Source organism: Silurus aristotelis, assembly GCF_946808225.1.
Source record: "Silurus aristotelis genome assembly, chromosome: 9".
NCBI lineage: Eukaryota > Metazoa > Chordata > Actinopteri > Siluriformes > Siluridae > Silurus > Silurus aristotelis.
In genome coordinates this window covers 28,893,987-28,959,663 of record NC_139582.1, presented here as the reverse complement: position 1 = coordinate 28,959,663, position 65,677 = coordinate 28,893,987, and the positions used below count along the sequence as shown (strand labels likewise).

Below are 65,677 nucleotides of genomic sequence, written 5' to 3'. Positions count from 1 at the left end.
CCGATGTGCCTTTCAGAGCACACACATGATCAGGAGTGTAAGTCACACGCCAACGCGCCTTACTCATTACACCTGAAACATATAGAGAGGTAATAACTGTGGGAGGATCTTCTTTTGAAGCCTGGCATCCCATAATTATCATCTAGTTCTGGTCATAAATGTAGTTAAAACAGAAGATATTGAGTTTAATTTCGAAAATAAGGTGTTTTGTCAATTTTATTGTAAACTTGAGGGGGAGGAATCTGGACAGATTTACTCTGACACTTACACACTGGAGGAGAGCGACGTTCACTCTCATACGCCCTACAGGAGTAGCTGCCTTCATCATGTAGTCTAGTCGAGTCGAGGACAATGAAGTTATCATATGTAGTTTTTAACTTTTGGCCATTCCTGTACCAGTTGAAATTGTATGGACTGAGACTGCAGGTGAAACTACAGGTCAGTTTTACTTCTTTCTGTCCTTCAGGTTTAGGCTCCACCTTCACCTGCAAATCTACACACAATAATGTACAAAAACTCTGTAAATACTACAGACCTGTTATATATCATATTATACTGCAAAGTCTACGTGTGCATTATTACCTGTAACAGTTAGATGAACTCCAGATGGCGCTGATATCCAGTCACTGCTCTGTGTTTTAAATCTAAAGTTATAAACTCCAGAGTCACTCACACTCACATTTGTCACTGTCAGCGCACAGTCAGATGTCCAGATTATAACTCGTCCTGAATATTGTGGATCTTTACTCAGGTCTTGTGGTTCTCCTTCAGAGCTCTGGACTCGATACCACTCTTTCTGTGTGACACTGGAGTGATCAGGATTTGTAAATGTACAGCGGATTTTTACTGAAGATTCAGCAAGAGCACAGAGACTCTGAGTGGGGAAAGTTACACTGGGCTGAGCCTGAACTCCTGGAACACACACACACACACACACACACACACACACACACACACACACACACACACACACACATATGAAAATTAAAACGATGACACATAAACTGATCAGGAAGGGTGTTACTTTAGACTTCACCACTGATGCTGCTGTTTTTAGTCACACAGAGCGATTGTTCCAAAATCATGTGAAAATGACATGTAAAAATAGATCTCAGTTTGAAACAGTTTACAAACTTCCTCTTGGTTTGAAGAATATAAACAGTACAAATAAACTCACACAGATGAAGAACGGTGGAGGATACTAATATATTGTTGTGTAAAATACATGCCTAATATACATCATGAGTTTTTTGTACATTCGCATGTTTTCAGTAAAAGTTGCAATAATTCGTTTAGTTTCTTGCTCTGTAACTCCTGATGTTTACTCTACAGCACCATACAAAGGATCAATCTTGCACACAGACTGAAAGGATACAGCAACGACATAATCGCACAGAAAAACAGTCAAAAGAGCTGAAATATATGAGAAGTTTACCAGTCAGTAACACGAGGATTGCAGCTGCTGCTTTAATGTTTCTCGCCATTCTGCCTTCAGACAGACGTCACTTAAAGATCCACCAGGTGTTGAATTTAATGCAAAGATTTCCTTGGAAATGCTTTCAAGAAATGCTTTCAAGAAATCTTACACTTTTAATAAACAATAACTTTCTCACTTAGTTTGTTCCTCCTTCACCCGTACTGTATTTGTGAGCATCAGCAGTAAAGATTGTGATTATCAGTCTGTTTCAGCTCAGTCTCTTCCCCTTTTGATGCATTAAAACAGAAATACATACGGTTAACACCCCTTTATTACTCTGTCTTTCTTTCTGTTGTGCTATGAAATGGCGTCTCTATAACTGATTTGATTTTCAGAATTAAGGTTGGAATATTTCAAATATCATGAGAACGATTTAGTGATACATTAGCAACCATGTATCTAATAACATCATAACAACCACCAATAATATTATGGCATTATATATATGGCACTTGCACAGTTTTAAACACAGTAATTAACTGAATCAGAAACAGATGTCTAGGGGGCTTAAAACTGGGTAAGGAACAGCCGAACTCTGCTACAAAGGTGAGGTTGTGGAAGACAGTCTCATGTTGCACGTCATACACCTTTGCAAGGTTACGTATGTCTGAGATCAAATCAATTTCTCTTCCTCCATAGGCGTAAAAAAGTCTAACTCAGATGTATTTATGTGTGCAGAGCTCTACAAGTGTTTTGCCAGTCGAACTCGTCTGTAACAGTTTCTCTCTGACCAACCAATCAGAGGACGGAAAAATGCTGACGCTATTCTGGGCCAGCGAGCTGCCCTGTGAGGCAAATATGAACTCTGATTGGTTAAAGAAACAGACCAATTTCTAATATTCTCTAAGGTAAAGAGGCCCGTAGTACTGATTCTGAAGGCTCTGGGCAGATTAGATTGACATGGCAGCACATAGAGGCTGAAATCTGATTGGACAAAAAGTCTAACATCCACATACACGTACTGAAGCAGTGCAGCCGAGAGAAACGCTACGAAATGAAGAGAATAAACTGTTGGGAATAAATTATAACAATTTCATGGAACAAATATTAGAATTTAGGTGGTAAATGTAGGTCAGTGCTTCTGATCGTGTTTAGGCCAGAAGAGAAGGCTTTGATGGCCGTGATGGCCCACCACTGGTAAAACCTCTGCAAAGAACTCTGTGTGTGTGTGTGTGTGTGTGTGTGTGTGTGTACAGTACAGTATATACACTCTACCAGTCAAAAGTTTGGACACACCTTTTTATTCAAAGGTTTTTCTTTATTTGTAATGTTTTCCACTTTGTGTATTAATATTGAGGACATTGAAGTTATGCCAAATGTGGAATTATCTGGTCAATATAAATGTGTTAATTAACCCAGACTATGCTTTCTATTTATTCAAAATAAATACAAACTCTGAAGAAAAAACACAATCAATAACAAAGAAACAACAAGCAAAATGAAACATGGATCAAGGGTACAAAACCATGGAGAAGAGAAAAAAGTTGCAACATACGCTGAGTCTAAATACAAGTCTTAATTATCCACAACAGGATTCAGGTGCACAAAGAGACATGTGACAGGGCCCCTTAATGTGCAGTGGCTGATAGGAAATGTAGTTTGTAACAAAAGAAATAATTAAAAAAAAATTTACAATTATAAAAATTATAATGGAACTAAAACATAAATGTAAAATAAATATATATTATGAATCTAAATTCCCTTAAAAAATTTTTTTACCTGAAAATAGATTTCTTAAGGTAAAGGTATACTTTTAAAGCACTACAACACACTACTGAAGCATAAATACTGCTGTTCTGATGAAATGCCAAAGACGTTCTTCTTCTCCTGTTCAGTTTAAATACAGAAAAAAGCATTCACATCTGTCTCAGCTCTTGCTTTTTCTGGGGACGTGCTGGATTTTGCTGTAGATCAGAGATGAATCATCTGTCATAAGCCTATGGAACAAAAAGAGGTGACTTAAAGACACGAATAATGCACATCTAATCAGTCAGTTAATGAAGTTCACCCTCGGCAGTGCTGCTGTGTTTATTAGCTGAGCTCGACTTCCGCTTCCTGAGGAACGCCAAGCACATGTTCATGCTAATTATAAATCGTTTTTTTCAACATAATTAGTATGTTTGCATTTTACATACCACATCCACAGAGCTCCTAAAAGGAGTGTTACTGCCAGGAAGACAACCAGACCCACCACGCTGAACTTTAACACTGTGTTCTCTGAACCTTCAGAAATAAATCATAAAAAAGATGATACACCATTTCATTGATATTTTTTCATCTGCTTCATAAAGCTATGTGACAGTGTTACAATGCACTTACCTAACACATTCAGGTGTACGGGTGTAGAGTTTTGCCGTCCCAGCTGGTTGTGAGCAGGGCAGTAGTAGAGTCCATTGTGACTGGTGTTGATGTCGCTGATGCTGTAATTCTGGCTTGTTGTCAGCGGTGTGTCTGTAGATTCTATCTGCTTAAACCAGGAGTAGGTGTGAACAGGAGGTTCTGCATCACTGCTACAGCTCAGAGTCACTGAATCCCCCTCCACTATGGTTCCAGAGGAATTTTTTATTTATTTATTTTTTTTTTTTTACCTTTATTTTTTACAGGCAAGTCATTAAGAACAGGTTCTTATTTACAATGGCGGCCTGACAAGTGGAAAAACCACTTAGGGAAAGGGAAATAGGGCTAAAATAAGTACAAAACATTAAAAATACATACATGTAAACAATTACATAAATACATTTTAAAACAAAATTATGACAAGAAGCAACTGCATATATCCGTGAACAAATACGATATACTATTTTTAAAGGTTGAAATTGGAATGAATTTATCCAGTTTGAGAGTATTTTGCAAAGCATTCCAGTCGCGAGCGGCAGCAGATTGAAAAGATGCGAGACCAAACGCAGAGTTGGTTTTAGGAATGCTTAATTGAAAAATGAAGTGAGGACCGGGTGTTATATGTGACAGGCTTTAGCTGCAGCAAGTGACCTAAGTAAGGAGGTGAGTGGCCGAGAAGGGTCTTATAAATGAAGGTGAACCAGTGAATTTTACGGCGATTGTGAAGGGAGGGCCAGTTAACAGATGAATATAAAGCACAATGGTGTGTATTGAAAGGAGCATTTGTGGCAAACCTGATAGCAGAATGGTCAAGAGCATCAAGTTTTGATAGGGTGGACTTGCAAGCAAACCTATATATAGTGTCTCCATAATCTAACATGGGTAGAATGGTCATTTGAATAAGAATAAGTTTGGCAGAAGTGGTGAAGGAAGAGCGGTTTCTGTAAAAGAAACCAAGCTTGGCTTGGACCTTAGATTGCAGCTTTGATATGTGGATAGAGAAAGAGAGTGAAGTTTCCAACCAGATGCCTAAGTAGTTATAAGCAGTGACTTGTTCTAAAATAGCTCCCTTGCAGGTGGTGATGTTAAGGGCAGGAGGAGGCGTAGTACCCGTACGGCCAAACCACATGCTTTTTGTTTTGGAGGTATTGAGAGTGAGTTTGAGTTGTGTAAAAGACTGCTGTAGTTGGTAAAAGCCATGTTGCAGGGTAGCTTGAACAGCATCAGGGGAGGGACCTATGGCATAAAGGATTGTATCATCAGCATATAAGTGAATGAGTGAATTACCAACTGCCTGGGAAATGTTATTAATATAAATTGAGAAAAGTGTGGGACCAAGGATGGAGCCTTGGGGGACACCCCTGGTGACCAGAAGAGAATGGGAGAAAAGGTTTTAAAATCTTACACGTTGAACCCGTTGAGAAAGATAATTTGAGAACCAATCCAGTGAGTGATCAGTGACACCAATGCTGCGGAGTCTGTGGATAAGTGTGTTGTGGTCCACCGAGTCAAAAGCTTTTGCAAGATCAATGAATATAGCAGCACAGTTTTGTTTGTTATCTAATGCAGATGTAATGTCATTGAGCACTTTAGTGGTAGCTGTAACACAACCATACCCTGATCGAAAGCCAGACTGTGCCCCGGTGGTGATACCGTTAACATTTAGATAATTGATTAGTTGTTTATTGACAAGGTTTTCCAGAATTTTAGACACACATGGCAAGATGGAAATCGGCCTGTAATTATTAAGGTCAGCCTGATCACCGCCCTTATACAGAGGAAGCACAACTGCTTCTTTCCAAGCAGGTGGAATCTCAGCTGTATAGAGGGAGAGGTTAATGACTGCTGTTAGTGGAGCCGCAATGACAGGGGCAGCAATTTTAGTAAAAAAGGCAGCAAGATCATCTGACCCAGCTGCTTTATTGGGGTCCAGAGCAGTCAGTTCGTTCAAGACTTCCCCCTCTAAAACAGGCTGGATGGAAAAACTGTGAGGAGGTGCTAAAAGGTTGCAAGTATTAGAGGTTGCAGGGGCTGTAGAAATAGGGTTTAATGTCTTTGAAACAAAGCCAGCATTTATGAAGTGGTGATTGAATGCTTCAGCCATGGAGTTTTTATTAGTGACATCCAATTTTAGGGACAATGGTATGGTCCGGGGTTTGTTTTCAAGTTTTTTTACCGTATTCCAAAAAGCTTTTGGGTTCGCGCCACAAAGTGTGAGCTGTTTTTTAAAAAAGCCAGCTTTAACCTCCCTCACCGCTTGTGTGGCCTTGTTCCTGATTTGACAAAATAAAATGTTGTCGTTAACAGAATGTGTCTTGCGTGCTCTGCGCCAGGCTGTATTTTTTTGCTGAAGCAGAACCACTAGATCACGCTTAATCCACGGGCTGTTGCGGTTTTTTATACGCATCTTTTTGTTTGGGGCATGTTTGTTGATCACAGCAGTTAAAAGATCTTTAAACAACAACCATGCATCATTCACTGTAGGAATCAGACTGACTCTATACCTACTTAAATGATTCAAATCATGTAAGAAGGCTTGAGCATCAAAATTTTTCAGAATACGTTTAGTGGTGATTACGACTGGCTGTTTGACAGAAAGTTGTTTTCTAACACAGGCAATAAAACAGTGGTCGCTGAGATCATTGCAAAAAACACCCGATAGGTACATGTGAGGGGCATTTGTGAACACAACATCTATCAATGTGGCGTTGTCACAACCTTTTGGGTTATATCTAGTAGGTAGGTTTATGATTTGATGAAGGTTTAAGAAATCAAATTGTTGTACAACTTTCTCAGGGGGCTTAAGCATGTCCCATTTAAGATCACCAAGTATGATCAACTCGGACCTAGTGAAAGGCGCAAGAGCATTGCTCAAGGCCTCTAGGGTACATGCTGGTGCAGATGGAGGGCGATAGCAGCCAGCCACAGATAAAGAAAAACTGTTAGATAATTTCATGTTAAGAACAAGAAGATCATACTGTTTGGGTATAGACTTTGCCAGGGCTATACTACATTCAAGATATTCTTTAGTGAAAATTGCTACTCCCCCACCCTTAGATGACCTATCCTGCCGAAACAGGTTGTAACCAGATAAATACAGGTCAGGATAGAGAATAGAGTTACGCAACCATGTCTCAGTAATTACTAAAACATCAGGGTTAGAACTCTCAACCCATACTTTAAGCTGGTCCTGTTTAGATAATATGCTTCTTGCGTTTAAATGCAAAAACCCAAGGTTATGGCGATTACAAAAATCATCAAAGCATATATTATTTGAGGCCACATGATCCGTAGGGAAAACAACACCAGAAAGAACATCAGAAGAAGGGCCAGGGTTGACATGAACATTACCAGAGATCATAAGCAGTAATATAATCAAGGCCCGACAGAGCACAGCTGAGGTACTACAGTAATGCTGATTTGACAATACAGTTGCATGCAGTTTGTTAGGTAACGGAATAATATTAATGAGCTTTTTCATAATAAAACATGACAGCAGAGCCGGAGTAATGGAAAATCTGTCAGGCATTAACCCAAAAGTCCGTAATATCATTAAAGAGGCAGAGTCTCTATCATTTGAATAGACTTTGTCTGTTTTACTGCCTAAATAAGCAAGGCCATTTTGTTTGATTGCACATGAAGTAACGCAAGGAACTGAGAGACATGAAAAAATAGTTTGAGTATTGTTAGTGTTAAAACTGTTTTCACACTATCTCACACACATTCCTTTGTCCGTTCAGTGTCTATAGGATGTTAGTCGGTAAGGTAAACAGAGAGTCTTATCTGGGCTGGTATATCCTCTTGTCCAAACAGGAAACACTTTAGATCAGCTTTCTCCCCAATATGTGTGTGCGTGTTCGTGTGTGTGTGCGTGGACTGTATCATCCTGTGTATAAATACGTGTCTGCCACCTGCAATAAACTGAAGAGAGGAAACATTGCTACATTCTGTGTGCTGTGTATTTCTTCTTCCCTGATATCAGAAAGGCACTACAGAGCATCACAGGTCGTATGGAAAATCTCTCCATGAATTAAGTTTCGTTTTTGGGCATGATAAAAATCTAACAGTTTTGGTGTCAGAAGCGAGATACTTTCCGACAATATCCAGAGGGAGATCACGCATCAAGGTAGAATTTAATGTATTCCCTTGTTTGCGGTGATTGTCCCGTTTGCCAGCTATTAAGGCTGCATGTGTGTTCGTGTCTTGGTTATGCATTAATTTTTTAATTAGTGATAATTTCCTTTGGTGGGATGATTTCGTCGCGACATTGGTTTCCTCACCTTAGATGTAAGATGCAAGATTAGAAGACGTTTTTTACGGTCTGTCTAATATAGGCGATATTGGCTGAAGTATCCAAAAGAATCCACGATCATTTTAATATGCCTGAAAAAAAAATATAATAAAAAATTATAAATGAAAAATTAATTGTTTTAAGAAAAAAAACAAAAAAGTGAGAAAAGAGAAAAGGAACTAAAGAGAAACGGACATTTTGAAAAGACTTTAAAATTTTTCAAAAGACTTCAATCTTGTTTTGGCTTTAAAGTCTATTTTTTTCTCCTAATTTACAAAATTTGTGATCCAATTGGAGAGACTGGATTACCTTTTTGTTTGAAGACTGTGATCTCCCTGGTGCCTGCGCAGCTGTATTGTCTGAGTGTTATGTGTTTTGTGTATTGTCCGTGTATTAAGTGTTGTGTGTCTGTTCTTTGTTCTGTGTAAAGAAGATGGGTCATAACATTTCTCGCTTACTGCCGGAAGAATATACCACAGATTTTGTGTATAGGAATAGTGCTGGTTTTTGGACTAATCCTTATTTAGATCATTTGGCATTATGGAGTGAAATTGTGTCACATCTAGATACTTTTCCATAGAGATTTACATGCTGCTTGAGGTTTCTGCTATGCTTCAGGTTAAGTTAACCCTTTATGCTCTGCACTGCAACAGGAAGTGGTGCATTCCAGCCTCAGCACTAAACTCAAGGAGGAGGTCCTAGGAAAAAGGGAAAGTTCATCTATTAGGGAATAGATAGAGTTCCAATTTCATGTCCTGTAACTCACCTTTTGCCTGTGATGACACCGACTGGTACAAATTTATATCATAGCTTTACAATAATTCCAAACTCGCCTTTAAGGAAGAGATATGATGCACAAAATGGGAATGGAAATTCTGTTTTTTTAAACCAATGTCTCACTGTTTTTCCTTCTGTCCTCATGCTCTCAACCAAGCCACAGAGGTCCTGCCTGATGAAGCAAATTTAGGTGAAGTTAACCCTAAATTATGGGCCTCTCACAAAGATGAGGCAGGTTTCATCCAGGTAAAACCGTATCATCCACTCATGAAAACACACCATCCGATTTTTGTTAAACAATATCCATTGTCAATAGAGAAGAATGTTGGCATTGCTCCTGTTATTGACAATTTATTGTCACAAGGTGTTTTGATCGAGACACATTCACCGTGTAACACACCGATTAATCCCGTCTTAAAGGAAGATAAAAAATGCTGGAGGCTAACACAAGATTTACGTGAGATTAATAAATGAGTTATCCTGTTAGCTCCTTTGGTGCCCGAAGTAGCTACCATTGTTGACTCTATACCAGCAACTCACGGATTTTTTTCTGTGATTGATCTTTGTTCTGCTTTTTTCAGTGTCCCTTTGGCCTCGGAGACGCAGCCGCTTTTCGCTTTTACCTATAGGAGACGTCAATTCACCTGGACACGTCTTCCTCAAGGCTTTGTTGACTCGCCAGCCGTATTCTCCGCTGTAGAGCACTGAACTTTGGCTGATATCCACCTGCCGGAAACAACCTGCATTCATCAATACGCAGATGACATCCTTGTCACAGGACCGAGTACAGCTTGTGACTAGGTTTTCAAGACCTCTGACTGTGAAACAGATGCAGAGCTTCTTGGGACTGATGAACTACTGCCGAGCATGGATCCCTGACTGCACACAGCATGATAAAGTTTGCGTAGTGCTATTGATCACAAAGCTCCTCCATCACATCTCATTCTGTGGTCTCATGAAATGACTGACAGTTTTGCTGCCCTCAAGAAGGCTGTACAGTCTGCTCCAGCTCTGGGTCTTCCGAATTATGCTGAGCCTTTTCACCTTTATGTGCACGAACGTGGTGGTACGGCTGCGGGGATCCTAGCCCAGGAACACGGTGACAGATATCGCCCTGTTGCGTATCTTTCCAAATTTTTAGACAACATAGCACAAGGGTTGCCTTCGTGCTTGCGTGCAGTGGCTGCTGCGGCTCTGATGGTCCGGGATGCTGAGAAAATGGTGCTGTCACATCCTTTAATACTGTACACCTCAAATCAGGTAACAGCTAATTTATACGACCTCAACAAACAACATATGACAGCACAACGTAGATCTGGTTATGAAACTACACTATTGGTAACGGAAAACTTAACTATTAAGCCTTCTTCTCAGCCGCATTCAGCTGTAGAAGCTCTGCGTGATCTGCTAGACGATATTGATTTAGATGGTTTTGATGATGCGCATGATTGCCTTAGACAAATTGAACGTGAGACCTCTTGTAGGCCCGATCTTCAGATACGGCCCTGGAAGAGGGGGATTGCTTATATGTAGATGTTCATGTTTAGAACCTTCTAGTGTGTATTTATGTGGATATGGGGTTGTAAGATTACCTGATGTAATAGTTGAAGCTAAATCATTAACATACACATCGGCACAAGCCGCCGAATAGGTCACACTTAGTGATCATATACACTGATTCTAAGGATGCTTATGGTGTTGTGCATGATTTTGCTGAAACATGGAAGCAAAGAGACTTTAAAACAGCTGATGGAAAGCCCATAGCACATTTTAATCTCATAGGCGACTTATTAAAAGCTGTTCAACTCCCTGCCAAAGTGGCCATAGATTTTATACATATGCCACCTGTAGGAAATTTGAGGTACCTGTTGGTTATAGTTGACAGATTCACTAAGTGGCCAGAAGCATTTGCATGTGCGACAGAGAATGCTAAAACTGTTATTAAAATATTAACAAAAGAGATCATCTCTAGGTTTGGTATTCCTAGTGTGATTGAAATTGATAACGGCACACCTTTTGCTTCGAAGGTAAGACAACTTTTGACTAAAAGTTTAGCAATTGATTGTGATTTTAATATTCCCTATCACCCACAGTCAGCTGGAGTGGTAGAGAGAACAAACAGAACCATTAGACATATTACTGAAGCCTGCATTGAAACAGGCCAAAATTGGACTGTTGTTCTCTCGGTAATACTCACAGAAATGAAAATAACCCTATCTTTAACAAAACTAACCCTGTCTCTAACAAAACTAATCCTTTGAAAGTTTTATGTTCTAACCTTATATGACCCCATGGGTCAGGAGACGCACTGGCATTTCTTTCTTAGGTAACCTGGAAGTGATGGTGGACGACTACGTTTCTGCCCTGGTTGAGAAATTTAATTCTATCAGTGCTGATGTTTCACTAACTCTTCCTCTGCCCACAGATAAGCCCACACACCCTTTTGTGCCTAATCAGCAGGTCCTGATAAGAAGTCTGACGCCCATCAAGGTCGGTGAACCGAAGTATCTGGGTCCAGCGACTGTCCTAGCTGTAACCAGAACTGGAGTTCTGACTGATTATCAGCCACAGTGGATACACGCAAGCAGGATCAAGACAGCACCCACTTAATCTATGCATTAATTGGTCTGTTGGCCTAAGAAGCCAGCCTAAGTGAGTGTTCAGGGCTGAAACAGTTGAGAGCCCACGGAAAGATCTTTTCTTTTTAGTAGAAGGGGGGCCACCTCCGGGGTGAAGATCAAACTCACTTGACTGTTTAGTTTAGCGTACCCTGATACCCGCTCTAGGTCTAAATTCTATAACTATATGTGCATAGATGTAACTAGACTCCGAATTTTTTTATTCTCTTTGAATACATTATTCAGAGAAGAAACTGTTATCTATACCTTATATCACTGTTAATAGACATACTGAACAAACAATGAGAAACAATGGTCTCATGATGTCTTGGAGAACGTGAAACAACTGCTGAACAAAGTTTTTGGAAAAGATTAAGAATTTGTTTACGAGTGTTGAACACTATTTTGTTTTAGGAATGATTCTTGTATGTTGTTGGAATTGTACTATGTATGTTGATGACGATGGTAAGACAGGCCATAAAGGCCTTGATTTGAGTGGTGATGATGAAGGATTATTTGCATATAGGAAAAGAATGAAATGGAATATCTTTCAATTGGCAGTTTATGTCACAGGTTCTGTTCCCAGGATGAACATCCTATGTTTTGGTGTGTGATGCTAAATCATAAATGATTTAAAGTGGCCATTGTTAGTGTTAAAACTGTTTTCACACTATCTCACACACATTCCTTTGTCCGTTCAGTGTCTATAGGATTTTTACCATGTTAGTCGGTAAGGTAAACAGAGAGTCTTATCTGGGCTGGTATATCCTCTTGTCCAAACAGGAAAACACTTTAGGTCAGCCTTTTGTGTGTGCGTGTTCGTGTGTGTGTGCGTGGACTGTATCATCCTGTGTATAAATACGTGTCTGCCACCTGCAATAAACTGAAGAGAGGAAACATTGCTACATTCTGTGTGCTGTGTATTTCTTCTTCCCTGAATTCAGAAAGGCACTACGGAGCATCACAGGTCGTATGGAAAATCTCTCCATGAATTAAGTTTCGTTTGGGCATGATAAAAATATAACAGTGTGTGTGTGTGTGTGTGTGTGTGTGTGTGTGTGTGTCTATACAGTACAGTATATACACTCTACCAGTCAAAAGTTTGTACACACCTTTTTATTCAAAGGTTTTTCTTTATTTGTAATGTTTTCCACTTTGTTTATTAATATTAAGGACATTGAGGGGTTTTGCTGCCACACTTCACTGTTCTTGTGCTCTTGTGCTCTCCACAACAACGAGGATGCTGAAGTGACACTATTATTTTACAACTCGGATGGGAGTTGTGCCACGAGTGTGCACAGTCTAGAAGTATTGAAAAACATGTTTGTAACCCATTTGAATAACGAGCAGCCAACAGATTTAGCATAGCAACCACATAGCAACAACCTATGAGCCTCAAGCACACAATGATATCATTTCAGTCACAAATGCTAACATGTTTATGCTACTAACATGCAGAGGAAATTGTCATTTCTTAACATGATTTGTGACATTGATTTTGAGAAATATAAAAAGTTTATATTACATATTATTCTCTGAACAGCATTTAACTATTCCTGCACCTGAATAAAATAATTTCTGAACAATGTGTTTTTGCATCTACTGACAATTTATATACTTAAAATTCATGCTTGTATTACAATTAAAATAAGGAACATATACTCTTTTGTTTGATTTAATTTCCTTTATGAGACGGTTAGGACTTGAACCAGGGACAATGGCTTCATAGTCAAACCATCTATAAGATGTGGCTCAGAGGGGCATATGAACCTAATCAGAGATAGACTCAATGAAAAGGTGGAAGGTTTCATAATGTATTTATTATAAAGTAAAAAACAAGAATAAACAAAAAAGACAAGAAATAAAATATTAAACTGAAAATCTTCTTAAAGAACTCAAGAAGAGTTGTCCCAATGCCTTTTTCTAGAAAAAAGCAGAGAAAAGCAAAATATATTAAAAACTTTTAAAGAGGCAACTTGAAACAATGCTGGGGACACGGGAAACAAAACACTATCAGTAGACCATACAACATTAAGAAGCAAGTGAAAAACTACCACAAAGAAGGACCTTAAATAGACTGTGGGAGATTGGGAACAGGTGGAGACAATTGAGCATTTGGAAAGGGCAAAGGCGACATCTGGTGGTAAAAGTAAATAACTACAAATACAAAACCCCCTGAATCCTGACACTTGATATATAAACTCATACTCAGTCTGGTGAAGCAGGTACACTTACCGTCAGGGTGTCTTAATTAAGGACGTGGCTGCAGGGTTCGGTGTTGGCTCTTGACAGAGCTCTTAATATTCTAAATGGAAAAGATAAGAGAATGAAGAATGTAGTATGTGTGTTGCTAACACACACACACACACACACACACACACACACACACAAACAAAGACTGTGTACATACTTGCAGAGTATCATAATCTGGAGACATCGTCGTGAGCTGCAGTGTTGTGTACGTGTCGCCTTCAGGTGCCGGAGCCCTCTGAGAAAAAGAAACAATTTTCCAATCTTATTTTATTTACTTTATAGGATCTAGAGTTTGATGAAGATAAAGACATAAATTACAACGGTCTCTCAGTACCTGAAAGTCAGTGTCTCTGTTTGCTATTCTCTTCCTCCTATTCACACAAATAACATAAAACACGGCTCTTCAATCTGTTCTTGTTTCATTCAGATATTTATATAATAAAATAGTTCAGTTACTCACATAATGACCAGAACAGCAATAAGAAGAAGGAGAAGCAGAGTAGGAACGAGTGCAGCAGCTCCCCATGCAGCATGGAGCTTCCACACCTCATCACCTGAGGGAAAGAAAAGCTTTTATTACAGGTACAGAGACAAATATATTTTACTGCAGCAATGAAATCATCAAATCTTAATAACTACATTGCACCCAGTATATGGACTTTTCACTCAGTAAACACAACTAGTAAAACTTTACACATGACACTTATGTAACACATGCAGGTGTATGGGTGTAGAGTTTTGACGTCCCAGCTGGTTGTGAGCAGTGCAGTAGTAGAGTCCACTGTGTAGGGAGCTAATTTTACTGATGCTGTAATTCTGGTTTGTTGTCAACAGGTTGTTTGTAGCTACTCTTTGCTTAAACCAGGAGTAGGTGAGAACATGAGGGTTTGCATCACTGCTACAGCTTAAAGTCACTGAATCAACCTTCACTAGACTTTCAGAGGAGTGAACCACTGCTATGATGTTTTTAGGGGAATCTGATCAGAAATACAACAACTAAATCAGCTGGTGTTGGTTCAGGATCAGCATTTGTTTTATAAAAATAGATGTACTGTGTTTGAGAAAAGTTAAATCCACACTCACACACTGGAAAAGATCGGAGACTCTCGTGGCCTTCAACAGCACAGCTGTAACTGACCTCACCACTGACTGCAGCTACAAAGCAGGAGGCAGATTTACACTCATTCACCTGCTGTCCGTTCTTGTACCAGATGTAAGTGGGATTGTTAGACAGAGTGCAGGTGGTGTTACAGCTCAGCTCCATGTCCTGATCAGTCCAGTCTGATACTGTAACCTTCAGATCTGCAAATTATAGAAAGTATGTGAGTAATTACTTTGCTTTCTATTCACTTTATTTAGTAAATATATACTTGTATAACTGTACATCACCTGTAACAGACAGAGCGACTCCAGGTTCTCCAGTGTAATCACCTCCATCAGTGTAGAATCTGAATCTGTATGTTTGAGCATCTGTCTCTCTCAGGTTAGTGATTCTCAGACTACAGTTATTCTGAGAGTTCTGTGTGTACTGCACTCGGCCCTGATGCTCCTCACCCTTTCTCACATCTACAGGATCATCATCAGCCTTCTGTTTAATGAACCACACTGATGTTCTCACTGTGTGTTCTGCAGGGTGCGTATAAGAGCAGGAGAGATCAACCGATGTGCCTTTCAGAGCACACACATGATCAGGAGTGTAAGTCACACCCCAACACGCCTTACTCATTACACCTGAAACATATAGAGAGGTAATAACTGTGGGAGGATCTTCTTTTGAAGCCTGCCTTCCACAATGATCATCCTGTCCTGTTTATAAATGTCGTAAAAAGTGTTAATATTGAGTTTGGATTACAAAATTAATTGTCTCCTAAATTTTCTTGGAAACATGCTTAATTGTTTTTGTCTTCCTGACTTGTGCCTGTAGTTAGTTAACTCGACTATAACTAGTGTTGTTTATATTTATTTTCTCTCACTCACATCTCTGTATAATAAATCTGTTCGTGACGATAAGCACTATGCCGGTTGTTTGTCTGCATTCGAGCACAGGTGAGGACTCGTTCGAGTTGCAAACGGTGGCGTTTGAGATGGAGGCATTGGAGAAACAGATTCGCGAGCTGCATGTAAAGCATGACCGGCTGCGAGAGCGGAAAGCGGCGCTGGAAACATCCCGGGCGGACGCGCACTCATCCCAGGTAAACTCCCGGGTTGAACCTAACGCTCCCAGCACATCAACTCCGCGTGCTTCTATGCCCAGGCCCAGCGCACCTACAACTCCGGCACCGGTGCAACATGGACCCTGGATGCGACCGCGGCGGAAGAGACAAGCCAAGCCCCGATCGAGGACGTCTCCACCTCCACCACCGGCCTTCGAGATCTCGACCGAGAACCGCTTCGTCCCCCTCCGCGAGACGGAACGCGACACTGTTATTCTCGGAGATTCCATCGTCCGGCATGTCCGCGCTACCCGAGCTAAAGGTAAGGTGCACACTCGCTGTTTTCCTGGTGCTCGTGTTCTGGATGTCGCTGCGCAGGTACCCGCGATCCTGAACGAGAACTTCGGAGCGGTTGTTCTCCATGCCGGATCAAACGACACCAGGCTGCGGCAAACGGAGATCTTAAAGAGGGACTTCAGGATCCTGGTGGAGACGGTACGCAGCACATCACCCACAACGAGGATCATTGTGTCAGGACCTCTTCCCACTTACCAGCGAGGGGCTGAGAAGTTTAGTAGACTTTTAGCTCTAAATGAATGGTTACAGTCATGGTGTCGAGAACATAAACTTCTCTTTGTTAATAACTGGAACTGTTTCTGGGAGCGTCCTAGGTTCTTCCGCCCTGATGGCCTGCACCCCAGCAGAGTTGGAGCAGCAGTGCTATCAGATAACATCTCTAGGATACTTCACACCATCTGACTGGTAAGACATCAAGAAATCTTCAACTATAAGAACACGCATACTACAGACCAAATAGTTACAAGTTCACACACAGCCCAGTTTATAGAAACCGTATCTATTCCTCGTGTAGTAAAACCAAGAATTACATACACAAGATCCAGAAATAATCTTATTGCAGTTAAAACTGAAAAATGCCAGATAAACAAACACAACAAAGTTCTAAAGTTCGGTCTTTTAAACATTAGATCACTTGCACCCAAAGCACTGATTGTAAATGAGATGATCACAGAGAATAATCTCGATGCACTCTGTCTCACTGAGACCTGGATTAAACCAGGTGATTATATGGGTCTAAACGAGTCGACACCGTCAGGATATGTTTATAAGCATGAGCCCCGTCAGACTGGTCGTGGGGGGGGGTGTAGGAACCATTTATAGTGCTTCTCTTAATGTTAGTCAGAGATTAGGATTCAGCTTTAAATCATTTGAAGTGCTCGTTCTTAAAATTGCACTTTCAGAGATGCATAGAAAACTCGCTCTGGTCACCGTGTACAGACCCCCAGGACCCTACGCTGATTTTCTTCATGAGTTTGCTTGTTTTCTCTCAGACCTCCTGATCAGCTTTGATAAAGTGCTGCTTGTAGGAGATTTTAATATTCATGTAGATGATGAAAACGATGCCCTAGGATTATCATTTGTCGATTTACTAAACTCTTTTGGAGTTAAACAAAACGTCACCAGACCAACCCACCGTTTTAACCACACACTAGACTTAATAATATCCCACGGAGCAGACGTCACTGATATAGATATTTTACCCCAGAGTGATGACATCACAGACCATTATCTCCTACTGTACACACTACCGGTAGAGCAGATTAACCGTGTTTCACCACGTTATCGACCTGGTAGGACTATTATTCCAACCACTAAGGACAGATTCATAAATAACCTGCCTGATTTATCTCAGTTTCACATTAAACCCATAAATGCTGATCATCTTGATGAGATGGCGAACAACATAGACCTTATCCTCACTAGCACTTTAGACACTGTTGCCCCCATCCGGTTAAAAAAGGTTCGAGAACAAGCACCTGCACCTTGGTATAATAGTCATACGCATGCCCTAAAGAGAACAGCACGTAATCTGGAGAGAAAATGGAGGAAAACTAAATTGGAGGTATTTAGAATTGCGTATAAAGACAGTATGCTTAGCTACAGACAGGCGCTAAAAGCTGCTAGAGCTAAACACCTGAGCAAACTCATAGAAAACAACAAAAACAACCCCAGGTTCCTTTTCAGTACAGTCGCTAAATTAACAACAAATCAGGGATCTGAAAAATGTGTTCCATCACAGTTTAGTAGTGAAGACTTTATGAATTTCTTCACTGAAAAAATAGATAACATTCGAAAAACAATTGTGGCAGTTCAACCTCTGACAGCATCTCCCGACACAATCGTACTTACAACCCCACAACTACACTGTTTTACATGTATAGGACAGGAAGAGCTGTATGATGCTATTATGAAAGCTAAATCAACAACATGTCAGTTAGATCCAATTCCCACTAAACTACTGAAGGAAGTGTTATATACAGCTGGTGAGCCTCTTTTAAATATTATTAACTCCTCACTATCGTTAGGTCATGTCCCTAAATCCCTCAAGTTAGCAGTTATTAAGCCCCTCATTAAAAAACCTAATCTGGATCCAAACACGCTATCGAATTACAGACCAATTTCAAATCTCCCATTTATGTCTAAGATTTTAGAAAAGATTGTCGCTGCCCAGCTATGTAACCACTTGCAGGAGAACAATATCTTTGAAGAGTTTCAGTCAGGTTTTAGGCCCCATCATAGCACAGAAACTGCTCTAGTTAAAATCACTAACGACCTGTTTTTAGCTTCAGACCAAGGCTACATCTCCCTATTAGTTTTACTAGATCTTAGTGCTGCGTTCGACACCATAGATCATGATCTTCTCCTCGATCGCTTACAGAATTACATCGGTATTCAGGGACAGGCATTAAGCTGGTTTAAATCCTACCTGTCCAATCGTTACCATTTCGTAGATTTAAATGGAGAGCTATCCAGGATAATGCTAGTAAATTATGGCGTGCCACAAGGGTCAGTTCTGGGACCCCTGCTTTTTACAATATACATGCTTCCATTAGGAAATATTATTAGAAGGCATGGAATTAGCTTCCATTGTTATGCTGATGATACCCAGCTATATATTTCATCCAAACCAGGCGATACAGCTCAATTAGCTCGCATAACTGAGTGTGTTGAAGAAATAAGAGATTGGATGACCCATAACTTTCTGCTATTAAATTCTGATAAAACGGAGATTTTGCTCATCGGCCCAAAAAATAGTACACAGAAGCTCCAGCATCTCAGCCTGCATTTAGACGGTTGTTCTGTAACTACTAGTTCAACGGTAAAAGACCTGGGAGTTATTTTAGACAGCAACTTATCTTTTAAAAATCACATCAATCAAGTTACAAAAACAGCCTTCTTTCACCTTAGAAATATTTCTAAGCTAAGAAATATGTTATCTATATCTGATGCAGAGAAGCTCGTCCATGCGTTTATGACCTCTAAAATAGACTACTGTAATGCATTACTAGGTGGATGTCCTGCATCATTAATAAACAAGCTTCAGTTAGTTCAGAATGCCGCAGCAAGAGTTCTTACTAGGTCAAGAAAATACGATCATATAACCCCAATCTTATCGTCCCTACATTGGCTTCCTATTAAGTTTCGAATAGACTACAAACTACTGCTACTCACTTATAAAGCACTAAATGGTTTGGCTCCCATGTATCTATCCAGTCTTTTAACACGCTACAATCCGTCACGCTCCCTGAGATCTCAAAACTCTGGGCTTCTAGTAGTTCCTAGAATAGCAAAGTCCACTAAAGGCGGTAGAGCATTTTCACATTTAGCTCCTAAACTCTGGAATAGTCTTCCTGACAGTGTTCGGGGTTCAGATACACTCTCCCAGTTTAAGTGCAGATTAAAAACATATCTTTTTAGCAAAGCCTACACATAACACACATCACACACATCACATCACAACCTTGTGCTCCAGAACATCTGATCACATGCACATTATCAACTTGTGCTGTTAATATCATGAACAGCAGCTACGCTAATTCCTCTCCACTGCTTCTCTTTCTCTCCCCATCCCGAGGCTTCCTGAGGTTTGGCCAGCTCCAGTCACGTCCCACCTCGTGAAGATTGTGGACCTATGGATGATCATGGAGAAGTAGATGCCGAGTGTTTAAAGGCCCTGGCATGGAGAAGCTGATGCTGGATCTATGATGATCACAAATTGTTCTGTATTGTTGAAAGATTTATGACCAAACTTTTGATGTCACCCATATGAGGATGGGTTCCCCTTTGAGTCTGGTTCCTCTCAAGGTTTCTTCCTCATATCATCTAAGGGAGTTTTTCCTTGCCACTGTCGCCACGGCTGCTCATCAGGGACAAACGCACACCATTCACCTTCACTGTTGTTTTCTGTAAAGCTGCTTTGAGACAATGTCTGTTGTGAAAAGCGCTATACAAATAAACTTGACTTGACTTGACTTGACATGATACTGAGTTTTATTTCTAAAATTAAATGTCTTGTACATTTTACTGGAAACTTGAGAGGGAGGAATCTGGACAGATTTACTCTGACACTTACACACTGGAGGAGAGCGACGTTCACTCTCATACGCCCTACAGGAGTAGCTGCCTTCATCATGTAGACTAGTCGAGTCGAGGACAATGAAGTTGTTATTTGTAGTTTTTAACTTTTGGCCATTCCTGTACCAGTGGAAATTGTATGTACTGAGACTGCAGGTGAAACTACAGGTCAGTTTTACTTCTCTCTGTCCTTCAGGTTTAGGCTCCACCTTCACCTGCAAATCTACACACAATAATGTACAAAAACTCTGTAAATACTACAGACTTGTTATATATCATATTATACTGCAAAGTCTACATGTGCATTATTACCTGTAACAGTCAGATGAACTCCAGATGGCGCTGATATCCAGTCACTGCTCTGTGTTTTAAATTTAATGTTATAAACACCAGAGTCACTCAGTCTCACATTTTGCACTGACAGCGTACATTCAGATGTCCAGATTATAACTCGTCCTGAATATTGTGGATCTTTACTCAGGTCTTGTGGTTCTCCTTCAGAGCTCTGGACTCGATACCACTCGCTCTGTGTGACACTGGAGTGATCAGGATTTGTAAATGTACAGGGGATTTTTACTGTAGATTCAGCAAGAGCACAGAAACTCTGAGTGGGGAAAGTTACACTGGGCTGAGCCTGAACTCCTGGAACACACACACACACACACACACACACACACACACACACACACACACGCCTTAAAAGCAGAAATTAAAGTGATACTCGTACACTGACCAGGAAGGGGGTTACATCAGATTTCACCACTGATGCTGATGTTTTTAGTCACACAGAGCGACTGAACCAAGATCGTGTGAAAATGACATGTTAAAATAGATCTCAGTTTGAAACAGTTCACAAACTTTCTCTGGGTTTGTAGAATATTAACAGTACAAATAATAATACATGCCTAATATACATCATCTTATTTTATTTACTTTATAGGATCTAGAGTTTGATGAAGATAAAGACATAAATTACAACGGTCTCTCAGTACCTGAAAGTCAGTGTCTCTGTTTGCTATTCTCTTCCTCCTATTCACACAAATAACATAAAACACGGCCCTTCAATCTGTTCTTGTTTCATTCAGATATTTATATAATAAAATAGTTCAGTTACTCACATAATGACCAGAACAGCAATAAGAATAAGGAGAAGCAGAGTAGGAACGAGTGCAGCAGCTCCCCATGCAGCATGGAGCTTCCACACCTCCTGTATCACATGAGGGAAAGAAAAGCTTTTATATGAAAGTAATCTTTCAGCTTCAGGGTGAAGCTACAGTACACATGACACTTACCTAACACATTCAGGTGTACGGGTGTAGAGTTTTGACGTCCCAGCTGGTTGTAAGCAGTGCAGTAGTAGAGTCCACTGTGCAGGGAACTGATGTTGCTGATGCTGTAATTCTGGTTTGCTGTCAGCAGTGTGTCTGCAGCTGCTCTCTGCTTAAACCAGGAGTGGGTGTGAACAGGAGGGTCTGCATCACTGCTACAGCTCAGAGTCAATGAATCCCCCTCCATTAGGTCTCCAGTTGGAAGAACCTCTGCTTTTGTGTTTTTAGGGGAATCTGATGGGAAATAAAACACCTGATCACATAAGATCACATATGTTGTGATCTGTTGCTACCTTCATAAAAGATCATGAGAAAAAAAACGTTACTGTACGTTGTAAATTGGTCTACATTGTCTGTATTTAAAATTTCCATTCGTCATGGTATTTATTGGTAAAAATTGGGCAGATTTGTTTTGGTTGATGGTTTAAAACAAAGAAATGTACCACTCAATAAGCAGAAGCTGACAGTGGGATTATGAGAAACTGAGTGAAGGAGAAAAGTTCTTACAGACTGCAGGAGAGTGAAGATTCTCATGTCCTGTTACAGCACAGGAGTAGCTGCCATCACTGCTCACATCCAGATCCAGTTCATTTCTGTTCTGGTCAGGAACACGCTGTCCGTTCTTGTACCAGATGTAAGTGGGATTGTTAGACAGAGTGCAGGTGGTGATGCAGCTCAGCTTTTTATACCCATTTCTCCAGTCTGATACTGTAACCTTCAGATCTGCACAATAATAACTATATACTGTAAATAAATGTTTAATCATTTTCAGCTGTTTATTGCTAGATTACTTAAGCAATTATAGAATAATTTGACATCACCTGTAACAGACAGAGAAACTCCAGGATTCCCGGTGTATTTGTCCTGATCAGTGTAGAAACTGAATCTGTATGTTTGAGCATTTGTCTCTCTCAGGTTAGTGATTCTCAGACTACAGTTATTCTGAGAGTTCTGTGTGTCCTGCACTTGGCCCTGATACTCCTCACCCTTTCTCACATCTACAAGCTCATCATCAGCCTTCTGTTTAATGAACCACACTGATGTTCTCACTGTGTGTTCTGCAGGGTGCGTGTAAGAGCAGGAGTAAAGGAAGTATGAGGAAGTTCAGGGAAGTTTTAGCTCTTGTGTGGTTGCTTGCTGCTGAATTTGTTGTTTTTTAATTGCAAGTGTGTTGGTACAGGATGAGAGTGGTCAGTGAAGATTTGCACATGTCCTACCTCAAGGTCAGAAGCTTCATAGTCTCTCTGCACAACAATGGTAAAGAGAATGACCTCAGTCAGTCACTGGACACTGCATGAGCATGAGAATGAGAGAAATGGATAAACACAGGTAGGAGGACCAGAGAAGATGTTCACTGTGAGGGGTTTTGCTGCCACACTTCACTGCTCTTGTGCTCTTGTGCTCTCCACAACAACGAGGATGCTGAAGTGACACTATTATTTTACAACTCGGATGGGAGTTGTGCCACGAGTGTGCACAGTCTAGAAGTATTGAAAAACATGTTTGTAAAGCCAACAGATTTAGCATAGCAACCACATAGCAACAACCTATGAGCCTCAAGCACACAATGATATGATTTCAGTCACAAATGCTAACATGTTTATGCTACTAACATGCAGAGGAAATTGTCATTTCTTAACATGATTTGTGACATTGATTTTGAGAAATATAAAAAGTTTATATTACATATTATTCTCTGAACAGCATTTAACTTATTCCTGCACCTGAATAAAATAATTTCTGAACAATGTGTTTTTGCATCTACTGACAATTTATATACTTAAAATTCATGCTTGTATTACAATTAAAATAAGGAACATATACTCTTTTGTTTGATTTAATTTCCTTTATGAGACGGTTAGGACTTGAACCAGGGACAATGGCTTCATAGTCAAACCATCTATAAGATGTGGCACAGAGGGGAATATGAACCTAATCAGAGATAGACTCAATGAAAAGGTGGAAGGTTTCATAATGTATTTATTATAAAGTAAAAAACAAGAATAAACAAAGAAGACAAGAAATAAAATATTAAACTGAAAATCTTCTTAAAGAACTCAAGAAGAGTTGTCCCAATGACTTTTTCTAGAAAAAAGCAGAGAAAAGCAAAATATATTAAAAACTTTAAAAGAGGCAACTTGAAACAATGCTGGGGACATGGGAAACAAAACACTATCAGTAGACCATACAACATTAAGAAGCAAGTGAAAAACTACCACAAAGAAAGACCTTAAATAGACTGTGGGAGATTGGGAACAGATGGAGACAATTGAGCATTTGGAAAGGGCAAAGGCGACATCTAGTGGTAAAAGGAAATAACTACAAATACAAAACCCCCTGAATCCTGAGACTTGATATATAAACTCATACTCAGTCTGGTGAAGCAGGTACACTTACCGTCAGGGTGTCTTAATTAAGGACGTGGCTGCAGGGTTCGGTGTTGGCTCTTGACAGAGCTCTTAATATTCTAAATGGAAAAGATTACAGAATGAAGAATGTAGTATGTGTGTTGCTAACACACACACACACACACACACACACACACACACACACACACACACACACACACACACAAACAAAGACTGTGTACATACTTGTAGAGTATCATAATCTGGAGACATCGTCGTGAGCTGCAGTGTTGTGTACGTGTCGCCTTCAGGTGCCGGAGCCCTCTGAGAAAAAGAAACAAAATTTTCCAATCTTATTTTATTTACTTTATAGGATCTAGAGTTTGATGAAGAAAAGACATAAACAGACATTACAACGGTCTCTCAGTACCTGAAAGTCAGTGTCTCTGTTTGCTATTCTCTTCCTCCTATTCACACAAATAACATAAAACACGGCTCTTCAATCTGTTCTTGTTTCATTCAGATATTTATATAATAAAATAGTTCAGTTACTCACATAATGACCAGAACAGCAATAGGAAGAAGCAGAGTAGGAACGAGTGCAGCAGTTCCCCATGCAACATGGAGCTTCCACACCTCATCACCTGAGGGAAAGAAAAGCTTTTATTACAGGTACAGAGACAAATATATTTTACTGCAGCAATTAAATCATCAAATCTTAATAACTACAATGCACCCAGTATATGGACTTTTCACTCAGTAAACACAACTAGTAAAACTTTACGTTTGTATAAACAACTTGGAGATATGCTGATATATGAAAATAATCTTTCAGCTTCAGGGTGAAGCTACAGTACATATGACACTTACCTAACACATTCAGGTGTACGGGTGCAGAGTTTTGCCGTCCCAGCTGGTTGTGAGCAGTGCAGTAATAGAGTCCATTGTGATTGGTGGTGATGTTGCTGATGCTGTAATTCTGGCTTGTTGTCAGCAGTGTGTCTGTAGATTCTATCTGCTTAAACCAGGAGTAGGTGTGAACAGGAGGGTTTGCATCACTGCTACAGCTCAGAGTCACTGAATCCCCCTCCATTAGGACTCCACATGGATGAACCTCTGCTTTTGTGTTTTTAGGGGAATCTGTATAGAAATACAACAACTAAATCAGCTGGTGTTGGTTCAGGATCAGCATTTGTTATATAAAAATACTGTGTTTAAAAAAAGGTAAATCCACACTTACACACTGGAGAAGATCGGAGACTGTCGTGGCCTTCAACAGCACAGCTGTAACTGACCTCACCACTGACTGCAGCTACAGAGCAGGAGGCAGATTTACACTCATTCACCCGCTGTCCGTTCTTGTACCAGATGTAAGTGGGATTGTTAGACATAGTGCAGATGGTGTTACAGCTCAGCTCCATGTCCTGATCAGTCCAGTCTGATACTGTAACCTTCAGATCTGCAAATTATAGAAAGTATGTGAGTAATTACTTTGCTCTCTATTCACTTTATTTAGTAAATATATACTTGTATAACTGTACATCACCTGTAACAGACAGAGCGACTCCAGGTTCTCCAGTGTAATCACCTTCATCAGTGTAGAATCTGAATCTGTATGTTTGAGCATCTGTCTCTCTCAGGTTAGTGATTCTCAGACTACAGTTATTCTGAGAGTTCTGTGTGTACTGCACTCGGCCCTGATGCTCCTCACCCTTTCTCACATCTACAGGATCATCATCAGCCTTCTGTTTAATGAACCACACTGATGTTCTCACTGTGTGTTCTGCAGGGTGCGTATAAGAGCAGGAGAGATCAACCGATGTGCCTTTCAGAGCACACACATGATCAGGAGTGTAAGTCACACGCCAACACGCCTTACTCATTACACCTGAAACATATAGAGAGGTAATAACTGTGGGAGGATCTTCTTTTGAAGCCTGGCATCCCATAATTATCATCTAGTTCTGGTCATAAATGTAGTTAAAACAGAAGATATTGAGTTTAATTTCGAAAATTAGGTGTCTTGTCAATTTTATTGGAAACTTGAGGGGGAGGAATCTGGACAGATTTACTCTGACACTTACACACTGGAGGAGAGCGACGTTCACTCTCATACGCCCTACAGGAGTAGCTGCCTTCATCATGTAGTCTAGTCGAGTCGAGGACAATGAAGTTATCATATGTAGTTTTTAACTTTTGGCCATTCCTGTACCAGTCGAAATTGTATGGACTGAGACTGCAGGTGAAACTGCAGGTCAGTTTTACTTCTTTCTGTCCTTCAGGTTTAGGCTCCACCTTCACCTGCAAATCTACACACAATAATGTACAAAAACTCTGTAAATACTACAGACTTGTTATATATCATATTATACTGCAAAGTCTATGTGTGCATTATTACCTGTAACAGTCAGATGAACTCCAGATGGCGCTGATATCCAGTCACTGCTCTGTGTTTTAAATCTAATGTTATAAACTCCAGAGTCACTCACACTCACATTTTTCACTAACAGCGAACATTCAGATGTCCAGATTATAACTCGTCCTGAATATTGTGGATCTTTACTCAGGTCTTGTGGTTCTCCTTCAGAGCTCTGGACTCGATACCACTCTTTCTGTGTGACACTGGAGCGATCAGGTTTTGTAAATGTACAGGGGATTATTACTGAAGATTCAGCAACAGCACAGAGACTCTGAGTGGGGAAAGTTACACTGGGCTGAGCCTGAACTCCTGGAACACACACACACACACACACATACACACACACACACACACACACACACACACACAAACACACACACACACACACACACACACACACGCACACATATGAAGCTGAAATTAAAACGATGACACATACACTGATCAGGAAGGTGTTACTTTAGACTTCACCACTGATGCTGCTGTTTTTAGTCACACAGAGCGATTGTTCCAAAATCATGTGAAAATGACATGTAAAAATAGATCTCAGTTTGAAACAGTTTACAAACTTCCTCTTGGTTTGAAGAATATAAACAGTACAAATAAACTCACACAGATGAAGAACGGTGGAGGATACTAATATATTGTTGTGTAAAATACATGCCTAATATACATCATGAGTTTTTTGTACATTCGCATGTTTTCAGTAAAAGTTGCAATAATTCGTTTAGTTTCTTGCTCTGTAACTCCTGATGTTTACTCTACAGCACCATACAAAGGATCAATCTTGCACACAGACTGAAAGGATACAGCAACGACATAATCGCACAGAAAAACAGTAAAAAGAGCTGAAATATATGAGAAGTTTACCAGTCAGTAACACGAGGATTGCAGCTGCTGCTGTAATGTTTCTCGCCATTCTGCCTTCAGACAGACGTCACTTAAAGATCCACCAGGTGTTGAATTGAATGCAAAGATTTCCTTGGAAATGCTTTCAAGAAATGCTTTCAAGAAATCTTACACTTTTAATAAACAATAACTTTCTCACTTAGTTTGTTCCTCCTTCACCCGTACTGTATTTGTGAGCACCAGCAGTAAAGATTGTGATTATCAGTCTGTTTCAGCTCAGTCTCTTCCCCTTTTGATGCATTAAAACAGAAATACATACGGTTAACACCCCTTTATTACTCTGTCTTTCTTTCTGTTGTGCTATGAAATGGCGTCTCTATAACTGATTTGATTTTCAGAATTAAGGTTGGAATATTTCAAATATCATTTTCATCGGGAAACATTTTCATAGTTTTCATGGGGAATCTAGCTGATGATACAGTGCAGAAAACCACTATCAGAACGTTTCCCAACCAGAAGCCGTGGGTGGATAAAACTATCCGCGACGCTCTGAGATCCCGCTCCGCTGCCTACAACACGGGGCTCGCCACCGGGGACATGGACGAGTACAAGGCTGCGTCTTACAGTGTTCGCAGAGCGGTGAAGGAAGCAAAGCGGCGCTACGGGAGGAAACTAGAGTCACAGTTTCAACATGGTGGCTCTAGGAACCTGTGGCAGGGACTAAGAACAATAACGGACTATAAAACACCATCTTCTAAAATGGTGAATGCGGACGCTTCTCTGGCAGACGAGCTAAACACCTTTTACGCTCGTTTCGAGGCTGCAGCTAACCACGCTAGCGGCACAACCAGCGTGCACGCCGAGAGAGCCGGAGAGGTAAACACGTTCACCATCTCGGAGCATGACGTAAGGAGGGCTTTCAAGAGAGTGAATACCAGGAAGGCAGCAGGACCAGATGGCATCACAGGCCGGGTTCTGAAAGCCTGCGCTGACCAGCTAGCACCGGTGTTCACTGAGATATTCAACCTCTCACTGGAACAGTCTGTTGTCCCCTCATGTTTCAAACAGTCCACCATTGTTCCGGTCCCGAAGAAACCCCAGCCCGCCTGCCTTAACGACTACCGCCCTGTAGCCTTGACCTCAGTAGTGATGAAGTGCTTCGAGAGACTGGTCAGAGACTTCATCACTGCATCACTACCAGACACACTGGACCCACTGCAGTTTGCGTACCGTCAAAACCGCTCTACTGAGGACGCCATTGCTCATCTTCTCCACACCACGATGAGCCACCTGGACCAAAGAAATGGGAATTATGCAAAGATGTTGTTCGTGGACTACAGTTCAGCGTTTAACACCATAATTCCCTCCACACTCACCTCTAAGTTGGAGGTCCTGGGACTCCGCTGTGTCAATGGATCTCTAACTTCCTGACAGACAGACCACAAGCCGTACGGGTGGGAAAACACACCTCATCCACCCTCACCCTTAGCACTGGCGCCCCCCAGGGTTGTGTTCTGAGCCCCCTGCTTTACTCAATGTACACACATGACTGTGTGGCCACATCCAACTCCACCACCATCATCAAGTTTGCTGACGGGTCTGATCTCTAACAACGACGAGACGGCCTACCTACAGGAGGTTAAAAACCTGGAGAGATGGTGCCAGGAGAACAACCTTCTCCTGAACGTCAGCAAGACTAAGGAGTTGATCGTGGACTTCAGCACAAAGCGGGAGCGGTCATACCAACCTATAAACATCAGCGGGACCCCAGTGGAGAGAGTGGACAGTTTCCGGTACCTTGGTGTTAACATCACACAGGATCTGTCTTGGTCCTGTGCGTTCAGCTGAACGTACCATCCACACTGAGCTCCCTAACCTGCAGGACATCTATAGCACGTGGTGCAGGACCAGAGCCAGGAAGATTATGAAGAACCTCAGCCATCCCAACAATGGACTTTTTTCTCTGTTGCGTTCAGGAAAACGCTTCCGCTCCCTGAAAGCGAACACAGAGAGAATGAGGAGGAGCTTCTTCCCGCAGGCCATCCGGTGTTTAAACCAGGAAACACCCAGGATCTAGAACTGGCCCACTCTCTCCACCATCATCATCACACTTCTCTGTACATATATTCACCTTCGCACCACGTCACTTTAAACATATCTCACCGTTCGCACCACGACACTTTAAACTCTGGACTTGCACAGCACAGTGCGCTTTTTATTTTATTCATACCACATGGACCATACATATTGCACCATATTGCACATGGACACTTTACGGACCTTTACACCACACCATACCGCACACGGACACTTTATGGACAACCCACCACAAATTGCCTATTGTTTACATTTTTCTTTTGTTTACATTTTTCACTACACATTGTTTACTGTTTATATGTATATTTGTTTCATACATTATCCTTTTATATATCTATATATCTTTATACCTTATATTCATTTATTTTATTTTATTTATTTATTTTATTTTATTTTAATAGTTTTTCTTATACCTTATAGTTATTTATCTGCCTCCTTTTCTTTCCCCCATCCTATTCCCTCATGCCGGACCATCGTACAAAACATTTCACTACATGTCGTACCCTGTATGTATGTGTATGTGATGAATAAAATTTGATTTGATTTGATATCATGAGAACGATTTAGTGATACATTAGCAACCATGTATCTAATAACATCATAACAACCACCAATAATATTATGGCATCCAATGAGAAAGATGCCAGCAACCCCTGGAATACAGAGGTAGCCAAATTGGTTAGCATAGCAACGAGAGAAACGCTACAAAATGAAGAGAATAAACTGTTGGGAATAAATTATAACAATTTCATGGAACAAATATTAGAATTTAGGTGTTAAATGTAGGTCAGTGCTTCTGATCGTGTTTAGGCCAGAAGAGAAGGCTTTGATGGCCCTGATGGCCCACCACTGGTAAAACCTCTGCAAAGAACTCTCTGTGTGTGTGTGTGTGTGTTTGTGTCTGTACAGTACAGTATATACACTCTACCAGTCAAAAGTTTGGACACACCTTTTTATTCAAAGGTTTTTCTTTATTTGTAATGTTTTCCACTTTGTGTATTAATATTGAGGACATTGAAGTTATGCCAAATGTGGAATTATCTGGTCAATATAAATGTGTTAATTAACCCAGACTATGCTTTCTATTTATTCAAAATAAATACAAACTCTGAAGAAAAAACACAATGAATAACAAAGAAACAACAAGCAAACTGAAACATGGATCAAGGGTACAAAACCATGGAGAAGAGAAAAAAGTTGCAACATACGCTGAGTCTAAATACAAGTCTTAATTATCCACAACAGGATTCAGGTGCACAAAGAGACATGTGACAGGGCCCCTTAATGTGCAGTGGCTGATAGGAAATGTAAATTGTAACAAAATAAATATTAAAATATTATTATTTTTTTTTTTAATTATAATGGAACTAAAACATAAATGTCAAATAAATATATATTATGAATCTAAATTCCCTTAAAAAAAAATTCTTACCTGAAAATAGATTTCTTAAGGTAAAGGTATACTTTTAAAGCACTACAACACACTACTGAAGCATAAATACTGCTGTTCTGATGAAATGCCAAAGACGTTCTTCTTCTCCTGTTCAGTTTAAATACAGAAAAGAGCATTCACATCTGTCTCAGCTCTTGCTTTTTCTGGGGACGTGCTGGATTTTGCTGTAGATCAGAGATGAATCATCTGTCATAAGCCTATGGAACAAAAAGAGGTGACTTAAAGACACGAATAATGCACATCTAATCAGTCAGTTAATGAAGTAGCCTGAGCAGCAGAGTTAGTGTTGGTGTAATGATAATGATTTGCTCACTGGGTGGCAGCAGTGCTCCTACGAATATTCACAGCAGCGTACTGAACATTCTCCTCATCTGTGGTGTCTGGAGGAAGTCTGGGTGACCGAGACCGTCCCTGGCTGTGGGATTGTTTAAAAACAACACTAGCGTAGGCAACATTCTCCTGATCATCTGAGGTGACTCTGTGTCTGTGGTTTGAGGCTGGAACATTGTCATACACTGGAGCAGGCTGACGTTGGTAAAAGGAGCACAGAATTAAGTTTCAACTTGAACACGATAAAACAGTCGCTCCATTCAGTCACACTCACCTGTTCACCCTCGGCAGTGCTGCTGTGTTTATTAGCTGAGCTCGACTTCCGCTTCCTGAGGAACGCCAAGCACATGTTCATGCTAATGATAAATCGTTTTTTTCAACATAATTAGTATGTTTGCATTTTACATACCACATCCACAGAGCTCCTGAGAGGAGTGTTACTGCCAGGAAGACAACCAGACCCACCACGCTGAACTTTAACACTGGGTTCTCTGAACCTTCAGAAATAAATCCTAAAAAAGATGATACACCATTTCATTGATATTTTTTCATCTGCTTCATAAAGCTATGTGACAGTGTTACAATGCACATACCTAACACATTCAGGTGTACGGGTGTAGAGTTTTGCCGTCCCAGCTGGTTGTGAGCAGTGCAGTAGTAGAGTCCATTGTGATTGGTGTTGATTTTGCTGATGCTGTAATTCTGGCTTGTTGTCAGCAGTGTGTCTGTAGATTCTATCTGCTTAAACCAGGAGTAGGTGTGAACAGCAGGGTTTGCATCACTGCTACAGCTCAGAGTCACTGAATCCCCCTCCATTAGGTCTCCAGATGGATGAACCACTGCTCTGGTGTTTTTAGGGGAATCTGTACGGAAATACAACAACTAAATCAGCTGGTGTTGGTTCAGGATCAGCATTTGTTATATAAAAATACTGTTGTTAGATTTTTATCATGCCCAAAACGAAACTTGGAGAGATTTTCCATACGACCTGTGATGCTCCGTAGTGCCTTTCTGAATTCAGGGAAGGAGAAATACACAGCACACAGAATGTGGCAAAATGTTCCTCTTCAGTTTATTGCAGGTGGCAGACACGTATTTATACACACAGGATGATACAGTCCACGCACACACACACGAACACGCACACACATATTGGGGAGAAAGCTGACCTAAAGTGTTTTCCTGTTTAGACAAGAGGATATACCAGCCCAGATAAGACTCTCTGTTTACCTTACCGACTAACATCGTAAATATCCTATAGACACTGAACGGACAAAGGAATGTGTGTGAGATAGTGTGAAAACAGTTTTAACACTAACAATGGCCACTTTAAATCATTTATGATTTAGCATCACACACCAAAACATAGGATGTTCATCCTGGGAACAGAACCTGTGACATAAACTGCCAATTGAAAGATATTCCATTTCATTCTTTTCCTACATGCAAATAATCCTTCATCATCACCACTCAAATCGAGGCCTTTATGGCCTGTCTTACCATCGTCATCAACATACATAGTACAATTCCAACAACATACAAGAATCATTCCTAAAACAAAATAGTGTTCAACACTCGTAAACAAATTCTTAATCTTTTCCAAAAACTTTGTTCAGCAGTTGTTTCACGTTCTCCAAGACATCATGAGACCATTGTTTCTCATTGTTTGTTCAGTATGTCTATTAACAGTGATATAAGGTATAGATAACAGTTTCTTCTCTGAATAATGTATTCAAAGAGAATAAAAAAATTCGGAGTCTAGTTACATCTATGCACATATAGTTATAGAATTTAGACCTAGAGCGAGTATCAGGGTACGCTAAACTAAACAGTCAAGTGAGTTTGATCTTCACCCCGGAGGTGGCCCCCTTTCTACTAAAAAGAAAACATCTTTCCGTGGGCTCTCAACTGTTTCAGCCCTGAACACTCACTTAGGCTGGCTTCTTAGGCCAACAGACCAATTAATGCATAGATTAAGTGGGTGCTGTCTTGATCCTGCTTGCGTGTATCCACTGTGGCTGATAATCAGTCAGAACTCCAGTTCTGGTTACAGCTAGGACAGTCGCTGGACCCAGATACTTCGGATCACCGACCTTGATGGGCGTCAGACGTCTTATCAGGACCTGCTGATTAGGCACAAAAGGGTGTGTGGGCTTATCTGTGGGCAGAGGAAGAGTTAGTGAAACATCAGCACTGATAGAATTAAATTTCTCAACCAGGGCAGAAACGTAGTCGTCCACCATCACTTCCAGGTTACCTAAGAAAGAAATGCCAGTGCGTCTCCTGACCCATGGGGTCATATAAGGTTAGAACATAAAACTTTCAAAGGATTAGTTTTGTTCGAGACAGGGTTAGTTTTGTTAAAGATAGGGTTATTTTCATTTCTGTGAGTATTACCGAGAGAACAACAGTCCAATTTTGGCCTGTTTCAATGCAGGCTTCAGTAATACGTCTAATGGTTCTGTTTGTTCTCTCTACCACTCCAGCTGACTGTGGGTGATAGGGAATATTAAAATAACAATCAATTGCTAAACTTTTAGCCAAAAGTGTATCAGTGAATCAGTGTATAAAGTCACTACTTTACCTTTAGACAACTGACATGATCTTGTAAGTGCGAACAATTCTGCAGCTTGTGCCGATGTGTATGTTAATGATTTAGCTTCAACTATTACATCAGGTAATCTTACAACCGCATATCCACATAAATACACACCAGAAGGTTCTGAACATGAACATCTACATATAAGCAATCCCCCTCTTCCAGGGCCGTATCTAAAAGATCGGGCCTACAAGAGGTCTCACGTTCAATTTGTCTAAGGCAATCATGTGCGCCATCAAAACCATCTAAGTCAATATCGTCTAGCAGATCACGCAGAGCTTCTACAGCTGAATGCGGCTGAGAAGAAGGCATAATAGTTAAGTTTTCCATTACCAAGAGTGTAGTTTCATAACCAGATCTACGTTGTGCTGTCATATGTTGTTTGTTGAGGTCGTATAAATTAGCTGTTACCTGATTTGAGGTGTACAGTATTAAAGGATGTGACAGCACCGTTTTCTCAGCATCCCGGACCATCAGAGCCGCAGCAGCCACTGCACGCAAGCACGAAGGCAACCCTTGTGCTATGTTGTCTAAAAATTTGGAAAGATACGCAACAGGGCGATATCTGTCACCGTGTTCCTGGGCTAGGATCCCCGCAGCCGTACCACCACGTTCGTGCACATAAAGGTGAAAAGGCTCAGCATAATTCGGAAGACCCAGAGCTGGAGCAGACTGTACAGCCTTCTTGAGGGCAGCAAAACTGTCAGTCATTTCATGAGACCACAGAATGAGATGTGATGGAGGAGCTTTGTGAGCAATAGCACTATGCAAAACTTTATCATGCTGTGCGCAGTCAGGGATCCATGCTCGGCAGTAGTTCATCAGTCCCAAGAAGCTCTGCATCTGTTTCACAGTCAGAGGTCTTGAAAACCTAGTCACAAGCTGTACTCGGTCCTGTGACAAGGATGTCATCTGCGTATTGATGAATGCAGGTTGTTTCCGGCAGGTGGATATCAGCCAAAGTTCAGTGCGCTACAGCGGAGAATACGGCTGGCGAGTCAACAAAGCCTTGAGGAAGACGTGTCCAGGTGAATTGACGTCTCCTATAGGTAAAAGCGAAAAGCGGCTGCGTCTCTGAGGCCAAAGGGACACTGAAAAAAGCAGAACAAAGATCAATCACAGTAAAAAATCCGTGAGTTGCTGGTATAGAGTCAACAATGGTAGCTACTTCGGGCACCAAAGGAGCTAACGGAATAACTCATTTATTAATCTCACGTAAATCTTGTGTTAGCCTCCAGCATTTTTGATCTGCCTTTAAAACGGGATTAATCGGTGTGTTACACGGTGAATGTGTCTCGATCAAAACACCTTGTGACAATAAATTGTCAATAACAGGAGCAATGGCAACATTCTTCTCTTTCGACAATGGATATTGTTTAACAAAAATCGGATGGTGTGTTTTCATGAGTGGATGATACGGTTTTACCTGGATTAAACCTGCCTCATCTTTGTGAGAGGCCCATAATTTAGGGTTAACTTCACCGAAACTTGGTTCATCAGGCACGACTTCTGTACTACCCTGAAAGAAATCTTCCAGATGTGGCTGTGGCTCAGTTGAGAGCATGAGGACAGAAGGAAAGACAGTGAGACATTGGTTTAAAAAAACAGAATTTCCATTCCCATTTTGTGCATCGCATAAAGGCGAGTTTGGAATTATTGTAAAGCTATCATATAAATTTGTACCAGTCGGTGTCATCACAGGCAAAAGGTGAGTTACAGGACATGAAATTGGAACTCTATCTATTCCCTAATAGATGAACTTTCCCTTTTTCCTAGGACCTCCTCCTTGAGTTTAGTGCTAAGGCTGGAATGCACCACTTCCTGTTGCAGTGCAGAGCATAAAGGGTTAACTTAACCTGAAGCATAGCAGAAACCTCAAGCAGCATGTAAATCTCTATGGAAAAGTATCTAGATGTGACACAATTTCACTCCATAATGCCAAATGATCTAAATAAGGATTAGTCCAAAAACCAGCACTATTCCTATACACAAAATCTGTGGTATATTCTTCCGGCAGTAAGCGAGAAATGTTATGACCCATCTTCTTTACACAGAACAAAGAACAGACACACAACACTTAATACACGGACAATACACAAAACACATAACACTCAGACAATACAGCTGCGCAGGCACCAGGGAGATCACAGTCTTCAAACAAAAAGGTAATCCAGTCTCTCCAATTGGATCACAAATTTTGTAAATTAGGAGAAAAAAATAGACTTTAAAGCCAAAACAAGATTGAAGTCTTTTAAAAAATTGTATAGTCTTTTCAAAATGTCCGTTTCTCTTTAGTTCCTTTTCTCTTTAGTTCCTTTTCTCTTTTCTCACTTTTTTGTTTTTTTCTTAAAACAATTAATTTTTCATCTATCTATTTTTTTTCGGGCATATAAAAAATGATCGTGGATTCTTTTGGATACTTCAGACAATATCGCCTATATTAGACAGACCGTAAAAAACGTCTACTAATCTTGCATCTTACATCTAAGGTGAGGAAACCAATGTCGCGACGAAATCATCCCGCAAGGAAATTATCATTAATTAAAAAATTAATGCATAACCAAGACACGAACACACATGCAGCCTTATTAGCTGGCAAACGGGACAATCACCGCAAACAAGGGAATACATTAAATTCTACCTTGATGCGTGATCTCCCTCTGGATATTGTCGGAAAGTATCTCGCTTCTGACACCAAAACTGTTAGATTTTTATCATGCCCAAAAACGAAACTTGGAGAGATTTTCCATACGACCTGTGATGCTCCGTAGTGCCTTTCTGATATCAGGGAAGGAGAAATACACAGCACACAGAATGTGGCAAAATGTTCCTCTTCAGTTTATTGCAGGTGGCAGACACGTATTTATACACAGGATGATACAGTCCACGCACACACACACGAACACGCACACACATATTGGGGAGAAAGCTGACCTAAAGTGTTTCCTGTTTGGACAAGAGGATATACCAGCCCAGATAAGACTCTCTGTTTACCTTACCGACTAACATCCTATAGACACTGAACGGACAAAGGAATGTGTGTGAGATAGTGTGAAAACAGTTTTAACACTAACAACTGTGTTTAAAAAAAGGTAAATCCACACTCACACACTGGAGAAGATCGGAGACCCTCATGGCCTTCAACAGCACAGCTGTAACTGACCTCACCACTGACTGCAGCTACAGAGCTGGTGAATGAGTGTCATTCTTGTACCAGATGTAAGTGGGATTGTTAGACAGAGTGCAGGTGGTGTTACAGCTCAGCTCCATGTCCTGATCAGTCCAGTCTGATACTGTAACCTTCAGATCTGCAAATTATAGAAAGTATGTGAGTAATTACTTTGCTCTCTATTCACTTTATTTAGTAAATATATACTTGTATAACTGATTCAGCAACAGCACAGAAACTCTGAGTGGGGAAAGTTACACTGGGCTGAGCCTGAACTCCTGGAACACACAACACACACACACACACACACACACACACACACACACACACACACACACACACACACACACACACAACAAAACAGAAGCAGAAAGTAAAGTAATGTCTTGTGCACTGACAGGGAAGTATAATCAGTCTTAAGTGCTGCTGCTGCACTCAGTCACACATAGTGAGTGAAAAAAAAAGTTGTGAAATTGACAATAAAAATAGAACTCATTTTAAAACTTCCTCTGGGTTTGTAGACTCTAGAACTGCAACAAATAAACTCATGCAGTTCAAAAACAGTGCAGGATACTAACACATTATAGTTTGTACAGTAATACATGACTAATACACATATGATTTAACATACGTATGTGATCTTTTTATTTCTGGCTCTATACTGTACCTCCTGATGTTTACTCTACAGCACCCTACAAATGATCTTTTCTACATACAGATGTTTCTGGAAGGATGCAGTAGTGACACAGAAGCACAGAAAAACAGTAGAAAGAGCTGAAATATATGAAAAGTTTACCAGTGAGTAACATGAGAATTGCTGCTGCTGCTGCTGCTGTAAAGTTTCTCGTCATTCTGTGAAAAACGCTGACATCAACCTTTAAACAGCTCATACTGAGATCCACCAGGTGTGAAATTTAGTCCAAAAATATCCTTAGAATTACAATATAAAACTTTCTTACTCTTTTAATAAACAATAACTGCCTAAATCAGCCTATTCCTCTTTCACTCATGCTGCACTCGTCTCTGTACGACACTTCCAGTTATGACTCGGAATATGAACGATGCGTTCACACCAGCATTGTGTGAACCACGCCAACGTGTTTAAGCCTCCTCTTTACTTTTAACCCTATAAAAAAAGTCATTCAAGTTTCATTAATACCACATTCCTACTCGATTTTTCTTTCTTCTGAGGTAAAAAAAACACTGTTACTTTTAATTCTTTGATAATGTCTAAATGTGATGATGTTAATGTTGTGATGTAAATGTACATTTTGTTATAATGTTTAGTAATGGATATTTGTCTTAATCAAGCTACAAGTACAGGAATGAAGAAGCCAAGAGAAGTCCATGCGATTTGACCATAATCAGTTATTCCTAAGCTATTTCTAGCGCCCTCCTGTGGCCGTTTTAGACAACTTATTTTTTTTATCCCAAGTCATGGCGAAACTAAATTGTAGAATTTTTTTGTAAATCACATGCTCATTTCAAACTATTGTAGAAAAAGAAACCATCAAATCAAGTCTGTTTTATAATCAATTAAGATTCTGGTATTTTAAACTCTCCTTGTCGTGTTCGACACACACCAGTTTCACATACAGAGGTATTATACATAATAATAGTAATAGCATTTAACAGTCAACAGTCAGTCCTATAGAGTCTAATACAGATAATTTATTAAAAAAATGTATATTTTTTTACCACATGTTAATATGTTAACATATATGTTAAGAATATTATATATAAATATTTGTTGGGGCGTGGGTTTTTTCCCTGTTTTTATGAGGAAGTTCAGGGAAGTTTTAGCTCTTGTGTGGTTGCTTGCTGCTGAAGGCAGGGTCAGTGGGAAAATCCTGATAATTTGTTGGTTTTTAATTGCAAGTGTGTTGGTACAGGATGAGAGTGGTCAGTGAAGATTTGCACATGTCCTACCTCAAGGTCAGAAGCTTCATAGTCTCTCTGCACAACAATGGTAAAGAGAATGACCTCAGTCAGTCACTGGACACTGCATGAGCATGAGAATGAGAGAAAAGGATAAACACAGGTAGGAGGACCAGAGAAGATGTTCACTGTGAGGGGTTTTGCTGCCACACTTCACTGTTCTTGTGCTCTTGTGCTCTCCACAACAACGAGGATGCTGAAGTGACACTATTATTTTACAACTCGGATGGGAGTTGTGCCACGAGTGTGCACAGTCTAGAAGTATTGAAAAACATGTTTGTAACCCATTTGAATAACGAGCAGCCAACAGATTTAGCATAGCAACCACATAGCAACAACCTATGAGCCTCAAGCACACAATGATATAATTTCAGTCACAAATGCTAACATGTTTATGCTACTAACATGCAGAGGAAATTGTCATTTCTTAACATGATTTGTGACATTGATTTTGAGAAATATAAAAAGTTTATATTACATATTATTCTCTGAACTGCATTTAACTATTCCTGCACCTGAATAAAATAATTTCTGAACAATGTGTTTTTGCATCTACTGACAATTTATATACTTAAAATTCATGCTTGTATTACAATTAAAATAAGGAACATATACTCTTTTGTTTGATTTAATTTCCTTTATGAGACGGTTAGGACTTGAACCAGGGACAATGGCTTCATAGTCAAACCATCTATAAGATGTGGCACAGAGGGGCATATGAACCTAATCAGAGATAGACTCAATGAAAAGGTGGAAGGTTTCATAATGTATTTATTATAAAGTAAAAAACAAGAATAAACAAAGAAGACAAGAAATAAAATATTAAACTGAAAATCTTCTTAAAGAACTCAAGAAGAGTTGTCCCAATGACTTTTTCTAGAAAAAAGCAGAGAAAAGCAAAATATATTAAAAACTTTAAAAGAGGCAACTTGAAACAATGCTGGGGACACGGGAAACAAAACACTATCAGTAGACCATACAACATTAAGAAGCAAGTGAAAAACTACCACAAAGAAGGACCTTAAATAGACTGTGGGAGATTGGGAACAGATGGAGACAATTGAGCATTTGGAAAGGGCAAAGGCGACATCTGGTGGTAAAAGGAAATAACTACAAATACAAAACCCCCTGAATCCTGACACTTGATATATAAACTCATACTCAGTCTGGTGAAGCAGGTACACTTACTGTCAGGGTGTCTTAATTAAGGACGTGGCTGCAGGGTTCGGTGTTGGCTCTTGACAGAGCTCTTAATATTCTAAATGGAAAAGATTAGAGAATGAAGAATGTAGTATGTGTGTTGCTAACACACACACACACACACACACACACACACACACACACACACACACACACACACACACACACACACACACACACAAACAAACAAAGACTGTGTACATACTTGCAGAGTATCATAATCTGGAGACATCGTCGTGAGCTGCAGTGTTGTGTACGTGTCGCCTTCAGGTGCTGGAACCCTCTGAGAAAAAGAAACAAAATTTTCCAATCTTATTTTATTTACTTTATAAGATCTAGAGTTTGATGAAGATAAAGACATAAATTACAACGGTCTCTCCGTACCTGAAAGTCAGTGTCTCTGTTTGCTATTCTCTTCCTCCTATTCACACAAATAACATAAAACACGGCTCTTCAATCTGTTCTTGTTTCATTCAGATATTTATATAATAAAATAGTTCAGTTACTCACATAATGACCAGAACAGCAATAAGAAGAAGGAGAAGCAGAGTAGGAACGAGTGCAGCAGTTCCCCATGCAACATGGAGCTTCCACACCTCATCACCTGAGGGAAAGAAAAGCTTTTATTGCAGGTACAGAGACAAATATATTTTACTGCAGCAATGAAATCATCAAATTTTAATAACTACATTGCACCCAGTATATGGACTTTTCACTCAGTAAACACAACTAGTAAAACTTTACACATGACACTTACGTAACACATGCAGGTGTATGGGTGTAGAGTTTTGACGTCCCAGCTGGTTGTGAGCAGTGCAGTAGTAGAGTCCACTGTGTAGGGAGCTAATTTTACTGATGCTGTAATTCTGGTTTGTTGTCAACAGGTTGTTTGTAGCTACTCTTTGCTTAAACCAGGAGTAGGTGAGAACAGGAGGGTTTGCATCACTGCTACAGCTTAAAGTCACTGAATCAACCTTCACTAGACTTTCAGAGGAATGAACCACTGCTATGATGTTTTTAGGGGAATCTGATCAGAAATACAACAACTAAATCAGCTGGTGTTGGTTCAGGATCAGCATTTGTTTTATAAAAATAGATGTACTGTGTTTGAGAAAAGTTAAATCCACACTCACACACTGGAGAAGATCGGAGACTCTCGTGGCCTTCAACAGCACAGCTGTAACTGACCTCACCACTGACTGCAGCTACAAAGCAGGAGGCAGATTTACACTCATTCACCCGCTGTCCGTTCTTGTACCAGATGTAAGTGGGATTGTTAGACAGAGTGCAGATGGTGTTACAGCTCAGCTTCATGTACTGATCAGTCCAGTCTGATACTGTAACCTTCAGATCTGCAAATTATAGAAAGTATGTGAGTAATTACTTTGCTCTCTATTCACTTTATTTAGTAAATATATACTTGTATAACTGTACATCACCTGTAACAGACAGAGCGACTCCAGGTTCTCCAGTGTAATCACCTCCATCAGTGTAGAATCTGAATCTGTATGTTTGAGCATCTGTCTCTCTCAGGTTAGTGATTCTCAGACTACAGTTATTCTGAGAGTTCTGTGTGTACTGCACTCGGCCCTGATGCTCCTCACCCTTTCTCACATCTACAGGATCATCATCAGCCTTCTGTTTAATGAACCACACTGATGTTCTCACTGTGTGTTCTGCAGGGTGCGTATAAGAGCAGGAGAGATCAACCGATGTGCCTTTCAGAGCACACACATGATCAAAAGTGTAAGTCACACGCCAACCCGTCTTACTCATTACACCTGAAACATATAGAGAGGTAATAACTGTGGGAGGATCTTCTTTTGAAGCCTGGCATCCCATAATTATCATTTTGTTCTGGTCATAAATGTAGTTAAAACAGAAGATATTGAGTTTAATTTCGAAAATTAGGTGTTTTGTCAATTTTATTGGAAACTTGAGGGGGAGGAATCTGGACAGATTTACTCTGACACTTACACACTGGAGGAGAGCGACGTTCACTCTCATACGCCCTACAGGAGTAGCTGCCTTCATCATGTAGACTAGTCGAGTCGAGGACAATGAAGTTATCATATGTAGTTTTTAACTTTTGGCCATTCCTGTACCAGTAGAAATTGTATGGAGTGAGACTGCAGGTGAAACTACAGGTCAGTTTTACTTCTCTCTGTCCTTCAGGTTTAGGCTCCACCTTCACCTGCAAATCTACACACAATAATGTACAAAAACTCTGTAAATACTACAGACCTGTTATATATCATATTATACTGCAAAGTCTACATGTGCATTATTACCTGTAACAGTTAGATGAACTCCAGATGGCGCTGATATCCAGTCACTGCTCTGTGTTTTAAATCTAATGTTATAAACTCCAGAGTCACTCACACTCACATTTTTCACTGTCAGCGTAAAGTCAGATGTCCAGATTATAGCTCGTCCTGAATATTGTGGATCTTTACTCAGGTCTTGTGGTTCTCCTTCAGAGCTCTGGACTCGATACCACTCTCTCTGTGTGACACTGGAGTGATCAGGATTTGTAAATGTACAGGGGATTTTTACTGAAGATCCAGCAACAGCACAGAGACTCTGAGTGGGGAAAGTTACACTGGGCTGAGCCTGAACTCCTGGAACACACACACACACACACACACACACACACACACACACAAACACACACACACACACACACACACACATATGAAGATGAAATTAAAACGATGACACATACACTGATCAGGAAGGTGTTACTTTAGACTTCACCACTGATGCTGCTGTTTTTAGTCACACAGAGCGATTGTACCAAAATCATGTGAAAATGACATGTAAAAATAGATCTCAGTTTGAAACAGTTTACAAACTTCCTCTTGGTTTGAAGAATATAAACAGTACAAATAAACGCACACAGATGAAGAACGGTGGAGGATACTAATATATTGTTGTGTAAAATACATGCCTAATATACATCATGAGTTTTTTGTACATTCGCATGTTTTCAGTAAAAGTTGCAATAATTCGTTTAGTTTCTTGCTCTGTAACTCCTGATGTTTACTCTACAGCACCATACAAAGGATCAATCTTGCACACAGACTGAAAGGATACAGCAACGACATAATCGCACAGAAAAACAGTAAAAAGAGCTGAAATATATGAGAAGTTTACCAGTCAGTAACACGAGGATTGCAGCTGCTGCTGTAATGTTTCTCGCCATTCTGCCTTCAGACAGACGTCACTTAAAGATCCACCAGGTGTTGAATTTAATGCAAAGATTTCCTTGGAAATGCTTTCAAGAAATGCTTTCAAGAAATCTTACACTTTTAATAAACAATAACTTTCTCACTTAGTTTGTTCCTCCTTCACCCGTACTGTATTTGTGAGCACCAGCAGTAAAGATTGTGATTATCAGTCTGTTTCAGCTTAGTCTCTTCCCCTTTTGATGCATTAAACAGAAATACATACGGTCAACACCCATTTATTACTCTGTCTTTCTTTCTGTTGTGCTATGAAATGGCGTCTCTATAACTGATTTGATTTTCAGAATTAAGGTTGGAATATTTTAAATATCATGAGAACGATTTAGTAAAACATTAGCAACCATGTATCTAATTACATCATAACAACCACCAATGATATTATGGCATCCAATGAGAAAGATGCCAGCAACCCCTGGAATACAGAGGTAGCCAAATTGGTTAGCATAGCAACTAGCTAACAACACCATGGAAAGCACCTGGAATATCATGGCAACCAACAAGCAAAATGCTAACAAACCACGGGTATACTTTAGGAAACACCTAGCAATAACCAAATCTGTTTAGCACAGCAACCACCTAGCAACACCATAGCTTACACAGCCTCATCATCAGACATAATATTAAAAACAATGATTATAATTTAAAAAAGACAGAATAAGTACAAACTTGTGACTAAGAATGTAAAACTACCCTTTGGCTCTCAATTCTAACACTTGCACAGTTTAAAACACATTAATTAACTGAATCAGAAACAGATGTCTAGGGGGCTTAAAACTGGGTAAGGAACAGCCGAACTCTGCTACAAAGGTGAGGTTGTGGAAGACAGTCTCATGTTGCACGTCATACACCTTTGCAAGGTTACGTATGTCTGAGATCAAATCAATTTCTCTTCCTCCATAGGCGTGAAAAAGTCTAACTCAGATGTATTTATGTGTGCAGAGCTCTACAAGTGTTTTGCCAGTCGAACTCGTCTGTAACAGTTTCTCCAACCAACCAATCAGACCAACCAATCAGAGGACGGAAAAATGCTGACGCTATTCTGGGCCAGCGAGCTGCCCTGTGAGGCAAATATGAACTCTGATTGGTTAAAGAAACAGACCAATTTCTAATATTCTCTAAGGTAAAAAGGCCAGTAGTACTGATTCTGAAGGCTCTGGGCAGATTAGATTGACATGGCAGCACATAGAGGATGAAATCTGATTGGACAAAAAGTCTAACATCCTCATACACGTACTGAAGCAGTGCAGCCGAGAGAAACGCTACGAAATGAAGAGAATAAACTGTTGGGAATAAATTAAAACAATTTCATGGAACAAATATTAGAATTTAGGTGGTAAATGTAGGTCAGTGCTTCTGATAGTGTTTAGACCAGAAGAGAAGGCTTTGATGGCCCTGATGGCCCACCACTGGTAAAACCTCTGCAAAGAACTAATAATTAATAACTACATTGCACCCAGTATATGGACTTTTCACTCAGTAAACACAACTAGTAAAACTTTACGTGTGTATAAACAACTTGGAGATATGCTGATATATGAAAATAATCTTTCAGCTTCAGGGTGAAGCTACAGTACACATGACACTTACCTAACACATTCAGGTGTACAGGTGCAGAGTTTTGCCGTCCCAGCTGGTTGTGAGCAGTGCAGTAATAGAGTCCATTGTGATTGGTGGTGATGTTGCTGATGCTGTAATTCTGGCTTGTTGTCAGCAGTGTGTCTGTAGATTCTATCTGCTTAAACCAGGAGTAGGTGTGAACAGGAGGGTTTGCATCACTGCTACAGCTCAGAGTCACTGAATCCCCCTCCATTAGGTCTCCAGATGGATGAACCACTGCTCTGGTGTTTTTAGGGGAATCTGTATAGAAATACAACAACTAAATCAGCTGGTGTTGGTTCAGGATCAGCATTTGTTATATAAAAATACTGTGTTTAAAAAAAGGTAAATCCACACTTACACACTGAAGAAGATCGGAGACTGTCGTGGCCTTCAACAGCACAGCTGTAACTGACCTCACCACTGACTGCAGCTACAAAGCAGGAGGCAGATTTACTCTCATTCACCCGCTGTCCGTTCTTGTACCAGATGTAAGTGGGATTGTTAGACAGAGTGCAGGTGGTGTTACAGCTCAGCTCCATGTACTGATCAGTCCAGTCTGATACTGTAACCTTCAGATCTGCAAATTATAGAAAGTATGTGAGTAATTACTTTGCTCTCTATTCACTTTATTTAGTAAATATATACTTGTATAACTGTACATCACCTGTAACAGACAGAGCGACTCCAGGTTCTCCAGTGTAATCACCTCCATCAGTGTAGAATCTGAATCTGTATGTTTGAGCATCTGTCTCTCTCAGGTTAGTGATTCTCAGACTACAGTTATTCTGAGAGTTCTGTGTGTACTGCACTCGGCCCTGATGCTCCTCACCCTTTCTCACATCTACAGGATCATCATCAGCCTTCTGTTTAATGAACCACACTGATGTTCTCACTGTGTGTTCTGCAGGGTGCGTATAAGAGCAGGAGAGATCAACCGATGTGCCTTTCAGAGCACACACATGATCAGGAGTGTAAGTCACACGCCAACACGCCTTATTCATTACACCTGAAACATATAGAGAGGTAATAACTGTGGGAGGATCTTCTTTTGAAGCCTGGCATCCCATAATTATCATCTAGTTCTGGTCATAAATGTAGTTAAAACAGAAGATATTGAGTTTAATTTCGAAAATTAGGTGTCTTGTCAATTTTATTGTAAACTTGAGGGGGAGGAATCTGGACAGATTTACTCTGACACTTACACACTGGAGGAGAGCGACGTTCACTCTCATACACCATACAGGAGTAGCTGCCTTCATCATGTAGTCTAGTCGAGTCGAGGACAATGAAGTTATCATATGTAGTTTTTAACTTTTGGCCAGTCCTGTACCAGTGGAAATTGTATGTTCTGAGACTGCAGGTGAAACTGCAGGTCAGTTTTACTTCTTTCTGTCCTTCAGGTTTAGGCTCCACCTTCACCTGCAAATCTACACACAATAATGTACAAAAAATCTTTAAATACTACAGACCTGTTATATATCATATTATACTGCAAAGTCTATGTGTGCATTATTACCTGTAACAGTCAGATGAATTCCAGATGGCGCTGATATCCAGTCACTGCTCTGTGTTTTAAATCTAATGTTATAAACTCCAGAGTCACTCACACTCACATTTTGCACTATCAGCGTACAGTCAGATGTCCAGATTATAACTCGTCCTGAATATTGTGGATCTTTACTCAGGTCTTGTGGTTCTCCTTCAGAGCTCTGGACTCGATACCACTCTCTCTGTGTGACACTGGAGTGATCAGGTTTTGTAAATGTACAGGGGATTCTTACTGTAGATTCAGCAACAGCACAGAAACTCTGAGTGGGGAAAGTTACACTGGGCTGAGCCTGAACTCCTGGAACACACACACACACACACACACACACGCCACACACACGCCACACACACGCCACACACACGCCACACACACGCACACATATGAAGCTGAAATTAAAACGATGACACATACACTGATCAGGAAGGGTGTTACTTTAGACTTCACCACTGATGCTGCTGTTTTTAGTCACACAGAGCGATTGTACCAAAATCATGTGAAAATGACATGTAAAAATAGATCTCAGTTTGAAACAGTTTACAAACTTCCTCTTGGTTTGAAGAATATAAACAGTACAAATAAACTCACACAGATGAAGAACGGTGGAGAAAACTAATATATTGTTGTGTAAAATACATGCCTAATATACATCATGAGTTTTTTTTACATTCGCATGTTTTCAGTAAAAGTTGCAATAATTCGTTTAGTTTCTTGCTCTGTAACTCCTGATGTTTACTCTACAGCACCATACAAAGGATCAATCTTGCACACAGACTGAAAGGATACAGCAACGACATAATCGCACAGAAAAACAGTCAAAAGAGCTGAAATATATGAGAAGTTTACCAGTCAGTAACACGAGGATTGCAGCTGCTGCTGTAATGTTTCTCGCCATTCTGCCTTCAGACAAACGTCACTTAAAGATCCACCAGGTGTTGAATTTAATGCAAAGATTTACTTGGAAATGCTTTCAAGAAATGCTTTCAAGAAATGCTTTCAAGAAATCTTACACTTTTAATAACTTTCTCACTTAGTTTGTTCCTCCTTCACCCGTACTGTATTTGTGAGCATCAGCAGTAAAGATTGTGATTATCAGTCTGTTTCAGCTCAGTCTCTTCCCCTTTTGATGCATTAAAACAGAAATACATACGGTTAACACCCCTTTATTACTCTGTCTTTCTTTCTGTTGTGCTATGAAATGGCGTCTCTATAATTGATTTGATTTTTAGAATTAAGGTTGGAATATTTCAAATATCATGAGAACGATTTAGTGATACATTAGCAACCATGTATCTAATAACATCATAACAACCACCAATAATATTATGGCATTATATATATGGCACTTGCACAGTTTTAAACACATTAATTAACTGAATCAGAAACAGATGTCTAGGGGGCTTAAAACTGGGTAAGGAACAGCCGAACTCTGCTACAAAGGTGAGGTTGTGGAAGACAGTCTCAAGTTGCACGTCATACACCTTTGCAAGGTTACGTATGTCTGAGATCAAATCAATTTCTCTTCCTCCATAGGCGTAAAAAAGTCTAACTCAGATGTATTTATGTGTGCAGAGCTCTACAAGTGTTTTGCCAGTCGAACTCGTCTGTAACAGTTTCTCTCTGACCAACCAATCAGAGGACGGAAAAATGCTGACGCTATTCTGGGCCAGCGAGCTGCCCTGTGAGGCAAATATGAAATCTGATTGGTTAAAGAAACAGACCAATTTCTAATATTCTCTAAGGTAAAGAGGCCAGCAGTACTGATTCTGAAGGCTCTGGGCAGATTAGATTGACATGGCAGCACATAGAGGCTGAAATCTGATTGGACAAAAAGTCTAACATCCACATACACGTACTGAAGCAGTGCAGCCGAGAGAAACGCTACGAAAATGAAGAGAATAAACTGTTGGGAATAAATTATAACAATTTCATGGAACAAATATTAGAATTTAGGTGGTAAATGTAGGTCAGTGCTTTTGATCGTGTTTAGGCCAGAAGAGAAGGCTTTGATGGCCGTGATGGCCCACCACTGGTAAAACCTCTGCAAAGAACTCTGTGTGTGTGTGTGTGTGTGTGTGTGTGTGTGTGTGTGTGTGTGTGTGTGTGTGTGTGTGTGTATACAGTACAGTATATACACTCTACCAGTCAAAAGTTTGGACACACCTTTTTATTCAAAGGTTTTTCTTTATTTGTAATGTTTTCCACTTTGTGTATTAATATTGAGGACATTGAATTTATGCCAAATGTGGAATTATCTGGTCAATATAAATGTGTTAATTAACCCAGACTATGCTTTCTATTTATTCAAAATAAATACAAACTCTGAAGAAAAAACACAATCAATAACAAAGAAACAACAAGCAAAATGAAACATGGATCAAGGGTACAAAACCATGGAGAAGAGAAAAAAGTTGCAACATACGCTGAGTCTAAATACAAGTCTTAATTATCCACAACAGGATTCAGGTGCACAAAGAGACATGTGACAGGGCCCCTTAATGTGCAGTGGCTGATAGGAAATGTAGTTTGTAACAAAAGAAATAATTTAAAAAAAATTTACAATTATAAAAATTATAATGGAACTAAAACATAAATGTAAAATAAATATATATTATGAATCTAAATTCCCTTAAAAAAATTTTTTACCTGAACATAGATTTCTTAAGGTAAAGGTATACTTTTAAAGCACTACAACACACTACTGAAGCATAAATACTGCTGTTCTGATGAAATGCCAAAGACGTTCTTCTTCTCCTGTTCAGTTTAAATACAGAAAAGAGCATTCACATCTGTCTCAGCTCTTGCTTTTTCTGGGGACGTGCTGGATTTTGCTGTAGATCAGAGATGAATCATCTGTCATAAGCCTATGGAACAAAAAGAGGTGACTTAAAGACACGAATAATGCACATCTAATCAGTCAGTTAATGAAGTTCACCCTCGGCAGTGCTGCTGTGTTTATTAGCTGAGCTCGACTTCCGCTTCCTGAGGAACGCCAAGCACATGTTCATGCTAATTATAAATCGTTTTTTTCAACATAATTAGTATGTTTGCATTTTACATACCACATCCACAGAGCTCCTAAAAGGAGTGTTACTGCCAGGAAGACAACCAGACCCACCACGCTGAACTTTAACACTGTGTTCTCTGAACCTTCAGAAATAAATCATAAAAAAGATGATACACCATTTCATTGATATTTTTTCATCTGCTTCATAAAGCTATGTGACAGTGTTACAATGCACTTACCTAACACATTCAGGTGTACGGGTGTAGAGTTTTGCCGTCCCAGCTGGTTGTGAGCAGTGCAGTAGTAGAGTCCATTGTGACTGGTGTTGATGTCGCTGATGCTGTAATTCTGGCTTGTTGTCAGCGGTGTGTCTGTAGATTCTATCTGCTTAAACCAGGAGTAGGTGTGAACAGGAGGTTCTGCATCACTGCTACAGCTCAGAGTCACTGAATCCCCCTCCACTATGGTTCCAGAGGAATTTTTTATTTATTTATTTATTTTTTTTTACCTTTATTTTTTACAGGCAAGTCATTAAGAACAGGTTCTTATTTACAATGGCGGCCTGACAAGTGGAAAAACCACTTAGGGAAAGGGAAATAGGGCTAAAATAAGTACAAAACATTAAAAATACATACATGTAAACAATTACATAAATACATTTTAAAACAAAATTATGACAAGAAGCAACTGCATATATCCGTGAACAAATACGATATACTATTTTTAAAGGTTGAAATTGGAATGAATTTATCCAGTTTGAGAGTATTTTGCAAAGCATTCCAGTCGCGAGCGGCAGCAGATTGAAAAGATGCGAGACCAAACGCAGAGTTGGTTTTAGGAATGCTTAATTGAAAAATGAAGTGAGGACCGGGTGTTATATGTGACAGGCTTTAGCTGCAGCAAGTGACCTAAGTAAGGAGGTGAGTGGCCGAGAAGGGTCTTATAAATGAAGGTGAACCAGTGAATTTTACGGCGATTGTGAAGGGAGGGCCAGTTAACAGATGAATATAAAGCACAATGGTGTGTATTGAAAGGAGCATTTGTGGCAAACCTGATAGCAGAATGGTCAAGAGCATCAAGTTTTGATAGGGTGGACTTGCAAGCAACCCTATATATAGTGTCTCCATAATCTAACATGGGTAGAATGGTCATTTGAATAAGAATAAGTTTGGCAGAAGTGGTGAAGGAAGAGCGGTTTCTGTAAAAGAAACCAAGCTTGGCTTGGACCTTAGATTGCAGCTTTGATATGTGGATAGAGAAAGAGAGTGAAGTTTCCAACCAGATGCCTAAGTAGTTATAAGCAGTGACTTGTTCTAAAATAGCTCCCTTGCAGGTGGTGATGTTAAGGGCAGGAGGAGGCGTAGTACCCGTACGGCCAAACCACATGCTTTTTGTTTTGGAGGTATTGAGAGTGAGTTTGAGTTGTGTAAAAGACTGCTGTAGTTGGTAAAAGCCATGTTGCAGGGTAGCTTGAACAGCATCAGGGGAGGGACCTATGGCATAAAGGATTGTATCATCAGCATATAAGTGAATGAGTGAATTACCAACTGCCTGGGAAATGTTATTAATATAAATTGAGAAAAGTGTGGGACCAAGGATGGAGCCTTGGGGGACACCCCTGGTGACCAGAAGAGAATGGGAGAAAAGGTTTTAAAATCTTACACGTTGAACCCGTTGAGAAAGATAATTTGAGAACCAATCCAGTGAGTGATCAGTGACACCAATGCTGCGGAGTCTGTGGATAAGTGTGTTGTGGTCCACCGAGTCAAAAGCTTTTGCAAGATCAATGAATATAGCAGCACAGTTTTGTTTGTTATCTAATGCAGATGTAATGTCATTGAGCACTTTAGTGGTAGCTGTAACACAACCATACCCTGATCGAAAGCCAGACTGTGCCCCGGTGGTGATACCGTTAACATTTAGATAATTGATTAGTTGTTTATTGACAAGGTTTTCCAGAATTTTAGACACACATGGCAAGATGGAAATCGGCCTGTAATTATTAAGGTCAGCCTGATCACCGCCCTTATACAGAGGAAGCACAACTGCTTCTTTCCAAGCAGGTGGAATCTCAGCTGTATAGAGGGAGAGGTTAATGACTGCTGTTAGTGGAGCCGCAATGACAGGGGCAGCAATTTTAGTAAAAAAGGCAGCAAGATCATCTGACCCAGCTGCTTTATTGGGGTCCAGAGCAGTCAGTTCGTTCAAGACTTCCCCCTCTAAAACAGGCTGGATGGAAAAACTGTGAGGAGGTGCTAAAAGGTTGCAAGTATTAGAGGTTGCAGGGGCTGTAGAAATAGGGTTTAATGTCTTTGAAACAAAGCCAGCATTTATGAAGTGGTGATTGAATGCTTCAGCCATGGAGTTTTTATTAGTGACAACTATGTCATCCAATTTTAGGGACAATGGTATGGTCCGGGGTTTGTTTTCAAGTTTTTTTACCGTATTCCAAAAAGCTTTTGGGTTCGCGCCACAAAGTGTGAGCTGTTTTTTAAAAAAGCCAGCTTTAACCTCCCTCACCGCTTGTGTGGCCTTGTTCCTGATTTGACGAAATAAAATGTTGTCGTTAACAGAATGTGTCTTGCGTGCTCTGCGCCAGGCTGTATTTTTTTGCTGAAGCAGAACCACTAGATCACGCTTAATCCACGGGCTGTTGCGGTTTTTTATACGCATCTTTTTGTTTGGGGCATGTTTGTTGATCACAGCAGTTAAAAGATCTTTAAACAACAACCATGCATCATTCACTGTAGGAATCAGACTGACTCTATACCTACTTAAATGATTCAAATCATGTAAGAAGGCTTGAGCATCAAAATTTTTCAGAATACGTTTAGTGGTGATTACGACTGGCTGTTTGACAGAAAGTTGTTTTCTAACACAGGCAATAAAACAGTGGTCGCTGAGATCATTGCAAAAAACACCCGATAGGTACATGTGAGGGGCATTTGTGAACACAACATCTATCAATGTGGCGTTGTCACAACCTTTTGGGTTATATCTAGTAGGTAGGTTTATGATTTGATGAAGGTTTAAGAAATCAAATTGTTGTACAACTTTCTCAGGGGGCTTAAGCATGTCCCATTTAAGATCACCAAGTATGATCAACTCGGACCTAGTGAAAGGCGCAAGAGCATTGCTCAAGGCCTCTAGGGTACATGCTGGTGCAGATGGAGGGCGATAGCAGCCAGCCACAGATAAAGAAAAACTGTTAGATAATACCATGTTAAGAACAAGAAGATCATACTGTTTGGGTATAGACTTTGCCAGGGCTATACTACATTCAAGATATTCTTTAGTGAAAATTGCTACTCCCCCACCCTTAGATGACCTATCCTGCTGAAACAGGTTGTAACCAGATAAATACAGGTCAGGATAGAGAATAGAGTTACGCAACCATGTCTCAGTAATTACTAAAACATCAGGGTTAGAACTCTCAACCCATACTTTAAGCTGGTCCTGTTTAGATAATATGCTTCTTGCGTTTAAATGCAAAAACCCAAGGTTATGGCGATTACAAAAATCATCAAAGCATATATTATTTGAGGCCACATGATCCGTAGGGAAAACAACACCAGAAAGAACATCAGAAGAAGGGCCAGGGTTGACATGAACATTACCAGAGATCATAAGCAGTAATATAATCAAGGCCCGACAGAGCACAGCTGAGGTACTACAGTAATGCTGATTTGACAATACAGTTGCATGCAGTTTGTTAGGTAACAGAATAATATTAATGAGCTTTTTCATAATAAAACATGACAGCAGAGCCGGAGTAATGGAAAATCTGTCAGGCATTAACCCAAAAGTCCGTAATATCATTAAAGAGGCAGAGTCTCTATCATTTGAATAGACTTTGTCTGTTTTACTGCCTAAATAAGCAAGGCCATTTTGTTTGATTGCACATGAAGTAACGCAAGGAACTGAGAGACATGAAAAAATAGTTTGAGTATTGTTAGTGTTAAAACTGTTTTCACACTATCTCACACACATTCCTTTGTCCGTTCAGTGTCTATAGGATGTTAGTCGGTAAGGTAAACAGAGAGTCTTATCTGGGCTGGTATATCCTCTTGTCCAAACAGGAAACACTTTAGGTCAGCTTTCTCCCCAATATGTGTGTGCGTGTTCGTGTGTGTGTGCGTGGACTGTATCATCCTGTGTATAAATACGTGTCTGCCACCTGCAATAAACTGAAGAGAGGAAACATTGCTACATTCTGTGTGCTGTGTATTTCTCCTTCCCTGATATCAGAAAGGCACTACGGAGCATCACAGGTCGTATGGAAATTCTCTCCATGAATTAAGTTTCGTTTTTGGGCATGATAAAAATCTAACAGTTTTGGTGTCAGAAGCGAGATACTTTCCGACAATATCCAGAGGGAGATCACGCATCAAGGTAGAATTTAATGTATTCCCTTGTTTGCGGTGATTGTCCCGTTTGCCAGCTATTAAGGCTGCATGTGTGTTCGTGTCTTGGTTATGCATTAATTTTTTAATTAGTGATAATTTCCTTTGGTGGGATGATTTCGTTGCGACATTGGTTTCCTCACCTTAGATGTAAGATGCAAGATTAGAAGACGTTTTTTACGGTCTGTCTAATATAGGCGATATTGTCTGAAGTATCCAAAAGAATCCACGATCATTTTAATATGCCTGAAAAAAAAATATAATAAAAAATTATAAATGAAAAATTAATTGTTTTAAGAAAAAAAACAAAAAAGTGAGAAAAGAGAAAAGGAACTAAAGAGAAAAGGAACTAAAGAGAAACGGACATTTTGAAAAGACTTTAAAATTTTTCAAAAGACTTCAATCTTGTTTTGGCTTTAAAGTCTATTTTTTTCTCCTAATTTACAAAATTTGTGATCCAATTGGAGAGACTGGATTACCTTTTTGTTTGAAGACTGTGATCTCCCTGGTGCCTGCGCAGCTGTATTGTCTGAGTGTTATGTGTTTTGTGTATTGTCCGTGTATTAAGTGTTGTGTGTCTGTTCTTTGTTCTGTGTAAAGATGATGGGTCATAACATTTCTCGCTTACTGCCGGAAGAATATACCACAGATTTTGTGTATAGGAATAGTGCTGGTTTTTGGACTAATCCTTATTTAGATCATTTGGCATTATGGAGTGAAATTGTGTCACATCTAGATACTTTTCCATAGAGATTTACATGCTGCTTGAGGTTTCTGCTATGCTTCAGGTTAAGTTAACCCTTTATGCTCTGCACTGCAACGGGAAGTGGTGCATTCCAGCCTCAGCACTAAACTCAAGGAGGAGGTCCTAGGAAAATGGAAAGTTCATCTATTAGGGAATAGATAGAGTTCCAATTTCATGTCCTGTAACTCACCTTTTGCCTGTGATGACACCGACTGGTACAAATTTATATCATAGCTTTACAATAATTCCAAACTCGCCTTTAAGGAAGAGATATGATGCACAAAATGGGAATGGAAATTCTGTTTTTTTAAACCAATGTCTCACTGTTTTTCCTTCTGTCCTCATGCTCTCAACCAAGCCACAGAGGTCCTGCCTGATGAAGCAAATTTAGGTGAAGTTAACCCTAAATTATGGGCCTCTCACAAAGATGAGGCAGGTTTCATCCAGGTAAAACCGTATCATCCACTCATGAAAACACACCATCCGATTTTTGTTAAACAATATCCATTGTCAATAGAGAAGAATGTTGGCATTGCTCCTGTTATTGACAATTTATTGTCACAAGGTGTTTTGATCGAGACACATTCACCGTGTAACACACCGATTAATCCCGTCTTAAAGGAAGATAAAAAATGCTGGAGGCTAACACAAGATTTACGTGAGATTAATAAATGAGTTATCCTGTTAGCTCCTTTGGTGCCCGAAGTAGCTACCATTGTTAACTCTATACCAGCAACTCACGGATTTTTTTCTGTGATTGATCTTTGTTCTGCTTTTTTCAGTGTCCCTTTGGCCTCGGAGACGCAGCCGCTTTTCGCTTTTACCTATAGGAGACGTCAATTCACCTGGACACGTCTTCCTCAAGGCTTTGTTGACTCGCCAGCCGTATTCTCCGCTGTAGAGCACTGAACTTTGGCTGATATCCACCTGCCGGAAACAACCTGCATTCATCAATACGCAGATGACATCCTTGTCACAGGACCGAGTACAGCTTGTGACTAGGTTTTCAAGACCTCTGACTGTGAAACAGATGCAGAGCTTCTTGGGACTGATGAACTACTGCCGAGCATGGATCCCTGACTGCACACAGCATGATAAAGTTTGCGTAGTGCTATTGATCACAAAGCTCCTCCATCACATCTCATTCTGTGGTCTCATGAAATGACTGACAGTTTTGCTGCCCTCAAGAAGGCTGTACAGTCTGCTCCAGCTCTGGGTCTTCCGAATTATGCTGAGCCTTTTCACCTTTATGTGCACGAACGTGGTGGTACGGCTGCGGGGATCCTAGCCCAGGAACACGGTGACAGATATCGCCCTGTTGCGTATCTTTCCAAATTTTTAGACAACATAGCACAAGGGTTGCCTTCGTGCTTGCGTGCAGTGGCTGCTGCGGCTCTGATGGTCCGGGATGCTGAGAAAATGGTGCTGTCACATCCTTTAATACTGTACACCTCAAATCAGGTAACAGCTAATTTATACGACCTCAACAAACAACATATGACAGCACAACGTAGATCTGGTTATGAAACTACACTATTGGTAACGGAAAACTTAACTATTAAGCCTTCTTCTCAGCCGCATTCAGCTGTAGAAGCTCTGCGTGATCTGCTAGACGATATTGATTTAGATGGTTTTGATGATGCGCATGATTGCCTTAGACAAATTGAACGTGAGACCTCTTGTAGGCCCGATCTTCAGATACGGCCCTGGAAGAGGGGGATTGCTTATATGTAGATGTTCATGTTTAGAACCTTCTAGTGTGTATTTATGTGGATATGGGGTTGTAAGATTACCTGATGTAATAGTTGAAGCTAAATCATTAACATACACATCGGCACAAGCCGCCGAATAGGTCACACTTAGTGATCATATACACTGATTCTAAGGATGCTTATGGTGTTGTGCATGATTTTGCTAAAACATGGAAGCAAAGAGACTTTAAAACAGCTGATGGAAAGCCCATAGCACATTTTAATCTCATAGGCGACTTATTAAAAGCTGTTCAACTCCCTGCCAAAGTGGCCATAGATTTTATACATATGCCACCTGTAGGAAATTTGAGGTACCTGTTGGTTATAGTTGACAGATTCACTAAGTGGCCAGAAGCATTTGCATGTGCGACAGAGAATGCTAAAACTGTTATTAAAATATTAACAAAAGAGATCATCTCTAGGTTTGGTATTCCTAGCGTGATTGAAATTGATAACGGCACACCTTTTGCTTCGAAGGTAAGACAACTTTTGACTAAAAGTTTAGCAATTGATTGTTATTTTAATATTCCCTATCACCCACAGTCAGCTGGAGTGGTAGAGAGAACAAACAGAACCATTAGCCATATTACTGAAGCCTGCATTGAAACAGGCCAAAATTGGACTGTTGTTCTCCCGGTAGTACTCACAGAAATGAAAATAACCCTATCTTTAACAAAACTAACCCTGTCTCTAACAAAACTAATCCTTTGAAAGTTTTATGTTCTAACCTTATATGACCCCATGGGTCAGGAGACGCACTGGCATTTCTTTCTTAGGTAACCTGGAAGTGATGGTGGACGACTACGTTTCTGCCCTGGTTGAGAAATTTAATTCTATCAGTGCTGATGTTTCACTAACTCTTCCTCTGCCCACAGATAAGCCCACACACCCTTTTGTGCCTAATCAGCAGGTCCTGATAAGAAGTCTGACGCCCATCAAGGTCGGTGATCCGAAGTATCTGGGTCCAGCGACTGTCCTAGCTGTAACCAGAACTGGAGTTCTGACTGATTATCAGCCACAGTGGATACACGCAAGCAGGATCAAGACAGCACCCACTTAATCTATGCATTAATTGGTCTGTTGGCCTAAGAAGCCAGCCTAAGTGAGTGTTCAGGGCTGAAACAGTTGAGAGCCCACGGAAAGATCTTTTCTTTTTAGTAGAAAGGGGGCCACCTCCGGGGTGAAGATCAAACTCACTTGACTGTTTAGTTTAGCGTACCCTGATACTCGCTCTAGGTCTAAATTCTCTAACTATATGTGCATAGATGTTACTAGACTCCGAATTTTTTTATTCTCTTTGAATACATTATTCAGAGAAGAAACTGTTATGTATACCTTATATCACTGTTTATAGACATACTGAACAAACAATGAGAAACAATGGTCTCATGATGTCTTGGAGAACGTGAAACAACTGCTGAACAAAGTTTTTGGAAAAGATTAAGAATTTGTTTACGAGTGTTGAACACTATTTTGTTTTAGGAATGATTCTTGTATGTTGTTGGAATTGTACTATGTATGTTGATGACGATGGTAAGACAGGCCATAAAGGCCTTGATTTGAGTGGTGATGATGAAGGATTATTTGCATGTAGGAAAAGAATGAAATGGAATATCTTTCAATTGGCAGTTTATGTCACAGGTTCTGTTCCCAGGATGAACATCCTATGTTTTGGTGTGTGATGCTAAATCATAAATGATTTAAAGTGGCCATTGTTAGTGTTAAAACTGTTTTCACACTATCTCACACACATTCCTTTGTCCGTTCAGTGTCTATAGGATTTTTACCATGTTAGTCGGTAAGGTAAACAGAGAGTCTTATCTGGGCTGGTATATCCTCTTGTCTAAACAGGAAAACACTTTAGGTCAGCCTTTTGTGTGTGCGTGTTCGTGTGTGTGTGTGTGGACTGTATCATCCTGTGTATAAATACGTGTCTGCCACCTGCAATAAACTGAAGAGAGGAAACATTGCTACATTCTGTGTGCTGTGTATTTCTTCTTCCCTGAATTCAGAAAGGCACTACGGAGCATCACAGGTCGTATGGAAAATCTCTCCATGAATTAAGTTTCGTTTGGGCATGATAAAAATATAACAGTGTGTGTGTGTGTGTGTGTGTGTGTGTGTGTGTGTGTGTGTGTATGTGTGTGTGTCTATACAGTACAGTATATACACTCTACCAGTCAAAAGTTTGTACACACCTTTTTATTCAAAGGTTTTTCTTTATTTGTAATGTTTTCCACTTTGTTTATTAATATTAAGGACATTGAGGGGTTTTGCTGCCACACTTCACTGTTCTTGTGCTCTTGTGCTCTCCACAACAACGAGGATGCTGAAGTGACACTATTATTTTACAACTCGGATGGGAGTTGTGCCACGAGTGTGCACAGTCTAGAAGTATTGAAAAATATGTTTGTAACCCATTTGAATAACGAGCAGCCAACAGATTTAGCATAGCAACCACATAGCAACAACCTATGAGCCTCAAGCACACAATGATATAATTTCAGTCACAAATGCTAACATGTTTATGCTACTAACATGCAGAGGAAATTGTCATTTCTTAACATGATTTGTGACATTGATTTTGAGAAATATAAAAAGTTTATATTACATATTATTCTCTGAACTGCATTTAACTATTCCTGCACCTGAATAAAATAATTTCTAAACAATGTGTTTTTGCATCTACTGACAATTTATATACTTAAAATTCATGCTTGTATTACAATTAAAATAAGGAACATATACTCTTTTGTTTGATTTAATTTCCTTTATGAGACGGTTAGGACTTGAACCAGGGACAATGGCTTCATAGTCAAACCATCTATAAGATGTGGCTCAGAGGGGCATATGAACCTAATCAGAGATAGACTCAATGAAAAGGTGGAAGGTTTCATAATGTATTTATTATAAAGTAAAAAACAAGAATAAACAAAAAAGACAAGAAATAAAATATTAAACTGAAAATCTTCTTAAAGAACTCAAGAAGAGTTGTCCCAATGACTTTTTCTAGAAAAAAGCAGAGAAAAGCAAAATATATTAAAAACTTTAAAAGAGGCAACTTGAAACAATGCTGGGGACACGGGAAACAAAACACTATCAGTAGACCATACAACATTAAGAAGCAAGTGGAAAAACTACCACAAAGAAGGACCTTAAATAGACTGTGGGAGATTGGGAACAGGTGGAGACAATTGAGCATTTGGAAAGGGCAAAGGCGACATCTGGTGGTAAAAGGAAATAACTACAAATACAAAACCCCCTGAATCCTGAGACTTGATATATAAACTCATACTCAGTCTGGTGAAGCAGGTACACTTACCGTCAGGGTGTCTTAATTAAGGACGTGGCTGCAGGGTTCGGTGTTGGCTCTTGACAGAGCTCTTAATATTCTAAATGGAAAAGATAAGAGAATGAAGAATGTAGTATGTGTGTTGCTAACACACACACACACACACACACACACACACACACACACACACACACACACACACACACACACAAACAAACAAAGACTGTGTACATACTTGCAGAGTATCATAATCTGGAGACATTGTCGTGAGCTGCAGTGTTGTGTACGTGTCGCCTTCAGGTGCCGGAGCCCTCTGAGAAAAAGAAACAAAATTTTCCAATCTTATTTTATTTACTTTATAGGATCTAGAGTTTGATGAAGATAAAGACATAAATTACAACGGTCTCTCAGTACCTGAAAGTCAGTGTCTCTGTTTGCTATTCTCTTCCTCCTATTCACACAAATAACATAAAACACGGCTCTTCAATCTGTTCTTGTTTCATTCAGATATTTATATAATAAAATAGTTCAGTTACTCACATAATGACCAGAACAGCAATAAGAAGAAGGAGAAGCAGAGTAGGAACGAGTGCAGCAGCTCCCCATGCAACATGGAGGGGGATTTTTACTGGAGTGATCAGGATTTGTAAATGTACAGGGGATTTTTACTGTAGATTCAGCAACAGCACAGAAACTCTGAGTGGGGAAAGTTACACTGGGCTGAGCCTGAACTCCTGGAACACACACACACACACACACACACACACACACACACACACACACACACACACACACACAACAAAACATCAGCAGAAAGTAAAGTAATGTCTTGTGCACTGACAGGGAAGTATAATCAGTCTTAAGTGCTGCTGCTGCACTCAGTCACACATAGTGAGTGAAAAAAAAAGTTGTGAAATTGACAATAAAAATAGAACTCATTTTAAAACTTCCTCTGGGTTTGTAGACTCTAGAACTGCAACAAATAAACTCATGCAGATAAAAAACAGTGCAGGATACTAACACATTATAGTTTGTACAGTAATACATGACTAATACACATATGATTTAACATACGTATGTGATCTTTTTATTTCTGGCTCTATACTGTACCTCCTGATGTTTACTCTACAGCACCCTACAAATGATCTTTTCTACATACAGATGTTTCTGGAAGGATGCAGTAGTGACACAGAAGCACAGAAAAACAGTAGAAAGAGCTGAAATATATGAAAAGTTTACCAGTGAGTAACATGAGAATTGCTGCTGCTGCTGCTGCTGTAAAGTTTCTCGTCATTCTGTGAAAAACGCTGACATCAACCTTTAAACAGCTCATACTGAGATCCACCAGGTGTGAAATTTAGTCCAAAAATATCCTTAGAATTACAATATAAAACTTTCTTACTCTTTTAATAAACAATAACTGCCTAAATCAGCCTATTCCTCTTTCACTCATGCTGCACTCGTCTCTGTACGACACTTCCAGTTATGACTCGGAATATGAACGATGCGTTCACACCAGCATTGTGTGAACCACGCCAACGTGTTTAAGCCTCCTCTTTACTTTTAACCCTATAAAAAAAGTCATTCAAGTTTCATTAATACCACATTCCTACTCGATTTTTCTTTCTTCTGAGGTAAAAAAACACTGTTACTTTTAATTCTTTGATAATGTCTAAATGTGATGATGTTAATGTTGTGATGTAAATGTACATTTTGTTATAATGTTTAGTAATGGATATTTGTCTTAATCAAGCTACAAGTACAGGAATGAAAGAAGCCAAGAGAAGTCCATGCGATTTGACCATAATCAGTTATTCCTAAGCTATTTCTAGCGCCCTCCTGTGGCCGTTTTAGACAACTTATTTTTTTTATCCCAAGTCATGGCAAAACTAAATTGTAGAATTTTTTTGTAAATCACATGCTCATTTCAAACTATTGTAGAAAAAGAAACCATCAAATCAAGTCTGTTTTATAATCAATTAAGATTCTGGTATTTTAAACTCTCCTTGTCGTGTTCGACACACACCAGTTTCACATACAGAGGTATTATACATAATAATAGTAATAGCATTTAACAGTCAACAGTCAGTCCTATAGAGTCTAATACAGATAATTTATTAAAAAAATGTATATTTTTTTACCACATGTTAATATGTTAACATATATGTTAAGAATATTATATATAAATATTTGTTGGGGCGTGGGTTTTTTCCCTGTTTTTATGAGGAAGTTCAGGGAAGTTTTAGCTCTTGTGTGGTTGCTTGCTGCTGAAGGCAGGGTCAGTGGGAAAATCCTGATAATTTGTTGTTTTTTAATTGCAAGTGTGTTGGTACAGGATGAGAGTGGTCAGTGAAGATTTGCACATGTCCTACCTCAAGGTCAGAAGCTTCATAGTCTCTCTGCACAACAATGGTAAAGAGAATGACCTCAGTCAGTCACTGGACACTGCATGAGCATGAGAATGAGAGAAAAGGATAAACACAGGTAGGAGGACCAGAGAAGATGTTCACTGTGAGGGGTTTTGCTGCCACACTTCACTGTTCTTGTGCTCTTGTGCTCTCCACAACAACGAGGATGCTGAAGTGACACTATTATTTTACAACTCGGATGGGAGTTGTGCCACGAGTGTGCACAGTCTAGAAGTATTGAAAAACATGTTTGTAACCCATTTGAATAACGAGCAGCCAACAGATTTAGCATAGCAACTACATAGCAACAACCTATGAGCCTCAAGCACACAATGATATAATTTCAGTCACAAATGCTAACATGTTTATGCTACTAACATGCAGAGGAAATTGTCATTTCTTAACATGATTTGTGACATTGATTTTGAGAAATATAAAAAGTTTATATTACATATTATTCTCTGAACTGCATTTAACTATTCCTGCACCTGAATAAAATAATTTCTGTTTTATGCATCTACTGACAATTTATATACTTAAAATTCATGCTTGTATTACAATTAAAATAAGGAACATATACTCTTTTGTTTGATTTAATTTCCTTTATGAGACGGTTAGGACTTGAACCAGGGACAATGGCTTCATAGTCAAACCATCTATAAGATGTGGCACAGAGGGGCATATGAACCTAATCAGAGATAGACTCAATAAAAAGGTGGAAGGTTTCATAATGTATTTATTATAAAGTAAAAAACAAGAATAAACAAAGAAGACAAGAAATAAAATATTAAACTGAAAATCTTCTTAAAGAACTCAAGAAGAGTTGTCCCAATGACTTTTTCTAGAAAAAAGCAGAGAAAAGCAAAATATATTAAAACTTTCAAAAGAGGCAACTTGAAACAATGCTGGGGACACGGCAAACAAAACACTATCAGTAGACCATACAACATTAAGAAGCAAGTGAAAAACTACCACAAAGAAGGACCTTAAATAGACTGTGGGAGATTGGGAACAGGTGGAGACAATTGAGCATTTGGAAAGGGCAAAGGCGACATCTGGTGGTAAAAGGAAATAACTACAAATACAAAACCCCCTGAATCCTGACACTTGATATATAAACTCATACTCAGTCTGGTGAAGCAGGTACACTTACCGTCAGGGTGTCTTAATTAAGGACGTGGCTGCAGGGTTCAGTGTTGGCTCTTGACAGAGCTCTTAATATTCTAAATGGAAAAGATTACAGAATGAAGAATGTAGTATGTGTGTTGCTAACACACACACACACACACACACACACACACACACACACACACACAAACAAAGACTGTGTACATACTTGCAGAGTATCATAATCTGGAGACATCGTCGTGAGCTGCAGTGTTGTGTACGTGTCGCCTTCAGGTGCTGGAACCCTCTGAGAAAAAGAAACAAAATTTTCCAATCTTATTTTATTTACTTTATAGGATCTAGAGTTTGATGAAGATAAAGACATAAATTACAACGGTCTCTCAGTACCTGAAAGTCAGTGTCTCTGTTTGCTATTCTCTTCCTCCTATTCACACAAATAACATAAAACACGGCTCTTCAATCTGTTCTTGTTTCATTCAGATATTTATATAATAAAATAGTTCAGTTACTCACATAATGACCAGAACAGCAATAAGAAGAAGGAGAAGCAGAGTAGGAACGAGTGCAGCAGTTCCCCATGCAACATGGAGCTTCCACACCTCATCACCTGAGGGAAAGAAAAGCTTTTATTACAGGTACAGAGACAAATATATTTTACTGCAGCAATGAAATCATCAAATCTTAATAACTACATTGCACCCAGTATATGGACTTTTCACTCAGTAAACACAACTAGTAAAACTTTACACATGACACTTATGTAACACATGCAGGTGTATGGGTGTAGAGTTTTGACGTCCCAGCTGGTTGTGAGCAGTGCAGTAGTAGAGTCCACTGTGTAGGGAGCTAATTTTACTGATGCTGTAATTCTGGTTTGTTGTCAACAGGTTGTTTGTAGCTACTCTTTGCTTAAACCAGGAGTAGGTGAGAACAGGAGGGTTTGCATCACTGCTACAGCTTAAAGTCACTGAATCAACCTTCACTAGACTTTCAGAGGAATGAACCACTGCTATGATGTTTTTAGGGGAATCTGATCAGAAATACAACAACTAAATCAGCTGGTGTTGGTTCAGAATCAGCATTTGTTATATAAAAATAGATGTACTGTGTTTGAGAAAAGTTAAATCCACACTCACACACTGGAGAAGATCGGAGACTCTCGTGGCCTTCAACAGCACAGCTGTAACTGACCTCACCACTGACTGCAGCTACAAAGCAGGAGGCAGATTTACACTCATTCACCCGCTGTCCGTTCTTGTACCAGATGTAAGTGGGATTGTTAGACAGAGTGCAGGTGGTGTTACAGCTCAGCTTCATGTACTGATCAGTCCAGTCTGATACTGTAACCTTCAGATCTGCATATTATAGAAAGTATGTGAGTAATTACTTTGCTCTCTATTCACTTTATTTAGTAAATATATACTTGTATAACTGTACATCACCTGTAACAGACAGAGCGACTCCAGGTTCTCCAGTGTAATTACCTCCATCAGTGTAGAATCTGAATCTGTATGTTTGAGCATCTGTCTCTCTCAGGTTAGTGATTCTCAGACTACAGTTATCCTGAGAGTTCTGTGTGTACTGCACTCGGCCCTGATACTCCTCACCCTTTCTCACATCTACAGGATCATCATCAGCCTTCTGTTTAATGAACCACACTGATGTTCTCACTGTGTGTTCTGCAGGGTGCGTATAAGAGCAGGAGAGATCAACCGATGTGCCTTTCAGAGCACACACATGATCAGGAGTGTAAGTCACACGCCAACACGTCTTACTCATTACACCTGAAACATATAGAGAGGTAATAACTGTGGGAGGATCTTCTTTTGAAGCCTGGCATCCCATAATTATCATCTAGTTCTGGTCATAAATGTAGTTAAAACAGAAGATATTGAGTTTAATTTCGAAAATTAGGTGTCTTGTCAATTTTATTGGAAACTTAAGGGGGAGGAATCTGGACAGATTTACTCTGACACTTACACACTGGAGGAGAGCGACGTTCACTCTCATACGCCCTACAGGAGTAGCTGCCTTCATCATGTAGACTAGTCGAGTCGAGGACAATGAAGTTATCATATGTAGTTTTTACCTTTTGGCCATTCCTGTACCAGTCGAAATTGTATGGAGTGAGACTGCAGGTGAAACTGCAGGTCAGTTTTACTTCTTTCTGTCCTTCAGGTTTAGGCTCCACCTTCACCTGCAAATCTACACACAATAATGTACCAAAACTCTGTAAATACTACAGACCTGTTATATATCATATTATACTGCAAAGTCTATGTGTGCATTATTACCTGTAACAGTCAGATGAACTCCAGATGGCGCTGATATCCAGTCACTGCTCTGTGTTTTAAATCTAAAGTTATAAACTCCAGAGTCACTCACACTCACATTTTTCACTGTCAGCGAACATTCAGATGTCCAGATTATAACTCGTCCTGAATATTGTGGATCTTTACTCAGGTCTTGTGGTTCTCCTT

General features: G+C 39.9%; 2 protein-coding genes and 3 long non-coding RNA genes across 5 annotated transcripts in view; all 5 read right to left on the bottom strand.

The window, feature by feature from the left end:
• Positions 1-6,169: 6,169 nt before the first annotated feature.
• On the bottom strand, positions 6,170-7,471 carry LOC310731554. The gene is made up of 2 exons (XR_014535257.1): positions 6,396-7,471; positions 6,170-6,310 (listed from the first exon to the last, which is right to left on the bottom strand). It is a non-coding gene; the product is annotated as an uncharacterized lncRNA (long non-coding RNA).
• Positions 7,472-13,751: 6,280 nt separating this feature from the next.
• On the bottom strand, positions 13,752-43,275 carry LOC310731617 (B-cell receptor CD22-like; the record flags this gene model as incomplete). The annotated part of the gene is made up of 10 exons (XM_083551270.1): positions 13,752-13,805; positions 13,911-13,988; positions 14,088-14,124; positions 14,214-14,307; positions 24,887-25,156; positions 31,758-32,027; positions 40,828-41,097; positions 41,204-41,422; positions 41,510-41,746; positions 43,227-43,275. The coding sequence occupies 10 exons, from the start codon at positions 43,273-43,275 to the stop codon at positions 13,752-13,754; spliced, it is 1,578 nt and encodes a 525-aa protein (XP_083407396.1).
• Positions 21,829-22,717, bottom strand: LOC310730614. The gene is made up of 3 exons (XR_014534868.1): positions 22,490-22,717; positions 22,176-22,391; positions 21,829-21,902 (listed from the first exon to the last, which is right to left on the bottom strand). It is a non-coding gene; the product is annotated as an uncharacterized lncRNA (long non-coding RNA).
• Positions 43,276-52,091: 8,816 nt separating the features above from the next.
• On the bottom strand, positions 52,092-52,729 carry LOC310730613. The gene is made up of 2 exons (XR_014534867.1): positions 52,318-52,729; positions 52,092-52,232 (listed from the first exon to the last, which is right to left on the bottom strand). It is a non-coding gene; the product is annotated as an uncharacterized lncRNA (long non-coding RNA).
• A 6,978-nt stretch (positions 52,730-59,707) lies between these two features.
• LOC310731616 (sialoadhesin-like) overlaps positions 59,708-65,677 on the bottom strand; it is a gene marked incomplete at both ends in the record, with an annotated part of 9,363 nt that continues 3,393 nt past the window's right edge. Inside the window, 5 exons of the mRNA XM_083551269.1 lie at positions 59,708-59,761; positions 59,897-59,974; positions 63,406-63,483; positions 63,585-63,621; positions 63,945-64,227. Of these exons, the coding sequence (XP_083407395.1) occupies positions 59,708-59,761; positions 59,897-59,974; positions 63,406-63,483; positions 63,585-63,621; positions 63,945-64,227 (530 nt within the window). The remainder of the gene's footprint in view (positions 59,762-59,896; positions 59,975-63,405; positions 63,484-63,584; positions 63,622-63,944; positions 64,228-65,677) is intronic.